General features: G+C 43.5%; 1 protein-coding gene across 1 annotated transcript; it reads left to right on the top strand.

The window, feature by feature from the left end:
* The first annotated feature begins 26,382 nt into the window (after positions 1–26,382).
* Positions 26,383–48,212, top strand: CD6 (CD6 molecule). Its single transcript, XM_060262411.1, has 10 exons — positions 26,383–26,392; positions 28,592–28,900; positions 29,925–30,230; positions 33,474–33,542; positions 35,026–35,172; positions 38,314–38,442; positions 39,009–39,110; positions 45,772–45,888; positions 46,611–46,724; positions 47,910–48,212. Exons 1-10 carry the CDS (start codon positions 26,383–26,385, stop codon positions 48,005–48,007), a joined length of 1,401 nt encoding a protein of 466 aa, XP_060118394.1. The 3' UTR covers positions 48,008–48,212.
* The last annotated feature ends 23,877 nt before the right edge of the window (positions 48,213–72,089 follow it).

Below are 72,089 nucleotides of genomic sequence, written 5' to 3'. Positions count from 1 at the left end.
AAGATTATTTTGAGGTGCTGTTTCGTGCTCTAAGACTGATGTAGTTCTGCCATTTTTGTATCATCTATAAATTGGCCTCCTTGATTATTAACTGCGGGTTAATAATCAAAACCCTGATGTTTTGTTTCTGGTATAGCTCCTCCCTTTTTATGAAAGTATGTTTTGTACAGCTAAACCAGTTACTGATTTATAGCTCTGCTAGTTTGGATCAGCCAAAGGCCTAACCTGCAGCCATATCTTTGTAGTATGTCTTCACTGAGGGAAACCTTACTAATTGAGGCCAGTGCTTCCAGGGTGACCATAAACCTAGCAAGGGCAAAAAGGATAGTAATAGTTCCTCTTTGTGGTGATGTGCCAGGAAATCTTACCCTCTGAATGATCTGTAGCACGTAAGTGAAAAGGGATTTGCAGGCCAGCTGTAATAGTTCCAAATGCTGTGAATTTATCTTCATAGAAACAACCTATCTGACTGCTGCAACATTGTAAGTCCATGTGGGATCAGGTCTCACTTTATTGGTAGCATCTCTTTTTGGAACGCAAGAAGGTAAATCTGTGTGTCTTAACCTAAAGAACATGATTATGTTCCTATCGCAGTGGAAGCAGCCTGGTGTTATTCATCAGAATAAATCCTCTGAAATGGGAACTGGGGTAATTAATTCACACCCTGTGACACTGAGGACGATAAACATCGAAATGCTTAAAGGCTGGGGAATCCACACCACGCCAGACTGTTTACTTCCTACAGCAGCCTTTTGATAAGCTGCTTATATGTCAAATAAAGTCAGTCACAGAGAATGAAAGAGGCTGCAGACAAAAATGACAAAAGCCCCTAAGGGCATACCCTTCCAGGAGAAAAAGAGATAATAGTGTTCCAATGCAATACACTCGGGTGCTTTAGCAGCGTTAACAGAGGCTGTGGGAAACCAAGGATGGAAATCTATTGCTGCGGCTGAATGGCCCGTACAACACACCCGGATTTGCAGGGACAGTTATGGACACACTGACCTGATTTCTGAAACCAACCTTTCTTTTGGCACCAGAGGTTCCAGGCGTTGTTTGCTGCTGGGGATATTAAGGCAGCTGACTGCAAACCAGGCAGCAGGTTGCCTGGCTGCTATGCATGATCACTAGGCAGCAAAACAGAAGCTGCTTTTATTGCCAGATGTTCTCACATACATCCACTGTAAGATGCAACACTATTGTAATACTCATGCTTTCTAGATATTGTGTGTTTGAATTTGTGACTTATACTTGAATATACTGAGCATCCCAAACCTCCAATGATCCATTGAGAGCCAGTTTGGTATAGTGGTTAACAGTGGTGGAGTCTAATCTGGAGAACGGGGTTTGATTACTCACTCCTCCACATGCAGCCAGCTGGGTTGATCTTGGGTCAGTCACAGTTCTCTCAGAGCTGTTCTCTCAAGAGTTGTTCTCGAAGTGCTCTCTCAGCCCCACCTACCTCACAAGGTGTCTGCTGTGGGAAAAGTAAGGGAAGGAGATTGTAAGCCGCTCTGAGGCTACAAGTGAAAGGCGGGATATAAATTCAATCTCTTCTTTTTCATCATCTTTGCAACAAGTGAAGAGTCTTAATCAGACAAAAAGTTTTACTTTGTAGTCTGCTTGCTGAGAACAGCAGAAGTTGATCTGTTTACTGGCTTGAGATCAGGATGTCTTCCATATGGCAACAATATCCTCAGGTTTTCTTGTTGAAATGTGGCTGCTGATTAAATACAGTGGCAATGAGGCCTCCACATGGTGGTCCTCATTTTTCTTTCCCATAGTGGCTATTTCTTGCCATGCCATCAGAGGGTGGGACTTTAAAAACGATATTTGCAAGATCTCTCTATCATTGTAACATGACTTATTCATTTCTATTTTTCTATTCCCGTAAGTAGGCTAGGGTGGATCACAACAATGAAACACAACAATGTAAACAAGAGTACAATAATCAAAACAGTTCAAACAGTATAAACAGGCAGTACTTTAGGTAAGTGCAGTGATCTCAGAAATTAGAGCCATTAAAAATCTGCTGAAACTGGCCTGCATGAGATAGAGGGCTTCAGCAATGGAGGTCAACTTAATTGGATGCCTGCTGCCTCATCCAAAGACCTGGCAGAACAGCTCCAATTTGCAGGCCCTGCAGAACAGTAGAACGTCCATCAGAGCCCTGATCTAAGGCAGGAGTGTGCTCCAGCAGGCCAGGACCAGGGCAGAAAACACCCTGGCCCTAGTTGAGGTTAAGTGGATGTCCTTTGGGCTGGGGACAGCCAGGATTTACTGAATACTCTACATTCCTAACTGTTGTTGTTTACACCTTTTCATTGTAGAGATAAACTTTTCCTTATAGCTCTGTAATGAAAAGGATGAGAGCAGCGGTGTCAAACGCCTATGGGATGGATCCAGTCCCCACAGGGTTCCTATCAGGCCCACAAGCAACTAACTGTCATCTACTTCCTTCTCCCTCTCTTGCTTCCTTCTGGGTCTCAACTTGATTTGCCAGGCTCTCTCAATTGCACAGCAGAGCTTCTGAGCCAAGTCTCTCTTCCTTCTATTGGCTGAGGCTCTCCCTCTCCTCATCCCCTTCCCAGAGAAATTGAAGGAGGCAGTGGTTCCTCCACTTTTGAAAAAACCATTAGACCCTGGGGTCTTGGCCAACTTCCGCCCAGTTTTGAATTTACCGTTTCTAGGTAAGGTAGTTGAGAAAGCGGTGGTGGAGCAGTTACAGGTTTTCCTGGATGAGACATCCACCTTGGACTCATTCCAGTCTGGCTTTCACCCAGGCCATGGGATGGAGATTGTCCTAGTCGCTCTCACAGATGACTTAAGATGGCGTCTGGACCAAGGCGGGTCAGCGCTGCTGATACTTCTTGATCTGTCAGCAGCATTTGACACGGTTGATCACGATCTTATGACCCACCGCCTCGCCATCACCGGAGTTCGGGGGTTGGCCTTACAATGGTTTTCCTCCTTTTTTGGGGGACAGGGACAAAGGGTGGTGCTTGGCGAGCAGACTTCCTTGCGGCATCCACTTGTATGTGGAGTGCCTCAGGGACCCATTCTCTCACAAATATTATTTAACATCTATATCCGCCCCCTTGCCCAGATTGCCAGATGTTTTGGGCTGGGTTGCCACCAGTATGCTGATGACACCCAGCTCTATCTGTTGATGGATGGCCAGCCAGTCGCTGCCCTTGACCAGTTGTCTGAGGCATTGGGAGCTGTGGCTGGGTGGTTACAACAGAGCCGGCTGAAGCTGAATCCAGCTAGGACGGAGGTCCTGTACCTGAGTTGGGGTGGGGTGGGTATGGGCATGGAGCTCCCAGCTTTGGACGATGCCACATTGATGCCAGCCCAAAAGGTGAGGAGTTTGGGAGTGACCTTGAATGCCTTCCTTTCCATGGAGGCCCAAATCACGATGGTTGCCAGGTATGTCTTTTGTTATCTTCGGCAGATCAGGCAGCTAGCACCATATCTATCCCCCCAGGACCTGGCTACAGTGATCCTTGCAATGGTCACTTCCAGACTAGACTACTGTAATTCACTCTACGGTGGCTTACGCTTGAGACTGATACAGAAACTGCAGTGGGTGCAGAATGCGGCGGCTCGCCTGCTGACTGCACCACATTTATGGGTGGGCATTCAGCCGACGCTCTGCAGTCTGCACTGGCTGCCCATCGAGTACCGGATCCGCTTCAAGATTCTAGTGCTAACATTTAAAACCTTACGCGGCCTGGGACCAACATACCTGCGGACCTTCTCTTTCCATATATGCCCAGGAGGTCGTTACGTTCGGCCTCCCAACATCTGTTGGCCGTCCCCGGCCCAAGAGAAGCCCGCCTCACCTCAACTAGGGCCAGGGCTTTTCAAGTCCTAGCCCCAACCTGGTGGAATCAGCTCCCTATTGAGATCTGGGCCCTACCTGGCTTATTAGCCTTCCATAGGGCCTGTAAAACAGAGCTGTTCCACCAGGCTTTTAGCTGAAGCTGTGGGCATCTATTCTTGATCTGGTTGGCCTCCCCGGCCAGCACTGTCATCTGTGCTAGGAACTGGAATAAAAACTGCCATCCCTATGAGATATCATGATGTGAGACGGCTAGGCTGGGCAATATGTGATGTCATGGCAATCTGAGTGCTGTTGAGTTGTCTGTTTTAAAATGTTTTAATCGTATTTTATTGTTTTATTACATGCTGTACTCCGCCCTGAGCCCTAAGGGGAATGGGCAGAATAGAAATTCATTAAAATAAATAAATAGTGTTGAAGGAAATTTGTTTGTTAATTTATTTTAAGTTTTAAACAGCAAAATGCAAGCACTAAACAACTAAGGGAAGAAGAAAGGGTGGGGGAAAGGATCTTACCTAACTACAATCTTATAGTGGTCTACTATATCAGTATTTATAAACAACAACAGGGTCTTTCCTACAGTTTTTGGAAGGGTCAATTCCCACTTTCAGAAATGTGATAAAAAGAAACCAAAGTATGTGTCAGCTGAGAGGCCCACACTGCCCTTCAGCTGGGTTGTTTCAGAGGGTAACTGTGTTGGTCTGTGAAGTCCAGGGCAGTGGTCACTCTACAGGCTTGTCATGATCTGGCCATGCCTCTAATTACACTGTTTTATTTTGTAATGGGAATATTTGATCAGATATCCCACTCTGAACTGGCTTCACCACGCTCTTGCTCCACGACCAGTCAGATTGTCGCGGCATCCTTTTTTTGTCTTTCACCCATGCATATAAGCTCCAGCTCCTTTATGGAAACTCCACAGTCCCGCTGCCAAGCACAGCCTCCTTCCCTTCATCTCTCTTCCTTGAAATATGGGGTGTGAGTGTGTGCAGTTTTACACCTGAGAGAAGTCCCATTGAGTTCAGTTCATTTATCCGTGTGTCAATCATAGGATGCTCTCCAGCAGCAACTATGATGCAGAAACAGGAGAGAGGGATTTTGGAGGGGTTGTCACTCAAAAACAACTCCCTCGGGGACTCCTGATCCAGAATGACTAGGCCACGGTGAGTGACAATGCCAGGGGCAATCATGAGCTTATGTGCACATTGCTACCTGATCCAAAAAGGGGAAAAAAGGAGGCGGAAATGGAAGGGAAGGTTCAGACTTCCCAAAGAGCTTGACTTTGCAAGAGGGAAGTTCAGCCAGCCAGAAATGCGGGGTGAAAGCACTGGCATTGTAAAGACTGGACTTTCCCTGGGGTCCGTTAACTCAGCTTCAAAGATGAGACAAAATGGGATGCAGATGACTGAGGGATGCTTTCTGATGGTGCTCTTTAAATCCACAAGAATACCACAATGATATTGGGTCAAACTGCTTGAGTGACCATGGCCCAGGTGCACCTTAGAGACCAGCAAGGTTTTCAGGGTATAAGCTTTTGAGAGTCAAAGCTTTCTTTGTCAGATGCTTAACAAGGGGAGCTTTGACTCTTGAAAGCTCATGCCTCAAAAATCTTTCTGGTCTCTAAGATATGGCTGGACTCAAATCTAGTTTTAGTTAGGTGGAGATCATTGATGGTAGAGTTTTTTTTTACTTCCATGTCCTCTGACTCCCTTGCTCAGGCCACAGTGATGACCAATCGCTAACAATTTGTCAGAAACTAGATTCAAGATTAAAAGGACCAATGGTTTGACTCATTGGCTTCTTGTAGTGACTTACTATTCAGTAGAACTTTCTTTCTTGAACAGTGAGGCTCTTAATTTAATTTGATTTTTAAATTAATTCAGTTTTTTTAAATTATACAGTTTAATTGAGCTTATTATTTCAGAGAAGATCATTCTAACCTCCATGAATATTTATCTTATATAATTATCTCAAAACTGAGTAAAAGAAGTTCACCTCACCTAGAAGTAGTCCCTTATTTGATGTAATCTAATTAAACATGTTAATTTAAGTTTCTAATACCTTCTTTAACATCTTTTTTAAAAGTTATGCATTCATTTTCCACTTAAAGGTAATTTCTATCAGAGTGAACATCAAGAAATGTATTATTAGTTTAAGGTCTTTCTTATAACAACATTGCAGTAGTTTTCATGAGTCATATAGCAATATGTACCCTTTTATTTCTCTAACTGAATTTGAAGCCATTCCCAAAATCGAGATACTTTTTGACATCGTTTAAGCTGCATTTTTTTTGTTAATTTTAACTAATAAACAATACCATCTCTATTAGATATGGCTCACTCACAGCACATGGCTTTGAAGTGATTTGATCTGGCTCTTGATGGCTCTACCAAAATGTTTTAAGTGTGGTAAAACCTTGGTGCACATGTTCACTCATGAGAAAAAGAAAATTGTTTTCAAATGTTATGAGAGTCATAGTCCACTATTTGCCGTTACATTTCTTTTTGGGCTTTGGTACCGTCAGCAGCATCTAGGACAAGCAATGAAACATTATATTTAGTTTATATAAATGTTATCCTACATGTATCATTTGTGTTTTCTAGAAGAACCATTCTAGTCTGCCTTTTCTTCTCACTCTCTCTCTCTTTCACACACCACATGATGAAATGTGGCACCCTATATTGTGTACTTCTATTAAACCATTGAGGCTGATGGTATTGCTTGGAGAATAAATTGCCCCAAAGAAGACAGAGACTAGCCAGCCTTATCTATATAAAAAACTAGAAAAATAGGGACCATGAGGGACCATTCTCACACTTATAAAACTTAACTATTAATAGCACACAAGGAATCACAGAGGTAGGGATAATAGATTAAAGAATTTCCCCACCAACCCAAATGTTCCCCACCAGGATGTTAGAAACCTCCTCAGTGAGCCAATTTCCCCGTCCACCAGCATTACGGAAGCAATGAGCATTCTCAGTCCTCATCACACTTGAGTTTTTGTGTGTGGGAGAGAGACTTTTAGAATTTTCAAACAAACAGATTTCTGCATACTTAGACTGCAAATATGCAGAAACATGAAGTTTATCTCTAGGTGGGCATCCTTTTCTGCCTTCATGACAGGCACTCAACCATGAGTTTTGCAATTTAGAGGGAATTGCTGTTTTCACTTGCAATGTTTCATTCCTGATTTCACTTCTCATTGATCTTGATTTAGTTGCTAGCAGTAACTTATACATTTCATGACAAAATCTTTTATTTTAGTACTGTGAACAAAAAAAACCTTCTGTCTCACCGCTAAATGGTATGTTCTTTGCACATCGCCTGCAAAAAAGGATTGGAAAGTACAAAATGTGGAGGATGGATGTGTTCTCATCCAGTTGTTTGTAATTTTCTATGTTACAATGAAGAAAACCCAATCAGAGACAAACATTCACAGAATTTAGAGAAGCATTTTGTTTTCAGTGAATAAAATCTCCTGCTGCTGTTCATTCTTTATAGAGCACAGATTTAAACAGGGAGATTGTAGAACTTTAAAAAGATTTACATTTGTCCCGAGTTTATAATACTACCCAAACAACCAATTTATCTTTAACTGAGAGGGAGCAATCTGTATTCAACATTCACAACAGAGGTTGCAATGGAGTTGCTATCCACTTGCCTGCAACACTTTTATAAAGTATATTAATTAATGACATCAGAGTTACAGTTCTATATGCTCCTGATCATTTATTTATTTGTTTGGTTTATTATTAATGCATACCAGAGAACAGAATAGGATCTTCTTTAATGCTCCACCAACAGTAAATTCTTTCATAATTCTAGGCCGAGGGGGTTTTTTTTAACAAAAAAAGGGAAATAATGTGTGTGTGCATGTGGTTAATTACAGCTATCTTTCCTTACCAATTTTTCCCTCCATTTTTGCAATCCTTTTTTGATTTCCTTTACCAGTAGATCTAAGTATTACCTAGATCTGCAGATAGTCCCAGTGTTTCAAAAAAAGAGATTTCAAAGGAATTTCACAATTTTGCTTAATTAGTTTAGTATGTCAAGGCAGTACATTTTATGCCAGCAATTAAGATTTTTGTTCATTTATTTTATATTCTGGCTAGTGGCCTTAACTGTGGGATAATCTGGAGAACCTTTTGAAGAGATACAGATGGGAATAGCCACATTATCTTTTAATTAATATAGCTTTTAATTGATCTGGCGGGCGCCCCTTTGATACATACTGGTACCTCCCGTTATCTCACCATTTTGGTGATTGTGTTGTGTCAATCATCATACTCTATTGTGTTGTTCTGCCGCCTGTGTTTGAGATGCTTTTGATTTTATAGTATCTGTTTCATGATGTTAATTTTTAACCTGTAAAATGTTCTGAAATTGCTGCTGTAATTTGGTGTAGTGGTTAAGAGTGAGGACTCTTATCTGCGAGAATCGGGTTTGATTCCCCACTCCTCCACTTGCACCTGCTGGAATGGCATTGGGTTAGCCATAGCTCTGGCAGAGGTTGTCCTTGAAAGGGCAGCTGCTATGAGAGCCCTCTCAGCCTCACCCACCTCACAGGGTGTCTGTTGTGGGGGAAGAAGATAAAGGAGATTATGAGCTGCTCTGAGACTGAGATTTGGAGTGGAGGGCAGGATATAAATCCAATATCTTCTTCTTCTGAGCCCACTTGAGAGATAGGGCGGGGGCTATAAATCCAAAATTTAAATTAAATTAAAATATCTAGAGAATATATATTTTCACAGAGAAGTTACCTCTTTATTTTTTTTTTTTCATTTTAAATGCAATAGACAGGAACTCTATCGAGAACATAAAGGTTAATGGCAGAAGGGCTATCCTTGGCCATTTCAGTTGTCTCTAGTACCGGAAACAGATTTTAATAATTATGGCTCAATACCAGTGAGCATAGTGATTCAAAATTTATCTGTAAATTGGGTCCTACATATAATTACATAGAACTTTTAAGGTGCTAGTCGATCCTAGAGATGTTGGAGTTTGTCCTATTGAAATCAGTGGGACTTACTTCTGAATAAGCATGGATGAGAATTAGGCAACTTGGCTGCCACTCTGTGTACACTTACTTATGATCAAGCCGCAGAAACACAAGTGGAACTTATTCCTGAATAAACATTTGGCTCTCACACCAGATTCTTGGATAGCTCCATTGACACACTACGTGTTACCCATTACACTGGATCCATGATTAGATCACTTAAAGTGTGCTTTTAAAAAATGGGGTGGGAGGAATTTTAGTCTGATCCAAGACTGACAAATGGAAGGAGGTGGCTGATTCTAGGGTTGCCAGGTCCAATTCAAGAAATATCTGGGGGCTTGGGTGGAGCCAGGAGCAAGGTTGCGACAAGCATAACTGAACTCCAAAGGGAGTTCTGGCCATCACATTTAAATCATATCACCTTTTAAATGCCTTCCCACCATTGGAAATAATGAAGGATAGGGGCACCTCCTTTTAGGGCTCATAGAATTGGACACCATGGTCCAATCCTCTCGAAACTTGGAGGGTGTTTTGAAGAAAGGCATCGGATGCTACACTGCAAATTTGGTGCCTCTACCTCAAAAAATAGCCTCCCCATAACCGCACAGTTCAATTCTCTATTCTACTCTATGGGAATCAGTCTCCATAGGGAATAATGGAGTGCCCAGCAGACATTTCCCTACTCCCCCCTCCCGCTTTCTGATGACCCTGAAGCGGGGGGAGGCCCTCCAACCTGGGCGATCCCCTGCCCCTACCTGGGAATTGGCAACCCTAGCTGATTCATTCTCCATGTGTTATTTTTAACTGCCCCCCATCCCAGAATGGGGCAATGACAGGGTGCTCAGTACCTGAGTTAATAGGGCTTTTTTTGTAGAAAAAGCCCTGCAGGAACTCATTTGCATATTAGGCCATGCCCCCTGATTTCACCCTTGTTTCACACAGAGCTTTTTGTAGAAAAAGCCCAGCAGGAATTCATTTGCATGTCAGGCCACATCCCCTGACACCAAGCCAGCCGGAACTGCATTCCTGTGCATTCCTGCTCAAAAAAAGCCTTGGCTAATATTAACAGGGGAAGGTAATACTTTCAATCAGGGGGATGGCTAGGAAAAGAGGGGGGGTTTAATGCTTGCCCAGCTGTACTCCAAATCAGAGGCTCCAGTGCTTGATTTTTAGGATTAATGTATACATCACTGAATCTCTCCAGAAAATTTACAAGCAGAATGAAAAGGCAAAAAGGACCCCAAGATCTTTTCCTGGTTCACACGCTAAAGTACCTGCTCTGCAGACACAGGTAATATTTCTTGTAACCTTAAATCCCCACAACAAACCTTAGTAAAACAAGGGGGGGGGGGGAATAAAAGATTTCTTTATTTCCTATCCTGTTGTGACCTTGGTGTTTTGACAGTGTGACCCAATACCGTCAAAGGTGCACACACAGCATTATCTTCTGTTATCTGCATCTCAATTATCTGTTTGGCTTGCTATGAATCAATTGAAAGGGACACAGCGATAGATGGGAAATGTGTGACCAGTCAGTTATAGCAGCGCTTCATTGGTTTATGCCTGCAGCAAATCAGCCTCACTAACCTTCTCTGGATCTGTTTCTTTATGTATTTCAGAGTGGTTTGCAATAATAATAATAATAATAATTTTGTAAAACATCATTGCCCTGACCTGGATGGTACAGGCTAGTCTGGTCTGAGATGCTAAGGGGTATTTGGATGGGAGTCCAGGGTCATTACACAGAGGCAGGCAACGGCAAGCAGCCTCTGAACATCTCTTGCCTTGAAAACTCTACAGAGTTGCCATAAATTGGCTATGACTTGATAGCACTTTCCACCACCAAAATACTATTGCTAGTGAGGATGCCAGTTAGGTGATATCCCTATAACCTGTTGGGTTAGTTCCCATCAATTTCAATGGACAGAGGAGGTTGATTTTCGCCAGTTCTCACTACAACTCACCCCACCCCAATGTTTCTGGAGGTCCTCTTTCCATTCCATGGAAATCTTCTGTGGGATCCATCTTCAGAAGTTAAGCATGTAGCAGCATCACATGTGCACATAGATACAAGTGCACACGCACACTGTTTATGGAATACCTTCCCAGGCAGCATTCAGCACTAATTCTTATATCTTTTAAGACACCAAGTTAAAACAGCCGCCCTGAGCCTGCCTTTGGCAGGGGAGGGCGGGATATAAGAATAAATTTATTATTATTATTATTATTAAAACTGTTCTGTTTACTCACATATGTACTGGATTGATGGCAATTAGGTTTTTCATGCCACCATTATTCTTTGAAATTGGATTCTATCATTGATTTTTAATAGCTATTTGTAAGTATGTTGTTAAAGTTTTGACTGGCTGTAAGCTGTGTTGAAGTAGAAGGCAGATTATCAGTATTTTAAAATACAATAAGTCCCCCTCAAAAAATGTCCAATTGTCCCTTCTGCTGAGAAAGTATATAAAAATTATTTCAACCAGTTAATTAAATGATTAACCAGTTAAAAGGACAGCAGCTAACTGGTTTAAATAGCTTGTAGAATCTGAGGGACCAAAGATAGATAGACCGACAGACAGACAAATATAAACAGCAGGTAAAGTGGGCTGCAAAAAAAAATATAGCAATTGTCAGAAACTGGGATTCAAGGGTGTTTATTCAATATTTTGTTTGGCCTACAAACATACTGTTGTCTGAACCAGTGCACCTATAATGACAGAAATAATCTTTGTAGTGTTATTGGTATGGGTTTACAGCCCAAATGCTTCACAAATATTATAAAAGTTCAGTAGCGTCTTAAAGATTAACAACATTTATTCCTGTATGAGGTTATTGTGAGTCAGAGCTCACTTCCTTAGATACAATGTGAAGAAAGAAACTAATTTTTCTCATTTTTACAGAAAATTATATGAGAGGGGAGAAACGGGGAAGTTGAGGCCTAGTACATAGATCATGTGAGATTCTCTATGTGGGTAGTGCTACTGCTTTAATGGATGATGGGAGAGGTCAAAGAGTCTAGCCTATCTCATATGTGGTGAGAGATACACAAATATTAAACACCTGGAGCAGGAAACCAAGATGGAACTCAAACAGCACAGTAGAACTCCAGTGTTCACCAGTTCCCTCAGTCCCAGACTGAAGATTTTATAAAACGTATGATGTTGCTGAAATACTAAATGCATTGCACTAAAGCCAACATGGCTGATTGTCATGCTAGTGTGTTTCTTCCCACTAACAGTGGATTGTCTGATTGTACCTGTGCTTCTGCAAGCAAAATCTATGACATGAAAGGGCAACCAAGCCACAGCTCCCATCCTTTAGAGGTCAACGTCTTAGAAGATTCCATGCTCACAATTCACACCTTCAAGCTTAAACATTTCACAGATGAAATTGTACACTGCTGAACTCTCTTGCCTACTGTAGGTTATAAACTAGTCATTTGTTTTGTGGTAACCTGATGATGCAGGGTGCATTTGTAAATGGACAAAATGGGTTCCTTAAAAAACATAATATACAAATAATAAAAGGAGTAGTTTTTAAAAAAAAATTAAAAGAGAATAATAAGGAACCAGTAATTTTGTCCATGTTGTTTTATTTGAATGCGTATATTCTAAATCCATGATGTTTTCTAAATTTATGATGAATCATGTCCTTTCCCCTATCACTCAGAACAAACCTAGGGATGGGAATGTCTACACACTAAACACATAAAATATAATTCTCTTAGGAGTTTCAGGAAGGACAAATACAAAAATTAAAACAATTCAGGTGGAAGCCCATCTTATCATATCTATATACTGTTAGCCACGTATGCTCCCCTAATAACTAAATCCACTGATTGGGGCCGCACAGAGGCTAAAAAGATTTTTCTGCAAACTTGAAGCAGATTTTCAGACAAATTAGAAAATTAAGAAAAATGCATGGGGGATTTAAATCCTCCAAAAAGCATTCTCTGCACTAGCGCAAAAACAGAACATATAAGGAGGGTATGAAGTTCCAACCTAGGATCAGCATAGGGGTAGTACACGAACACATAGTTTCTTTAAATGAAACTAACTCCTCAGGGCCAGATGAACTGCATCCAAGGGTTCTAAAAGAGCTTGCAGATGTAATTTCTGAGCCTCTGGCTATTATTTTTGAGAATTCTTGGAGAACAGGAGAGGTGCCAGAAGATTGGAGGCGAGTGAACGTTGTTCCCATCTTCAAGAAGGGGAAAAAAGAGGATCCGGGTAACTACTGACCCATCAGCTTGACGTCTATACCTGGAAAAGTTTTAGAACAAATCATCAAACAGTCGGTCCTGGAACATTTAGAAAGAATGGATGTGATTACTAAGAGCCAACATGGGTTTCTCAAGAACAAGTCATGTTAGACTAACCTGATCTCTTTTTTTGAGAAAGTGACTACCTTGCTGGGTTAGGGGTATGCTATAGCCATAGTTTAACTTGATTTCAGTAAGGCTTTTGATAAGGTTCCACGTACTATCCTTGTTGACAAGTTGGTAAAATGTGGTTTGGATCCTGTTACCGTTAGGTGGATCTGTAACTGGTTGACAGATCGCACTCAAAGAGTGCTTATGAATGGTTCCTCATCCTCTTGGAGAGGAGTGACAAGTGGAGGGCCTCAAGGATCTGTCCTGGGACCTGTTTTGTTCAACATCTTTATCAACGATTTGGATGAAGGAATAGAGGGAATGTTTATTAAATTTGCCGATGATACTAAATTGGGAGGGGTTGCAAATATGGTAGAAGATAGAAACAGGATACAAGATGACCTTGACAGGCTGGAAAACCGGGCTAAAATCAATAAAATGAATTTTAAGAGGGATAAATGTAAAGTTCTGCATTTAGGTAGGAAAAATCCAATGCATGGTTATAGGATGGGGGAGAATTGTCTTAGCAGCAGTATGTGCGAAAAGGATCAAGGGGTCTTAGTGGATCATACGCTGAACATGAGTCAACAGTGTGATGTGGTGGCTAAAAAGGCAAATGCAATTTTGGGCTGTATCAACAGAAGTATAGTGCTCAGATCACGTAATGTGATGGTATTACTTTACTCTGCTCTGGTAAGACCTCACCTGGAGTTTTGTGTTCAGTTTTGAGCAACATATTTTAAAAAGGATATAGACAAACTGGAACAGGTCCAGAGGAGGGCGACGAAGATGGTGAGGGGTCTGGAGACAACGTCCTATGAGGAAAGATTGAAGGAGCTGGGGATGTTTAGCCTGGAGAGGAGGCGGCTGAGAGGTGATATGATCACCATCTTCAAGTAATTGAAGGGCTGTCATATAGAGCAGGGGTGGCCAACTGTAGCTCTCCAGATGTTTTTTGCCTACAACTCCCATCAGCCCTGGCCATTGGCTATGCTGGCTGGGGCTGATGGGAGTTGTAGGCAAAAACATCTGGAGAGCTACAGTTGGCCACCCCTGATATAGAGGCTGGTGTGGGATTGTTTTCTGTGGCCCCAGAAGGTAGGACCAGAACCAATGGGTTGAAATTAAATCAAGAGTTTCCAGCTCAACATTAGGAAGAACGTCCTGACAGTTAGAGCAATTCCTCAGTGGAACAGGCTTCCTCGGGAGGCGGTGGGCTCTCCTTCCTTGGAGGTTTTTAAACAGAGCCTAGATGGCCATCTGATAGCAATGAAGATCCTGTGAATTTAGGGGGAGGTATTTGTGAGTTCCCTGCATTGTGCAGAGGGTTGGACTAGATGACCCTGGAGGTCCTTTCCAACTCTATGTTTCTATATTCTTTACTACTTGCCTTCTGTGGCAGAAGCAAAGCATCCCAGGGGCTGCACCAGGCCCAGCGGAGGCAGCAAAGCAGGCCAGGGGCTCCACCAGGCCTGGAGGAAACTGCAGAAGAGCTCAGGGATCATGCTGGTGATAAAGTGGGGAGAATGAGTTTTTTTTCTCTGCAAGTCTTGCAGGCTCCTGGCCCCCCTCTTAGTGTTGCCAGGTCCCATCTTCTCCCCAGTGGGGAGAGGGCGGGGCTGTCCTGATGCAGTGATGTCATGCAGAGTGATGTCATCTGTTGGAGATTCAGTGCCTGCCCATGTGAACATATGAACATATGAAGCTGCCTTATACTGAATCAGACCTTTGGTCTATCAAAGTCAGTATTGTCTTCTCAGACTGGCAGTGGCTCTCCAGGATCTCAAGCTGAGGTTTTTCACACCTATTTGCCTGGACCCTTTTTTGGAGATGCCAGGGATTGAACCTGGGACCTTCTGCTTCCCAAGCAGATGCTCTACCACTGAGCCACAGTCCCTCCCCGTGCTTCCTGCTTGTTGAAATAATAGTTGGGGGGGGGGGGGAATAATTTTTTGGGGAAAGCAGGCACTGTTGTGGAGGCAGGAGCCATGATACTTGTGGAGGGACCCTTTCGCTCTCTTTGCTGGCAGTGACTGTGGGGGAATAAAGTTAAGTGGGGGAAGGAATTTCCCCCATGAATATTGCATATACCCATATATCTAATAGCCACACGTGGCCCCCACATCTGCAGTTATCTAAATCCATAGATTGAGGCCACACTGACACCAAATAGATTTTCCTGCAAACTTGGGGGACTGCCCAGGTTTGCAGAAAAATAGGATATCTTTAAAAAAATACATTGTGGTGTTTAAATTCTCCCAATGAATGTGCTATTAATATCTTATGCAGTACATGCATGATGCAGGAATACCTCTTACAAAAATCTGAATGTTGGAAGTGGATCACCCTGTAGCAGCATTTTGCAACAGTGATGGAGGCAATCATACAGAAGCAGGTGTCTTAGCCTCCTTGGTTCTGGGTGACAGGAAATTCCATTATTCAGTCTCGGTACATTTAATGAGAGAGGGAGCTGTGTGGGATGCTCACAAAGACCTACAGAAGTCTTACAGAAACGAATGGAGGTTTTTCAACAATTGTGCCTGCTGTTTGCCATCAGAACTACTGTTTAGGTTTGAGAAACCGATCAACAGCCAACTGATCCATGCATATTTTAATACTCTGTAAGAATGCTACTTAGGCATGTCAGTCATTTTAAACGATTTTCAGGTCTCATGAGGCTTGGTTAACAGTGTTGAAAATACACAGTTAGCTCTGATTATGGCTGGGAGCAGTTTGAGGAGTGATAGCAAATGAAATAATAGTTGATTTATGGTTCATGTAAAACAGAAGATGAAACTTTCTGTCCGTTCAGAATCAAATGCCCTATGCTTATGAAATGTAGTATTAGGTTGGTTTGAAGCATACTTACATTGCAGTTTTTAAAAATAAAACAAGTATACTCATAAGCAGTATCTGCTTTCATTTTCTTTTGTTTGCGGCTCTGAATTTAGAAATCGATAGAGAATTTAAAAATTAATAGAGAATTTTTTCTCTCTTAATTTTATTACAAATGGAACGTTAAATGGTGATACTTAGCCCATGGAGATTTGATGGTTTCCAGTGACTAAGGATATCGTTGATTACAAGAGAAAAGATAAGTGAGAAACCTGTATTTTAAAGATTCTGTTTCATTTGCATGCTATTTGTATTTTCAGGAATATTGGGAGAGCGGGAAACATTTTGCTGTACTTTTTAATGTAAACATTTGCAGTACCTTCTAACATAAAATTTTGTAATTTTTATCAATTGTGACCTCACAGTATCTATGAGATACAATCAGGACTGAGACAGTAAAGCAGGTTTTGGTATGCCCATTTATATATCCATTGCTATTAATTTGGCTGTAGTGGATCTTTCCCACAGAGGTCACATGACTGTGAGGGGATTCAGTGCTTTTGGGGATTATTTCCCCTCATCCCCAAGCACCGTGGTGCATTCATACACCTCCCAGGGTTTCCCCGGGGTTTCTCCAATGTTTCCAATACCAGCTTTGCTGCAGATTTTTGAGATTGCAACAAATTGTGGATGACTACCATGTAAATTGAAATGCTTGGATTTTCCTTGTCCCACCAAAACAGCAGCTATTTCCCTGACCTGACCTAGTACCTGTGGCAGCCATTTTCCCACCACCAAGTGGCTTAAAAAAAAAAAAGTCAATAGTTGAATGTCATTATATTTTTTAAAAGTCTTTAGTCCTTCGTACTGTGGAGATATGTCTTTCGCTTTAAATATCTGCACAAAAAGAGCTACAGGGTTAGTTTTAAAAAAAGAAATCTGGAAATTCAGACAAGCTGATGCACACATTATTTTAATGTGAGAAATGGCTGCTGTTGGGAGACTGGGGCAGGGAATATATGGAGAAATCGGTTATTTGGAAACCCTGTTGCCATTGCTCTGTATTGGTAGGCAAAGCAGCAATGTAGAAACTTCACAGCCTGTCCCAATGTGGAAAACAGTACAAGTGGGCAATGGCCGCTGTTGGGTGACTGGGGAGGGAAAATGTCATTGCACTATATTCACTGCCATAGCAGCATAGAAGCCACACAAGCTTGTTTTTATGGGGAATATATCAATGTCTATCACCAGGCAAGTAATGGCTTGTCAAGAACTTTAATTTTAAAAAACTAATAATGTCCCTTGATTGCAGTGGAAATCTCTCTCCTCTGCCTTTGGAAGAGGATACCCTTCAGCAGTGTGTGGAAGGGGCAGTAGAACCTTACTTAGTTGTTACTACGATCAATAAATCAATCAATAAATCAATAACGGAACCGACAGAGTCAGCAACACATAAAAGGAAATATGTACATTCAATAAAAACAAATTTTCCATGTTACATGCATAATTGATAAAAAGATTTAGACAAGCGCTTCCTTATTAAACAAGCTGAAGCACAAAATTTGCGCACCATAAAAGTGGTTTCCTTGAGTGAGCTGACAAGAGACTTAAAACTTGCTGGATCTACTAGGAAAAGTGGATAGATGTATAAGAAATTAATGTATAAGAAATGAATATTTTTATAAAATGAATAATACAATAGCACACGTTTAATTGTTTTAATTGCATTCGATTGACAAGAATAAACACATTGAGAATGGGGGTACATTAATATTTTCCTACTAGAAGAGCTGTACATAAAGACATTCAAGTGGGCCAAAGTGAAGACTCTTTAATATTTAGGGAATTCCAAGGCATAAAGATATTCTGTTGGGACAAAATTTTTGCCATGGTTCCCTGCTGCTGGATAAATTTGAACCCATGCTCTATCAGCTTAGAAGACTGTATCCTAAATTCATTGTTTAATTATTTTTTGCACACCCAAATTCAAGATATTGCAGCAGCAGGGCTGTGGGAGTAAGCCCATAAAACTGAAAATTCTCATAGCTCTCATTCTTTCCAAATGGAAATTATCTGTAAGAATTAGTGAAGTTAATCCAAGGGGGTTAAAATGTAGCTTAAACCAAAAGCATATTGTTTGGAATCTGGTGTGCGTCAAGCAGCACAATGCCCAACTCTAGTCTGAGAAGGGCACTGAGAACACAACATGGGACTCCAAATATGTATCTAAGAAATTTAATTTGTATTGCTTCTAGGGAACAAAAATCTCATTCTTTGGGCATTCTCTGTAACATGAGCCACCCGAGCTCTCCATGAGCTGATCAACTGAAAAGCTATACCTGAATATTTAAAAACCTTCACCTGGTCAATATCCTGGCCTTCAGTCTGCTATCTGTGCTTGTTTTGGTGAGGACAAGAGTTGTGGTTTTTTGGAAGTTCATTGTTAGCTGCTCTGCCTTGCAATATGCAGTGAGAACATGGAGGGCTTGTCCAAACCCCATGTCATCCACACCGCATATAGTAATGTGAGAGTGGAACCATTATCAGCAAAATCTGAATTTGAAAACTGAGAGACAAGCTTTGACTAGAGGCGAGAGCTTTTTAGCTTGAGTTGGCAAAAACTGAAACATACCGGGCAGTAGTTGCTTTCTTGGGGGATCTGTTGCATGATTTGTCATTAAGCTGCCTTTTTTAAGGAATCAACTTGCTTGCTGTATCTAACTATTTGTGATTTAAATATTTGTAAATGAATAGTCTACAAAGATAACACAAGTGTCCCTTGCTCTCTCTCATCCAAAGTAGCACTGCCCATTATCACTTGGAGATCACAGCAGAAGCATTTAATTATATGTTACAAAATTATTTCTTGATGGATCCTTTCTCTGGCATGAATCTTGAAGTTACATAAATATATATATGAGTCAGTTTCATATAATCTGAAACTGAGAACTCAATCTTGTTCTCCTGTTCATAATTTGCAGGATTTAATTGCTTCATATGCAATTTTGAATTGTAAAATGACAGAAAGAGAGAGAGGGAGATGGAAACTGCTCTCTCCACTCACTAGCCAAAAGAAAGGTGTTTGTCCTGCTTCCAGGAGAGGACAGGTGACAGCAAGCCTGCCTAGCAGGGCATTTAATCCGGGGGTGTGGTGCCAGAGGACATTTAACTGGAGGGAATACTTCATGTGTTCCTCTTCACCACTGGACTCATTAGCCTAAAATTAAACAAATAGCTATTATTTCTCAAAGCACAAAAAAAAATGGAAATTCTGGGCTGGAATGCCAAGCAGATAAGCTCAGAACACTGCCTCCCCCAAAATCCAGCACCCAAACAGGATTGGAGGGGTTTGTTTCCCTATTTTTGTGTCTCCAAATTGAGCAGCAAAAACAGGGAAATCCCACACTGCTTGGGGAGCCCTTCCTCCCCCCACTCCACTCCCATGGTGGCATTCAGAGCATCTTTGTACAGTGTTTCAACCCAAAGTTTCTTCATTTTGCTTGAGCGCATTCTGAGTCCATTATTTTTAAAAGGCCTTTCTCTACAGCTGTTTTGTAGCTGTGGAGAACTCAAGCTGATTCTGGGGAACCCTGTTAAAAACCCAGGCATGTAGTTTGGCCCTTAATTAATCAGCCTTGATGCTGAAAAGGGTTTTGATTGCCTGGAATTTATTTTCCAAATATTAAAGACGCATAATATCTTACGTAACTTTCTAGAAATTGTTGCAAAAATTTACACTCAACTAAGAGCAATACTTCAAAGGAATGGTCAATTACCTCAATCTTTTATATCATCTTTAAAGAAAAAGGATAAAAATTATTAGCAATTTTAGCTTACATGATTACAGAAAACCAAGAAATAAAAGGAGTGCCAGATAAAGAATTTAAGATTAGTCTGTATGCTGACTGATCTTGTAAATTCCATAAAGCAAACCCTGACTTGTTGCAGTGAATATGGTTCTACATCGTTACTGATTAAGGAAATCTAAAACTGAAATATTAGGACTAAAATAGAACAACACAGTAAAGAATTGATCTTTACAATATTTACAACTGGCCCAGTTAACGCAATATCAAAGTATTAATGTAACTGCGAATTTTTATAAAATTCCATATCTAACCACACTTCATAGAAATTGAATAAGAGTTATCCAACAAGATAATACACATGGATTTGTTTCTGCAGTCTTTAACTATATGTTGTGATTTTTTCCATCAGTCTAAGCCTTTTGTTTAAAAGTGATTTCTGAAGTAAAGCATATGACTTCAAATAGACTTCCTCTTACTTCAAAGGTTATTTTATTTGAAATCATAGTTGATGAAATACCTGCAGTAAATACAAATGATACATGATTTATTAACCACTACAAGACTGTTATTGTTAAAAGAAAAGAAAAAAGAGGAAGAAAGCCAAAGTAATGAATATTAATTATTGGATTAAGAAAGTATGGTACCTGGTCAGATTGTTGAGATTAACCTAACCTGTATGTCTAAGAGATTAAAGGAAGAAAACACCTTCTCTTTTTAGACAATCTCTTTTTCAGGATTTTTCAGGATTCAAAAATAATGGACTACCAAACAAGTAGTATGATTATTTACTTCTGCAATTGCTCTTCTTTGGTGTAATAGTCGTAATTTTGTTTATGATATTGCCTTTAAATAAAAATCTGTAATATGGGTTGAAATTAGCTAATCTTGCTAAATAATATTTTATAGTTAACTTCCCTCTACTGTTAAGGGCCAAAGCAGATGAGATAATACAAGATCTATGAAGACAATTTATTGTGGCATTTTTAAATGCTAAAAGTAGTCATAGGGATAATATAAGCCTACACTGGATCACGATCACAATGCAGAGGGAGAGGAGCCAAATCTGTGCCATTTTCCCAGTTGAAGTCACTGCTCCCCACTCCATGCTAAAGTTTGCAAATTTATCTGCAGATAGCTCTGGTGTCATGAGCCCTGACGAGAAGGAGTTGGAAGGGTTAACAGACCTGGAAGAGTTGCCAGCCAGTTCCTCAGCTGAACAAACAGCAGCTGGCCCATCAATCACTCTCCAGGCACCAGTGTCAGCTGTTGACGATCAATCTCCTCCAAGCTCTCCTCCTCCCATCTCAAGAGTTCAAAGCAGGCTCCAGAAAGAACTTTCAGAGCGAAGGCATGAGGCACGCCGATGCTTCAAATCTCTAAGCCCTGAGTTCTAGCAGAGTCACTGCCACCCAGGGAGCAGGCTGGTTGAGACTCCCATATAGCTCCCACCCAGGACCTGGTAACCTTGTGGAAGCAACAAGTCTATTCTCTGGCCTTGCATCCATGCTCCTTCCTGATTCTGGCCTGCTTGATTTCCTTGGCACCCTGACCTTTTGGCTTTTGGACATTGACTTCTGATTTGTGTTTGTGATTCTGGTTTGTGATTTTGCATTGGTGACTTGTTTCCTGCTTGACTTCCTGGACTTTGACCTTGGACTGGCTTTGGACTCCTGCCTGCCTGCACCCTGAGAATGTGACATCTGGGGCAGGATAATTTGAACTGGGAAAAATGGCACAGGGAAAAGCACTCTTTCAATGTTATGACTTTGATCTAATTTGGGGTCTCACATGGCTATTTTTAAGTTTATTTTTAAGTGGAAGATCTGTGATCTAGCAGAGTATCTCATCTTGCTGGGATGTCAAATGAGATGAGTAAAGCAGCTGCTAAACAAAACCCATGATACAGATCAGTAAAGGAAGCACATCCATATCAGAAAACATGGGAATCACATTCCAGATTTTGTTTAGCCTAACACTTAACCTACAGTATTTCGCTACAGAATAATCAGTGGAAGTTTACAGACAAGACAATGTGGTGAAGCTTTCTCCATGTTGCCTGAAGAGTACAGCAGTCATTTGACTAGATAGAGGGAAGTTGTTGACCGCGATCTAGAGCTTTAAACTAATATGGTTCTATCTTTATGGGGTGTTACTGATAGTGGTCTGAATGTGGACCCAGAATGGAAGGGTATCTTGAGTAATTGAGGTTTAAATAATAGATGTTCTGTGAAATGTTGAAATGAGAAAACACATTTTGTGGTTGTTGTGCATAAAACTGAACACTGCCCTCCAAAAGTACATTTGAACCAAGTCTAATAATTGTTTAGATATTATTAATAGGGTATTAGCACAGCTTTTATAATGCCAGTTTATTTTATATTGTTATTTTATGTCTCATAAATCCACTACCTATATAAATTGAACCTTTGAAAGTATTTGCCGATTTTAAGCAACACATAAAAATTAAGTAAAGGGCTAGAGTGCTGTTATATACTTGCTTCAAAAGCCTAATTAAAAAAAAAAATAGAACAAATGTGCAATTAAATATGTATTTAATTTAAATGTTTTCCAAGATGAATTTGAATGGTTTTAAAATAAGCTTTTGGAAAACAAGGTGAAAAAGAATAAAAAGATTTTGCTAATTTGACATTGTATTTTTTAACACTAGTAATAATGCCTTTATCTAACAGTCTCTTTCTGTTGTTTCTCTTAAATTTTGTTTGGAACAGTCACTTTTGTGTGAGGTTTCTATATATACATAAGGGCAATTTCAGTAGCATTAGAGTTTATGGGTTTTATTCCTGTATACTTTTTGGATGCAGGTGTTGCTGAAACTTATGATACAAGAGATATTCCATATCAAATAGGCAGATCTCTAGCTATTCCCCTTCCCAATCCATGCTGATTACTTCTTCATCCCAAATTAGTGGTTTTGCCAGTTCTTCTCATGGCTTAACTAGCATTTAATTATGTACAGCAGTACAGCAGACCCACTTCAGACCAAGTTGTACAATAGCTAGATCAATAGGCTAGGGTCTTGGAATCAGATGTAATTGAGCATTTGCTCTGTCACATTTTTCTTTCAGTTCAGGCAAAGCCAACAGAGCCTTCTGTCTCTTCTTCATACTTCACAGCCAGCACTGAGGACAATACAACTGCAAAGTCAGGTAAGCATAAGATAAGTATTACAAGGTGCCTTTTGTTTTTGTGGTGTTTTCCATCATAGTGGAGAGGTGAGTTTACTGAGTTTATTTGTCCATACTGGGAAAATGTCAAGAATGCAGATGAGTTACTTTGGTAAAGGCTAAAGTATGCTGTTCTTATTGTTATTAGTAGCCTTGCTGTGGCATTCTTCAGGGTCAAGAATTGAATGCAATGTGCTTTACAGAACAATTTTTGTGAGGTAATGACATGGTGAAGTCTGCCTGTCTTAATGATAACCATTGCAGGTGAATGTTCAATCACACAAGGCATCTCCTTGTTCAGTTCAGATTTTGAAAGGTTTTAAGGATGTGATGAACTATTCATATTGAGAAATGTCCATTATCCCATCTCTCTATACTGTGTTCCTTTCAGTCAGCAGCTGATTTGGACCATGGGCCATCGCCCATTGGAAGTTGAGTAGAAGTCATTAAGCTAGATCTATTCCACACCTTTTTGCAGCTGTCCAGATGTACCATTCCCTCCTTCCCTCCCTCTGTCTCTACAGACAGAGGGAAAGTGGTTAGAAGAGGTGCCAAACAGACTGCTCTTTGCTACAGAACAGGATTTCAGGGTATACTACAACTTAATGCACGGCAGCAGCACCACAAGGCCAAAAGTAGCATACTAGAAGGTTGCGTACCACTTATAATGTAGTTGACTGCCTAACACGAAGTGAGGACAACACAACATGAACTGAGAATGCATTCCAGATGTGAAGCACTTCAGTTTTATACACTGCAACCATGTATGGCCTTCAGCATGAGTAGTGTGAACACAGGAGATACGAGAGACCTCAGTTTGTCCCAGGGAAAGTTAAATCTTGCTCTGCTTGTTCAAAGACTACTGCAACCATGTATGGCCTTCAGCATGAGTAGTGTGAACACAGGATATATGAGAGACCTCAGTTGGTCCCAGGGAAAGTTAAATCTTGCTCTGCTTGTTCAAAGACTATAGCATTTCAAGTACAATCCTAAAGAGACTTACTTCAGCCTAAGCCCATTAAAATGAATAGGCTTAGACTGGTGTAACTCTCTTTAGGATTGCACTGTTAATCTGTTATTTTAAAAAGCAACAGAGATTCAAGTATTGGTTAAATTGCAGTGAGTTTAAAAGTGTATCAGTTCTGTGCAGGGAATTGAATACACAGTCCTTTCCCCCAGGGAAGTTTCCACATGGAAGTCAAAACAGCCATATAGACAGCTATGGTTTAACTTGCCAGCAAAATAAAACAATTGAGCATTCATTCAACTGGTTTGTAATCTGAGTGAAATTCTTTATTACTAATTTGTTCATTTATATATATATGTATATCTCCCAGCTTTCCTTGTTGTTCAAGACAGCTTACAAATTACCATTTAAAATATAAGAAATAAAACTCCAAATAACCCCCTCCCTCTATAAAATCCCTATACATTTGAAATAAAAATATTTAAAATATAAGCAAGAACATTAATCTGTAAAACGCATAGACCTAGATAAAAAATGCCCTGTTTGTTCTAAAAAGTGTCACATAGTTAATGTGGTCTTAGGACCTTTGAATAACAAGAAAATATTTGTATCATTGTACCAGTGCCACTGAGTTACATCCCCTCTAAGACCATTGATTTCAATGGACTTAGAATAGTGTTAATTTTAGAATATGTATATCCCACTTTCTTCCAGATCGTTGGGTTTAATTCTGCTTAAGGTGGCACTGGTAGTTGTAGAAAGCAAAAGTCAAGTGGTATCTAATGATAGCATCAATGAAATAGAAACTGAAAATTCTCAGGAGAATTTGGGGAGAATAAAAAGGTAAAGGTAGTCCCCTGTGCAAGCACCAAGTCGTTACCGACCCATAGGGTGATGTTACATCTTGACGTTTTCTTGGCAGACTTTTAATGAGGTGGTTTACTATTGTCTTCCCCAGTCATCTACACTTTACTCCCAGCAATACTCATTTTACTGACCTCAGAAGGACGGAAGGCTGAGTCAACCTTGAGCCAGCTACCTGAACCCAGCTTCCACTGGGATCGAACTCAGGTCATGAGCAGAATAAATACACACAGGGAGAATAAATACTCACTATTGGACAGTAAATGCACAGTATCCTAGGACACAATGGTGCATCATTAATTTTGTAATCTAGATGCTGTTGTATGCAATCAGAGTCCATATCCACAGGGGCATTCAGTGTGCGGTGGTCTCCAATTCACCCACACATGGCTATCAAGGAATATGATCTGCTTCCCTCTTTTGAGACATGGTTCTCCAAGGGGAAAAAGATATCTGCCATTTTCAGGAATGCCAGCTACATTTCCAGGTATATGCTATTTTACCCAACTTCCAGGTTGTTGTGCAGATATGACCCAGGTTCCCTGGTGGTTATCAGTCCCAATGGGTGGTACTTAGTATGCCTTTGGTTTTTGAGGTTACCCTGAACTTCATGCTGTCACCTCAGTGACATTTTCATCAAAGAGGCAGGAAGCTGTGTGGGTGGCAGCTTGTGTTTGCACCCTTTCCAACTGATGGGGGACTGAGCAGAATGGGGGTTGTTTTCTTGAGCAACATCTTCCTGGACCTAGTGGCCAGATCTGGAGATTTCTGCATCAGCCTAGCCAGGATCCATATTGTCGTTGGCTTCAATGAACAACAGCAGCAGCAAATGCAACCCTTGAGCTTTTTGGCTTATTAGTGTGATTGCTTCTTGCATTCTGGAAGCACCATGGATCTTTGAATGCAACACAGAGTCCACATCATTGGTTCCTTTGTGACTCTTCAACCCACACATATTTAATGCTTGTTTATTAAAATGTATGCAGCCTGCCTCATGGTTAGGGTTGCCAAGTCCACTTTAAGAAATATCTGGGGACTTTGGGGGTGGAGCCAGGAGACATTGGGGGTAGAACCAAGATCAAGGCTGTGACAAGCATAATTGAACTCCAAAGGGAGTTCTGACCATCACATTTAAAGCGACGGCACACCTTTTCAATTCCTTCCTTCCATAGGAAATAATGGATAGGAGCACCTTCTTTTGGGGCTCATAGAATTGCACCCCCTGGTCCAATCTTTTTGAAACTTGGGGGGTATTTTGGGGAGAGGCACTAGATGCTATACTGAAAATTTGGTGCCTCTATCCCAAAAAACAGGGCCCCCCAGAGCCCCAGATACCCCTGGATCAATTCTCCATGCTTTTCTATGGGAATAAATCTCCAAAGGGAATAACAGAGTTCCCAGCAGACATCCCCCCCCCTGCTTTCTGACGATCCTGAAGCGGGGGGAGGGCCTCCAAACCGGGGGATCCCCTGCCCCCACCTGGGGATTGGCAACCCTACTCATGGTTCAAAGTGAGTTACAAATCACAATTAAAACATGGCTCAAAAATTACAAAATAAAACTGCAGCTAACACCCTTCAAAGAGATGGCTGGCAAATAAAATGGCCTTGCAGGTTCTCATTAAAAGTTCTGCATTTTCTCCCCCATAGAAGTTTCATGACTGTCTGAGTGAGATTTCTGATTCTCAGCAACAGAAAAAAGTGGAAGCGAGGCCCACTCCTCTTCACTGCTTGCAGTGTTTGCCTGGAATGGGGGGAGGAGGCTTTGCTTCAAGTCTTTAAAAATGGGGGGGGGGGGGGGAGGGAAGTGTTGGTGAGAAAAAGGTACCGGTATGTCTGTGCACACAGCCTCCTAGAGAAAAAACCAACACTCCCCTCACCCCCATATTCCAGCCAGGCCTTCCTCCTTTGTACAAAGCTGCAATGGGAATGCCTCTCACACAGAAAAAAGAGCTGTTGTTTTCCTGTAGTCTCAATTGGAGTTCCTGATAGAAATCTCATCATTTCAAAGGTTTACAGATACACATTCCATAGCCAGGCATCGACTGAAAACTGGCTGCTGTGAAACTGACTCAGTTTAAATGCTTTATACCGGAGGTGATATGAAATGACATAAAAGATGTCAGTGGTATCTGATTATGCTCATTCTCACATGCAAGCTGGTCATCAAGAAATGATTACATGTGTTAACTGGCCCATAGATTACAACGCATTTATCTTTTTAATCAGATGAGTTTTCTGTGTCACAGGACCAGGGCAAGTGGCTGACTGTCCCACTGGTGGCCTGGGATTAAGTCATCCATATATTTTGGTTGTCTTTATCATGCTTCATGGCAAAGGCTTCTCACTATGCTACCCTTATTCCTAGGATGGCTGCAAGCCGCTGCCATTTTTTCTTCTATACCTGGTGGAAGAGCCATAGTTCAGCGGAAAATGAGGAAGTTACCTGGTTCAATCAATTAGTTAAAAGGATCCTATGTGTATTTATGGAATTTTAAGAACATGCACTAGTTGGTGCCACAACAAAATGGTTGTCATGGGAGTGGGTTGTGATAGGGGTTTGTTTCAATCACAGAAAAGTTGTGATCCTTCACAAAAGTTGGGATCCTTCTGTGATGGAGCAGCTGTTCCAAATTGAGTGGACCCTCCAGATGCAAAGATTATACCTCCTAGTCTCTTCCTATTCCAATGAAGTGGCTTTTGTATTGATAGGAGATGCTTTGTGGAAGAAAAAATTGGGCGGCAAGAAACATACAAGTGGATGGCATAGAGCCCATGGGCACAATGTTGGGAGTCAGATCTTTGGTTGTGACCTTGGAAAACTATTGTTAGTTCAATAGATGTACTGAGCTAGATTAATCAGTTTTTACTTAGGCTGATTCTGCACTCACCTTTCTCCAAGGCAAACTTCTGTTTCTGGGCGGAGCAAGCTGGCGATTTCACATCAGTTGCTCTGCGCTGCCATTTTGCGTGGGGCAAACCTGTGATTTGCTCCACACAAAATGGTGGCATGGAGCAACTGGTGCGAAATTGCCAGCTTGCTCTGCCCAGAAATGGAAGCCTGCCCCAGAGAAAGGTGAGTGTGGAATCAGCCTTAGTTAAAATATATAGCCTGCATTTCCAAAATTCATGCTGGTTATGCTAAGCAGCTCCATGTACATTTATATATGGTGAAAATTCTAAAAATAAAACAAGGACATCTGAGATCTGCAGAATGTAAAATTGGGGATATTCAGTATGTTACATTGTGAGTTGTAAAAATAAGGAATATCTTACTGTCAGTTTGTTACCATCAGTACATCTATTGTTACTCAGTCAGCTAAATAACTCCAGGCTCTATGACACTCTTGCACTTATCCTAGAGACCATCAACTGACCACTTCTGTCTAGGTTCATCTGTTAACTATCTATAGCTGTCTTAGTGAGACTCCACCTCATTATTCCTGCACAGTTATAGTGTGTCGGATGGACTAAACATATCAAATCCTGTAGATTTTTTTTCTGTGCTGAATCTTTTCTGAAGAAGTGTGCTAGCACACAAAAGCTTATACCTTGAATAAAACTTTGTTGGTCTTAAAGGTGCCACTGGACTCAAACTTTGTTCTGCTGCTTCAGAACAACATGGCTACCCACCTGAATCAATCTTTCCCGTTATTTCATTCTGTCCTGGTATAACCAATAATCCTTCTCTTCTCTACTTCTTTCCTTCAGAAGCTCAGAGGTTACGTTTAGTGGATGGAGGAAGCCGCTGTTCTGGCAGGGTGGAGTTTGAAGACAATGGTATCTGGGGCACTGTATGTGATGACAACTGGGACCTGACTGATGCTAGTGTTGTGTGCCAGCAACTGGGTTGTGGATGGGCCATTCAGGCTGTGAATGCCTCTTTTTTCCAAAAGGGAACAGGCCCCATCCATTTGGATGAAGTAAAATGCTCAGGGAATGAATCTTATTTGTGGGACTGTCCCTCTGAGAAGAACCATGACTGTGGGCACAAGGAAGATGCTGGTGTGGTGTGTTCAGGTATTTTTCCATCTTCATGTGTTTGTCAGCTAGTAGCATTGTCAGCTGGTACATAATCCAGGCACAGACAACTTCTTAAACTATTCTCACTAGCCATACTGCCCAGCAAGAATCCCAGGCACATACTATTGCTGTATTGCTTCTGTGAGGCCCCAAATGATTCAAAGTGAAGCAGAAGAAAACAAAAAGAAGCCTTCCTCATCTGGCCAACTTCAAATGAGGGCAGAAAGGGTGCAGCTGTCCCTCTTCCTGCTCCAAGACTGCAACTCCATTGAGTAGAACAAAGAGTTATATGAAAGCACAAGGAGAAATTAAAGCATTTCCACCTGCATGGGAACCATTTGCTCCTTTCTCCTCCGCACTCTAAGTCTGATGGGCGAGTGTAAACAGGAACTAGTACAGAAACATTGAGGCTGTTGTCACACATGACACCAAAATTACCAGCTGGCTGAGACATTTTTGGATCTGAACTGAAAAGTCAAAGTAACATTCCCCTGCTCTTGATTAGAGCTCATTTTTCAAATGATAAGAGATAGAGGCAGGAAAATCATAGTGTCTTCTCCAGAATCGGATGCCTGAAAAGGCTGCTTGTTGCTTCCTAGAAAAGCTGCCTCAATTTCAGCTTCTCATATATTATTTGTCTCAGCATAATTAGTGTGGGACAGAAAGCAGAAGAGAGCAATATATAAATGAACAGACATCCAACCACTGCACATTTTACGTTTTCTTTCCAGCTCATCACCTCTGAATATCGTGATATGGAAAGCCGAAGAGAGACAGTTTTAATTAACGTTGCATCAGTGCAACTTTCTCATTTGATTTGCAAATGCAGAAAATTGCGGTAACATTTTTAGTATCACTTAAGAAAATGCCCTACGTGTGCCAGCTCTGGCTTTAGGCAATGAAATCTGATGAGCTCCGAGCCTCTGACCCTGGCAATCATATCATAGCAAATGACATTTTGCTAGCTGTTTTTCTTCTGCTGACTCAATCCTCTTTTCTCTCCTCCCCACCACTGTAATAGATCACCAGGAGTGGCGCTTATCAGGTGGACTGGATGCTTGTGCTGGCCGAGTGGAAGTCTACTACAAGGGTGTCTGGAACACCGTATGTGATGGTAGCTGGTATCAGCAACAAGCCGATTTGCTCTGCCGCTTCTTGAAGTGCAGCAATGGGGCCTTACGACCAAAGGTGCCCTTTGACCATACACTTCTGGGAAAGATGTATTATGACTGTTCTGGAAATGAAAACTCACTTGCCCAGTGTTTATGGCGCTACAACAACTCCAATCTGTGTGACCAGTCCAGAGCTGCGGGTGTGATATGTAATGGTAATTAGTACTTGAGAGCCTCAGTATCTCCATCACGCCTTCTCTTTCTCTCTCTCTGATTGCAGCAACAGAAGTAAATAATAATGGAGAAAGAAGACATTCTGTCAATTTAGTTCTCCATTGTATGTTTGGGTCTTGTCCTTTTTCCAAGAGTCAAAAACTTCTCTGCACTTTTTCTACCTAACCAAACATGAAGTTGCATCTTGTGATCCATGGATGCAAGGACCACTGATCTTTCTTGCATTCCCCTTCCCCTAGAAGTCCCTTTTGAACCCAGGAAATTTTATTCCCAGGGTCATGGGACCTGTTTGGTCTATATCTACATGAGTCAGGAGGCTTTAGAGAGACGGGATAAAATTGCCCTCTTCTCTTTCTTCCATCCAATGGAGCTGAGTGGATGGAAGAGACATAAAGAGCAATTTCACACCTTTACCCCTCCAAAAGCTCCATGAACATAGGACAATTTATTCCCAGGATCAGAAAGAACTGGGATCTGCAACCATCAGCATCATCAGTGAATAGATCATGGGATCTAACTCATTAATCCAATTTAAGACATCTCACTACAGTGTTGTCTTTACCAGGAGAAACAGCACACCACGACCCATGTCAATCTGATACAAAATTAGAAATTCCATCTTAGTCCTTGGATTCCAAGGCTGGGATTGCAATGTGCAGGCAGAGTCAATCATGGCCTCGGAGCCTGTGTTTCAGTTTCTCCTACTTTATTACCAGGGATACAAGTGCTCCCATGAGCCAACTTATAGCTTCTCCACAGCAACAGCAGGGGTAAACAAATGGCTGGTGTTTTTTTTCTTTCTTTCTTTGCAATATTGAGGAAATGTGCAATTCTTGTTAAGGTTAATTTGATATTGACCAGACCGCCAATGTTTCCCCCTGTATGTCCCAAAGCAGTCTGCATGACCCACCATAACTAGGAAACATAACTAGGATGGTCTGCAGTTAAGACACACTACAATAGCAGATGCATAGTATGTGAGCATTATCAAGAGAAATGGGGGGTGGGGATTCAAGAGTCATCAAGATTCCCAGATATTGGTTGTTGTAGATTTTCTGGGCTGTGTGGCTGACAAAAAAAGAAGCATAATTAAAACATCAGTAGACCGTACAAAGTGGATATGTGAACCACATTTTCTCAGTGATGAACGGGAATCATCTAAACCATGCACTTCAAGCAAATGGCTACTCTAAGAATGAAATCAGAAGAGCAATTAAGCCAAGGATTAAACATACAACTGAAGAAAAACAATCTCCCACAAAAAAGGTGTTTTTGCCATATATCAAAGGAATCGCTGATCAGATTGGAAAACATGAGGAAACATAACCTACAGTGTTCAGACCCACCATAAAAATACATCAGATGCTACGATCTGCAAAAGACAGAAGAGACCCATTCATTTCTGCAGGAGTATACTGCATACCCTGCAGTTGTGGACAAGTTTATATCAGGACCACACAACATAGCATCCAGACAAGAATAAAAGAACATGAAAGACACTGCAGATTTGGCTAACCTGAAAAATCAGCAGTGGCTGAACATAGCCTAACTCAAACAGGACACAGTATCTTATTCCAGGATACTGTAATGCTAAACAACACATCCAATTATCATGTTAGATTACACAGAAAAACCATTGAAATCCATAAACACAAACACAATTTCAACAGGAAGGAAGTATGTTTAAAAATGAATAGGGCATGGCTTCCAGTCTTGAAAAATACAAAATGTCAATTAGATTAGAATGTCAATATCCAATCCATATACAAAAGAACACCCTCAGGTAAGCTCCTCCATTAGCATGTCAAAGCCCAGGAAGCTCCCACAAGAAAACAACCATTTTTACACACTGCTCACCTCGGAGTCATGTCCCTCTTCACTGCGCAGCGTCTGCTCAGATTTCCCACCATCTGCGCCGGAGGGGCAGGAAGAGCTGCGGCTTTTGCGTTGCAAACGGAAACTGGGTTTTAGCTATTTCCATTTGCAGCGCAGAAGCCGCAACTCTTCCTGCTCCTCCGGCGCAGATGGTGGGAAATCCGAGCAGACGCTGCGCAGTGAAGAGGGACGTGACTCCGAGGTGAGCAGTGTGCAAAATCGGTCGACTCAGCCCTACCCCACCTGCCTGAGTAGATCTAAATTACCTGCCTACCAACTTCTTCTCAATTTGACCCAGAGAGAACTCCAGTTTTCTGGGTTACACCTCTGAGGATGCCAGTCACAGTTGCTGGCAAAACATCAGGTCTCACAATGCCAAGACCATGGCCACGCAGCCCAGAAAATCTACAACAACCAATGTACTCTGGCCATGAAAGCCTTCAACAACATATTCTCATATCTTTTGAGAAAGACTGGATGAGCCTGCATAGTCTTTCTCAAAAAAAAAAAAAGAAGCCACTTCTGGTCTGGACTAGATGGAAACATATAAGGAGGCAGGGGGAGCAAAACAGAAAGTCTACAGGAGAGAGAGTTGGACATACTGGAAAGAATGGAGACCAAGCAGAGAGAAGAAGCAAATACTCAGCTAGAAGACAGTGGTGCAGAACAGCTACAGCACAGCAAGATGCAAATAGCAGATCTTTTTGTGCCTGTCACTGAAAAAGGTTGTTTATCTGGGCAAAGCTGTACCAAAATAGGCAGAATTTCTCCCAACACAGATGGTAGCCACATGTTCTAAGGAAGAGTTGCATTGGACTGTTTCCATGTTTTCCTGCTGCAGCATGCTGTCATAGAGTTTGGCTTCCCTATGGAGTAGCTGTGATGTCAACTGGCAACAGCTCTGCCAGAATCTGAAAATGCTCTGATCAGAAGGCAGAATATCAGGATAGTTTGTTGTGTGGAGGTGCAGAAGCAACCATCCCACTGCAATAAGAGTGGTTCCTGACTGCGAGGACGGTTCTGTATCCTCTTGCATCCCTGGCCTGTGATATACTTTATCCCACACTGATCCTTGCTGATCTGTATGGCTGACGGGAGCCGACATGAAACCTACACAAACTGTGCAGACTTACTTTGCTGACTACATGAGCTCAGTGTGAAGGCATGGGGGGAGGGGGAGTACTTGGCTTTCCCCTGGACAGTTCCAATGCTTTCAGATGTGGATGATGGCTCCCAGCCAGAATCACTGGCATGTGCATTCTGGATCATGAGCATGGCTAACTGTATCTCTGTTGCCTCTCTATTGCTGCTAGTTCTTTATTCTTACGTGTTCTCCTTCTGGTTTTTAGGCTCACAGGGTTTGCAGATCTCAACATATCCAGACACAGGGACTCCAGGCAGTCCTCTGCCCACTACACGTGAGTGCAAGTTTCTCCAAGGAGATTTCTTCTGTATCTAATGCATCTTCAATATAAAATGGGTGATGCATGTTGTGACTTCCAATACAAAAAACTCCCAAACCCTATGGAACATTACACATGGCTCCCTGCTTGCCATTTCTAGCAGTTCTGGGTGGATTTGTGTCTGTTTCAGGCCTGCTCCATATCTGTAGAATGAGTGAAGTCAATGAAGGTGTTTGAGCCAATGCTACAATATAGGCCAAGCTGATTGAGAAAGTCAAGCCACAAGGGGGAAATGAAGACATTGTGGGGATGAACATATTCAAGTCATGAAAACCCCAACAATAAAATAAGATGCCCTATGTAGATCTCAAAGTTTTGCTCCCAGTCTTAATAAAGAAAGCTTCAGCTGGTGGCGGGCCAAAACAGTCCTTGCAGTGAGACTGGAGACAGGCAATAATTTTTCAGAGAGTTAAAAGCATGATTTGAGAGACTTCCACACATACATTTCTTCTGTTGTTGCCTCTAGTTAACTATGTTTTGCACAGGCTTCTAGTGATGCAGTAGTAGGACAAGTAGTCTAACTACAAGCAGTGCTCCACCTTCAACTCTCTGAAAAAAAGAACCATATGTTTTCAGCCTCAGGGTCTTTCACTTTTCCACATGTTAAAGGCTGGTAGTATAACCTTCTTTATCACTGGAAGTAGTCGTACCCAGGGCTTTTTTTTGTAGCAGGAACTCCTTTGCATATTAAGCCGCACACCCCCTGATGTAGCCAATCCTCCAAGAGGTTACAGTAGGCCTTGTAAGAAGAGCTACATCAGGAGTGTGTGGCCTAATATGCAAAGGAGTTCCTGCTACAAAAAAAAGCCCTGGTTGCATAAAAAATGTAGTTGTTATCCATCCCATGTCTGTCTGTCTCCAAACTTTCCCTCCAATCTACATCTGTGGATTGTTCTGACTGACACAATCCTAGGTGGGCATGATGTGGCTAAAGGAAGGGCTGCATGAATAGGTCTGTCATTCAGACCTTGTAAGGTGGTGAGGTGGTGGTGGGGGGACTGTATTTCCTTCAGTGGAGTAGAGGCAGTTTTGCAGGTCTTAGTCAAGTCCCATATCATGTGAGTAGTGGAGATCATTCTCATATCTGTGTTTTTAGGCTTTATCTTAGCAGCTTAGCTGTCGTCTGCACTCATGGATTTCTGCAGACCTGGGGTCCACTGGATGATCATGTTTTGTGAGATCTCCTGCTGTTATTCTGGCACGGCCATACCTGGCATGGCTCCATTTTTGATAACTACAGTGACGGGCAGAGACTGCAGTGTTGACAATGGTGCAGCTGTAGTAAGGCATGCCATGTTATGCTACATTTAAAGAGGGAGAAAAATTTCTATCCACCATTTTAAGAAAGAACAAGAAATGCACAAATTCAGACACTGCCTTAGAAGCCTCTTTCCCTTCTGTCCTTCTCTCCCATCTTTGACTATCTCTCCATTTGCAGGTTTCGCTATACATGAGGACTCGGGAGACAAGATACCATCATACCAGATGCTGCTAATCCTCTGCATCATCCTGGGGTTTCTACTTTTTTTGGCCATGCTGACTCTTATTGTTTTGCTGAATAAACGAAGGAAACACGATACCCTCGGTAGGCTGGGCATCACCAACATTGGAGAGGGAAGATGAGGCTCCGCTGTCTGCACCACACGGGTGGCTGACGCAACATGTAGCCCCTGCCTGTGGCTAAGCTGGTGGCCGTGTGCGTCATGCTGCACAACATCGCCACTCAGCAATGCCTGCCATTCCCCTCCCAGACCCCGGGTTGCCAATGCGGGAGTATGTGGAGGTGGTGGCACGGGCCGCTGCCCAGCAGTACTTTGGGGGGGCACTTGAACAGGGAGCATGTGCAAACTCACATCTGGGTCACTCGGTGCACGGGCAGGGCACACCAGGAGGAGAGCACGCAGTGAGTGCGGCCTCTCACATGCCCAGGGTCACTGGGGGGACCCTCCGCGCTCCCATGTATGTTGCTGCTTCTTGGGCACTTCAATCTATTATTAAACAAGAATTGTCAGGACCACTCTCGGGATCCCTTCAAAAATTCATGCACTTGTTGGAAAAGACATGGGAAGATGACAAAATGGCAGGCAGAGCTGAAGTCCTGGGAGGAGACACAAAAAAACAATGACAAGGTAGAAAAAATAGGGAGGGGACCCGGGGACCCCAGTGCAATGACGGGAGCGCCTCAGCAGGGTTCCTGCATGCCTTGGCCATGGGCTTGTTAGGCAGGGTACCACGACAGGCATTCTGTGCGGTGTGAGTGGCCACAGACTTGACTCCCAGCTGAAGCCGGCCCTCGACAGCCAGCAGCCACCGGGGACAATAGCCACCACTCACACCTCCCCACGTGCTCCCTGGGCTGAGCAGGCGCACCAAGTCTGCAGGTTTCCCTCATTTGCATATCCAGAAGCCCCCCGCGGCGGCTGGCAGCCCCCCCTGCTTGTGACCCCTGCGTGACCCCACTGAGGCCGCTCCAAAGGGGGCCAGGAGAAGCCGATCATGCCGACACTCTCAACCAGGACCAACCCTGCCCCCGGCATGTATTGGCTGTAAGCCGCCTCAGCACATAGCGTAGGCGGCTTGGCTTAGCAAGCTAATCCCCCACCTCATAATGCAGGAACCATGGGTTTGAGCCCACCCTGGAGCAGGAATGCTGACACGGCCAGCTTCCCTCTTTATTGCTCCTGCCATCCAGCCGCCATTATTTTTGGCTGGCCATGTCCCCTCCCTGGGTGTCCCCCCCTTTTCTGTGGGCACCCATCCCGACCACAGCAGCCCTGTCTGCTGCATCACAGACCCAGATGGTGTGGACACATGGTGCGGCCCTGGACAAGTGTTTACCTCGCTGCCTATCAGCCCCCGCCCTTCACCGATATCGCCCACTACAGTTCCCACACATCTGCACTAAGCCCTGAGAGTCCCCCCAACACATAACCATGCTCTTGGGATGGCCACGAGCAGAGTGAGCAGGGGATACAAGGGGCCAGGGCGAGATGGGAAAACTGAAAGACACATAAGACGAGATGGGCACGCTGGGCTACATTTATTGATCTGCTAGCGGGGAGACCAAGCTCGCGTGTGGAGGTTCCTGGCTCCACAGTCCGAGATACCGTTGTCGGAGAACGCACCCACAGCTGCGGGGCTGCTGGTGCCAGACAGCTGTGGTCCAGCGGCCGCAGAGGCTGGTGTGCAGTGTACACATCTGAAAGACAAAGAGACGGGGCGGGGCGTCGCCAGCTGCAGGCATAGAACTGCAGCCCTGGGCGAGCATCCTGGCTGCCTCCCGTGGAGCCATCCCACACATTTCCAGCTGTCCTGCATCATGGGCCAACTGCATCGCATACGAGCCCGCAATCACAGCAGCCATGGCGGGGGCCGGCACGAGCAGCAGCACCTGCCCTAGATGGCGCATCGGTGGTTGGGCTGTGGAAAGCCGCAACACGTACCGCAGCCCCCTCGGCCTGGCACAGGGATGGCCGAGACACGGGGTGCAGGAGACGGCAGCGGGATGGGCTGCCAGGGCACACCCCCACACGCACATGTGCGGGGGCTGGCACCCCGCCTGGAGCTGCAACCACACTGGCCGGTCCTGGGGGCTGGGGCCACAAGGACTCCTAGCCGGACCTACCTGTCCATACGCGGGGCTCCAGAAGCGAGACCTGTTAGGGCTAGGAAGCACAAGTGGTTAAACAGGCAGCCCAGGATTAGCTCACCTCCCCCCAAGTCCAGCATCTATAACTTAAGTAACATCCTTCTATGTGCCATTCCCGTCACCAAGTGCACCCCTCCTCATGCTAAGTCTGCACAGCGCGGCCCTCCAGAGCAGAGTGCCGTGCCGTGCACCCTGTCCTCCCTGGGGAGTTGTGCATGGCCAGAGTCAAAACCTTTGTAGGGTGGAGGGCACTGATTGGGTGCAGGGGGGGCCGTGGCCAGCCCACAGCGGGAGGGGATTGGTGGGCTGATAACACGAGTGCCAGCGCCACCAGCATGAGCTTCCTGCTTCCACTGCTGCCTATGGGGTACGGCGGCATTTTCCGTGGTGCAAGTTTGCGCCTGGTGGGGGGGTGTTCCTGCACCGAAAGCTCTGTGGGAGCCAACCAGCAGCGGCCATGCCCCTGGGTCGGCCCCCTCCTATGCTGACATGCCGCCCTGCACCTCTGCTGTGCTCCAAGTGTGGTGCGGCAGCACTCCGCCATCAGCCCATGGAGGTGGCACACTTGGCTGCGGCGGCCAGGGAGTGGCGCACACCCCATTTCCGCCGGCGTGGAGGAGGATCTGCTGGCATAAGTCTCCAGACCGCTGACATAGCGGTAAGTCTGCTTCCACAGCGCTCCCCCCCCCCCGATCGCTCTGTAAAATTCTCAGGCTTACGCAGTCCCTTCCCCTCCAATTTGGGCACAGTTGAAGGCTTTCTGGTTTAGAAATTTGCTGTGATACCTAAATTCAGATGCCTTAACAACTATCCTGGTTTAGAATCCCAATTACTGGGAAAGAAATAAACTCCAGTTTTCTAAGGCACCTGAATTTGTACAAGTTTCACAGTCACAGGCAAAAATCATTACAATCCCTGAATTGTCTATACTGGAGATGAAGAAATTCAAGAAACAGGCAACAAGGGCTTTGTATGAAAATAGCTGTGCTATGAAGTATCTTCTCTCGCTTGGTAGAATCAAAATTCTGCTTGCACAGAAAACCTTACCTTGTTTGCTTTCCCTGTTTCTATTTGCAGCCCATGGCTTCTCCTCAGCTTCATTAACAGCTCCAGTCCTAATGAATCACAGCATGCAGGTTTCAGGGATGACCACTGGAATGGGTAATGACTATCGGGAAATACCCACAAGCATTCCCAAAGGAGAAGGTATCCAAAGCTGATGCTTATTTTTCTCTCATTCCACCTTTCCATTTTCCCCCTCTCTCCTTCCTACCTGGCAGCTTCCCATGCAAAGGAGATTCAAGACAACTTTTATAATGACCAGTTTATATAGTTATAATAGTTGCTAATTAGCTGTGCCAGATCCATATGCCTTTGCTTTTCCCCAGCATTCACAGCACAAGATGTGGAAAAATTATTATTCTTTCCCCAGTTCTTAGAGATCATTGGAGAACAGTCCAGAATGAAGCTGTGTAGGTATTATCAGCATCTGAAAGACATTGCCCGTAATGCAACTGCTTTAAGTGAGGTGATACAGGTCCCCTTCCCATGCTTATGTCAAGTTGTGACACTAATATAAGGTAGGAGCCAAAACTGATTAGCCAAGAGGAGTTGTGGGAATAATCTCTGTCTCTCTTCAAATTGTTTATTAGTATTTCTAATAGGAATCATTGCCCACAGTTCATCACCACAGGGGCAGGTGATTTCTTTACATTACTATAGATTGGTTCCCCCAGATGTGTTTGGTAACTGTTGCCTCTGTGTTCTCTCAGCAACGGCAGTGACGATTGCATCTCATACTGAAGAGTCTGACTCTGATTATGAACACTATGATTTCAAGGACAAGCCACCCGTGGCACTCTCTACATTCTACAGTGAGCATGTCAGACCTATTGCTTTCTTTTCAGCAAGTTCCTCAGGGCAGAACTACATGCTGAACAGAGATCCATCACTGGGGCTTTCAGTAGTTTTGCTATGAATATTTGAAGCTGCCTTATAACCAGTCAGACTATTGGTCCACATGGGTCAGCCTTTTCTAACTAGCAGCTGCTCTCAAGGCTCTCAGGCAGAGAAAGGTGTTTTTTCCCCCCCCTCAGTTTATTGGTTGGTTGGTTGGTTGGGTTTGTTTGTTTGCTTTTGAAACTCTTTAATTTCCGTTTCCAGGAATTAAATTGGGGGCCTTCTGCATGAAAAAAAATATGTGTTGTGCCATTAAACCATTGCCCTTCCCCCTGCATTTTACTTTAAAGCAGCCTTTGTGGGGACTTTGAGTTTGTTCAGAGCAGTGGCAGCCTCTTTCCTGACCTAAATTGCTCCTCCGAAGATGCTGCTAACCCCCAAGGGGAAAATGTGATATGTTTTCTCCCTGGTGCTAACAAAAGCTTCAGGGAGCAATTGGAGCAGGAAAAGAGTTAAAATTAAGGATGGGCATGAACCAGGAAAACATCTGTTCGTGAACATCTGCTCACAAACTACAAACTGGACAAAATTTGTAGTGAATTTTGCTTCGTGGTTCAGTTTGTGTCCATCTCTAGTTAAAATACTCTTCCCAGTAATATGTGGGGAGGAGCTATGCCTCAGTAATAGAACACCTGCTTGGAATACAGGACGTCCCAGGTTCAGTCCCTGGCATCTCCAGTTAAAAGGTTCAGATAGTAGGTGATGTGAAAGACCTCTGCCCCTAAGACTGAGTTAATCTGAGTAAACAACACTGACTGTGGTGAGCCATTGGTTTGAGTTGATATAAGGCAGTTTCATGTGTTAATACGTGTTACTGGCAATGTTCAGACCTCATGATAAACTCCAGTTAATTCACTGGTTGACAAAATCCTGATAAGTTGTGATGTTCCAATGTAGGCAGTCCAACACATTGAGGCTTATTGGTTGGTGAAAACCTAGGATTTCAAACTAGGATTTGGTAACCACAGTAGGTACTAAGTTTATTGCAGTTTCTGAATTCACAAACTATAGTTTGCTGAACAGCACTGTCCTTTGCAACCACCTGTCTGCAAAGAATGAATGTTTGTTAGGATGTCCTCCCTGCTGGCACAAAAGCAGCCAACCTGAAGTTTGGTTGCTCACACTAGTTAGACTAAACAGAGTACAGTCTTTATCATGATCTCTTTGTGAAGCCATTGGTCAAATTTTGAGATACACACACACATTCATGCTTGCATTAAGGAAAAACAAAAATGCATGTTTATCAGATGCCCTCCTCCCTTTATAGTCTGTGGCTGCTACAGTTCTGTGAGCCTGCAGCCTTCTTCATTCCAGACAATGGACTCTGCTTCCATTCAGTCTTCCAGGAAGGGCTCCCTAATCTAAGGGAAAAGAAGATGAAATGCCATATTAAGGCAGTCCATCTATTGCCCCCACAGACGGAAGGAAGAGACGGAGACAAGGGTTTGGGTAACTAAGGGACACTTTCGTTATTATTAAATTAACAACAAGGGCTATAAACATAACAGGCAGCATGGCAGGGCCAGGGGACGAAATACCCCTCCACTGCCGCATGACGGACGAGCCACCCTGCCCCTAGGTATAGCCAAAATGCATGGCTCGTACCTGGCCGGCCTAGCAAAGGTTATGCCCTGGAGTTCCAGCCCCCATCCTCACGGCTGAAGGGGGGATCAATCCATGCAAACCTGAGGCAGTTCGCTTCATCACTCAACTAGTCTGCACAGGCCAGGAATGATTTAGCTAGAACCCGGGGTGCTATTGGTGCTCACCGAGCTGCATAACGGAAGTTAAGAAAAAAACCCAGCCACTGCGAGGCCAAGCCTCTGCTTAGGCAGCTGCGCCCACTAAACGCCTAGCACTTCCCGAAGACCAAGTTTTAAGTCATCCAAAAAAGCGTCGTTTCCCTTATCGGAAACAAGGACGCCATCAATCCTGTATAAATCTGTGCAATCAGCATGGATCCCAGGATGAGGGAGAAAGTGGCCCAACCCCCCCCCCCCCGGGCTTTTTAAATGTCTAAATTGAATTTGCGGTGAGCTCCCTCAATCGCTCGTGGATCCCATGCCCCATGCCATACCTGGCGCGAGATCATGGCCGACCATACAATCAAAACTTGAGGCCAATGACTCCTAATGACTCTAGAGTCATCCTTGGCCTGCAGCACAAGGACTTTACCCTTGAGCAAGCCTAGGTCGTTTCCTCTCAAATGTATCACCACAACATGTGGTTGCAAAACATGAACGTTTTCAAAAAGCAAGGGCAACAGGCCCGACCAATGGAGACCCCACCGTCCACGCCACTCTATAGTAGCCCACTTGCTGAGCCCCAGCTGTGACCCGGCCGAAGTCCTCCTGGCCCTATGGGCAGTCCAGAACACGAAGCTGTGCCCGCATATGAGGATGCGTCATCTCTCCCCATGGACAACAGCACCTGAGAAAAGAAGAAAACAGTGAATAACCACACCCTCAATAACCTGATGCCAGTTACTGCAGCGCCAGAGGGCGGGCATAGCCTTTATAGGCGGAGGAACGCCACCTACCAAGCTTCTGAATGGATGGTGGGGAGTACCCCAGAGCTGCTGCCGTAGAAGCCACCCCTATGCGGAAAGAATGAGTGCCAAACTTAATCCCCGCCAGGCTAAGCCTGGCGAGAGCTTTGACAGTCAGAGACCAAAACTGATGCTTCGTCAGGGGACTACCGTCCACATCCCGGAACAACAGACCAGCCCCAGAAGCGCGGGCAGCTAGATAATATGTTAAAGTCGCTACAGGACACAGTTCCCCCTCGGAACAGGCACCCAAACTAATAGTGTTCCCCCGCTGCAACTGGTCAGTCTTAGAACGATGCGCTGTGATATATGCCGCTCCATCAGCAATTCGAATGTCTCGGGCCAATAAGGCCCTTCCAGAAACATCCCCTCTGGACTGAGCTATCAGCTTACTCACCTGGAGAGCCCCAAAAAATGCCACCAGGGAGGCAACATGAAAGAGAAGTGTTTCATACTCCGAGTGACACACCTGGCCCCAGACTGACCGTAAACCCCTAAGAATTACGGGTGAAATCGGCTGCCTTGCATCCAACCTAACCTCAGCCTCTCTGGCCCACCCTTCGAGCATCTTCCGAATGCGGAAATCACTAGTTAGTTCCTGTAACCCCATGGCTTTACTAGCAAAAGCCAAAGCAGACAACCGGCCCTGAATGGATCGAACTGCCAGGCCCCTGTACTGCAATGATACGCATTAGTGGAGCAAATGCTCCACTGGAAGAGGCCATTCCATGCTGTAACCTACGGTGCTCCTAAACTTCTCAAACTGGCTCACTACCCTTGTGTATGATTTTCTAGTGCTGGGGGCAATAGCGATACTTATCGCTCTGCTGGCCTCAACCCGCCAATCGTCCAAATCTCCAGGGGCATCTTTGTAGGAAGATGGGCGTCTGGGGCAAGCTGACGAAACCTCTGCATTTGTTTGCGATAGAGAGCATCAGCCACCCCATTATCCACCTCAGGCACATGCCTGGCAAAAAAAAAAACTACCGCAGGCATTGCAGTGTGAAAGCCCGAACTAACCTCATAACCCTGGGTGATTTAGAAGTGAGGGAATTGATGACAAGCACCACAGCTAAATTGTCACACCAAAAGTGGACTGTGTGGTCCGCCAATTCATTTGCCCAAAACCAAATGGCCACCAAGATTGGGAAGAACTCTAAGAAGGTCAAGTCCCTGGTCCACCCAGCATCTACCCATTCCATAGGCCAGTCCTCTGCGCACCAGTGTCCGCAAAAATAGACGCCAAATCCCAAGGACCCTGCTGCATCGGATGTAATTTGAAGCTCAGCTTCCAACCTCAAATCCTCCCTCCAAAAGGAGACACCATTAAATGAGGTCAAAAACTCCTGCCACAAGAAGAGGTCCTCCTGTATGCATCCGGAAATCCTCATTCTGTGATGCGGCTGGCGTAGACCAGCCATTGCATTGCACAGCCTTCTCAAGAAAGGATGACCAGGAGTGACCACCTTACAAGCAAAGTTTAGGTGTCCCATTAACTGCTGCAACTCCTTCAAGGTTGCCTTCCACCGCAACAAAAACTGGGCAACCAACCCCTGGAGCCTCAGAATTTTTTCCCCTGGAAGGCGAGAGGTTTGCTGCAAGGAATCTAGTTCAACACTTAAGAATGTCAATTGCTGGGTAGGGCCCTCTGTCTTCTCATGGGCTAGGGGGACGCCCAACTCCTCAGACTGAGCTGTAAAGGCCGCCAGCAAGCAGGTACGCTGGCTGGAGCCCAAGGGGCTGGCAAACAAAAAATCATCAAGGTAATGCACCACATTTCTTAAACTAGCCCTACAGCACACCCCCCATTCTATCAACTTTATGCCGTTTGATTTTCTCCTTTTTCCTATCATCAAGGTCCTCCTTATGCTTTTTCTCAAGCTCCCTGTAGAGCAGAGAAAAAAGGTCCACAAATTCACCCTTTAATAGTTTATCCTTGGTGACTGGCAACAAGTGATCCCCTAAGGGAAGAGCCAGCTCACCAAAAGGTAAGGCCTTAGCAGGCACCGAAGAGTAAGATGGGCCCCAGGGATAAGGGAAACCCCAGCCACCGCAAGGGGCCGAGTGTAGTCCAGGAAACTGGCCAGGCAGGCCACCCCAAGATGCTAGAGGGTTAGCCGAATTAAAACCCAAAGCCCAAGGCTGAGGATTAGTAAACACTGCAGACTGCCTATTGGCCAGAGGCCCAAATGTATCTGACTGCCCCCATGGCCCCCAGGGCCAAGCTACATTAGTGTGTTATGCAGACTCACCCCTACCAAACTGCACACCTTGCTGGGCGTTCACATCAGGAACTTCCACCGGGAGAGGTGACGCTACATCCGTCTCAACAGGGCCGGACCTGGTCTCAAGAGAAGACAAGCAGTTAAGAATCTCTTCTTACAACCGTTTCCTATCAGCAGCCTTGACAGCTTTGGATGAAATGCCCTTCTTACCCCCAACCTCTGTGATATGGGGCTTGCCACAAGAACCCTCCAAAGCAGCCAACCTAGCGAATACAAACTGCTCAAAGGAGTCATCCTCGTCCTCAGACGACATAGGCTGAGGCGCCGGGCACTTATAAGAAACTGGCCGGCGAGGCTGGGATTTTGGTGCAGGGCTCTTGCCCTTTGATTTTCCTTGCCCCCTTAGGCATGGCTAGCAAGCCCCATATCTAGCCTGCAAAAAACGGGGGGGTGGGGGTTGGCTCTAAGCAGAGAATAACAAAAAATGGCTGCCGCCCTGGCCAGCAACATGGAAGTAATAAGCAGAGAAAATGACCGCCGCCCTGCCCAGCAACAGGGAAGTAATAAGCAGAGAAAATGGCCGCCGCCCTGTCCAGCAACAGGGAAGTAATAAGCAGCAAAAATGGCCACCGCCTCGCCCAGCAACAGGAGAGTAATAAGCAGGGAAAATGGCCACCGTCCCACCCAGCAACAATGCAGACCACCCCAACAATAGAACGGGGGGAATGAAGAGGGCCCCAAAACTAGACCCAATATTCCCAGCTACAGAGGGGGAACAACCCCCGAGAAAAGACAGAGAAAAAACACTGGCTGAGATAAAGAACCCAGCCAGCAGCAAACTGCCGTGCCAAAAAGCGCTCCCACCGCCTCCACGCAGCCGAAAACCGGGTGCTCTCCATCCCTCAACACCCAAAAGTGGCTGCAGCCACCAGGAAACAGCCACCACTGAGCTACAGGCTCCTCCTCTGAAGCTCAGCTGAGGGATCGCTGCTGCAGCTTGCCATGGCACGAAAACCAACACGGTGAAAGGCCCCATGCCAGGCAGGACAGGAGGAGCTCGTACAAGCTCTCCACTCCCCGAGCATGAGGCGAAGACTGGGAGGCAGAAGTGGAGACAGCCGTTAAGGCATGCCTGCTCCGCCCTCACCTCCCATAATGCCCTGCCTGCTTCTCCTTACAAAGGGGCAAAACGGGCCCCGGAGACAAGGCTTTGCAGCCTGCCTCCGGGTGGGAGCCGCATTGTCTAGATTACTAAAACCAGTGCTTTTTTTTAGCAGGAACACACAGGAATGCAGTTCCAGCTGGCTTTAGTACCAGGGGGTGTGGCCTAGTATGCAAATAAGTCCCTGCTGGGCTTTTTCTACAAAAGAGTACAAAAATGTAAAACTGCAAAAATGTAAAACAGTGGTGACATCAGGGAGTGTGGTCTAATATGCAAATGAGTTCCTGCTGGAACCTACATTTTCAAAAGTAATTGAATGTGTGTGGGGTTTGAGAATATTCAGATATTAAGAAATTGTATATAAAATCATTAAAGAGAGGGGAGGGCTAGGGCTGGAGGAACTCTAAGGCTTTAGAAGTGCAACAGAGTTAGATAGGTTATAAAATGGCATTTCTTCACAGGGCTGCTGGTGTCCCTAAGAACTCTGGAACGGGGAGATATTTTTCTGATGAGCATCCTGTCTAGAGCTTTAAAAGAAACACAGTGGTAGACGGGAGAACCAGACTTCTGTCTCACCATCCCTCTCCAAGGGTGTAATTTGGAGACATTTAATTGAGTGGCTTTTTGGTTTCTCTTTTCAGATTCTCTTCGTCACCGAGCAGCTGATACAGACATTTATCCATGCAACATCCCCATGACAGCTATGCAGGAGGAGAGTGAGAGTATGTATCCACTTCCAGGGAGCTATGTACAAAAACGTGAGGACCTTTCCATGCTTTTGTTGTTGTTGTTCTTTCAGTGCCGCACATATTCCAACTGTTCCTCTGTGAAGAAACCTCATATTGCATGTCCCTCTAATGGCAGCTTAGCAATGTTGTGGGTTGTTTGTACAGTCAGGCTGACTTTGGTTATTAATCAGTTATTTGTGAATAATTATCCTGAAGACTAAAAGGTCAAATCAGGTTTCCTAGCTTTGTAGTTTTCGCCTGCCTTGTTTCCTTTATACCATATCATCATTCAATTGGAAAATGCAGTCTTTAGTGCTTACATTCTTTAGTAGAGAAAGGGTGTTCAGGTACAAGGTTTATTTTTTAAGATTTCAGTTAAACTTGGAGGGTTGATACTTATTTTATCTGGCAGTCATGTTTCATGTGTACACCTGCACAGCGTGAAAGAAAGATATGTGCCCATAATCACATAATAGACATGCCAGCGAACCTAGGACAATCAGATCTCCCTTAAGCACGTCCACTGTGGATAAGCTCACCTCCCCTTCACTCTTCATGTTCTCATCGCCTTAACACCAGAATATTTCTCAGGGCCATGTAAAATGGATGTTAGCCCTGGGAATATTGACTATGAAGCCACCTGATTAAAGACAGAAGCTTTGAAATAAATACTTTCAAAAAGTGTGGGAAATGAAGAACCTGCATCTGCATGATTGCAAAAGGTTGAATGTGTCCATGACTTTCTCCAACAGAGCCTACAGCTGAGGGCAGCTCCAGTACTTCCTCTGGAGATGAAGAATGGTATGAGAACATCCACAAACCAGAGCAGCAAGATAGCCTTCCAAGACAAGAGCCTTTCCTTGGAGGTAAAGATCAGGACAGTTATGAATAGAAACACTTTTAGCCTCCAGTATATTAATTATTTTCCATCTGAGACTGTCACAGAATATAACTGTTGAGATCTTTTCAAAATGTCAGAGGCCACTTTAATGTTTTTATTTTAAAGCATTTATGTCCTTCCTTTTATCATCAGAGCCCAAGGCAGTTTACAATATCTAATTAAAACATAGCTTATTAAAATACGACAAAACAATCTAAATTTGCAAACAGCACACCCCACATGGCTGTTTTGTAATATATATGCAAAATAAATATTCATTTAGTCTCATCACAAAAAAAAACCCAGTTGAAATATTATCGTTTTGACCACACATCTAAAGGCTTCCAGTGAGTGTTCATAGGTAGCCAATTCCATTAGGATAGTCCTTCTTGAGAAGGCCAGGAGCGGGTGATGGCAAACAAGACACTCTCATCAAGGCACAATCTATATATACATATGCAATTGGCAACCAGGCCTATAGAAAGAGAGTTGGTCCCTCAGAAATATAACAACAAAATGGAACTTCATAATTATGGAGCATATGCACTGAGGCACACCATTACTTAAAATGTATACAAACATTATGCAAGAAACTCTGGCAAGCTTTTGACTGGGTCTCAACTAAAATTCAGTTTGGGGCTGCCAGCAGACCACCCCTGGTTGCCACGCAGGAACTGTAAGGAGGATGAGCACTGCACGTTCTCATTTGAACAGCCCAGCGAGCCCATCACAACAATGTGCAGCTCCAGTGGCAGCCAGGCAGAACAGAATCTTTTAAAGAGAAAAATACTAAACTAGAGCTGTCCCAAGGGGTCATTTTGTAGAAAAATAGGTGGTGGAGCTCATTAGTATAACTCATTAGCATATGCCCCCCATGCAGCCAAAAGCAACCCGATTCAATGGACAAGGTAGGTGGGAAGGAAGAGGTGGAACCCTCAGAAAGGTTCAGGAGCTCTGCTCCTGTGAACTCCTGCTGAATCTGAGGCCTGGTTCCAAGTATCACATAGTTTTCTCCCTCATTATTTCTTGATGAGACTTGCTGAAAGAATATCCTGCTGAAGATCTGTATCACTAAAACATTTCTGCACAACTTTAAGCATCACCTTTGTGAGAGAAGTCTCTCTGCTTCTCAACAGATGACCCAAATACACTTCTCTTTTCTTTGCTTCAGGTTTGACAAATCTTTCCCAACCCTTGGTGAACTGCAAGGCTGCGATTGGCTCTTCTGATAGCAGTGATTATGATGATATGTGGCCCTCTGAGTGTTAGGGGTGAAGCTGCTTTAAGGTTGCAGCTCCTTATTTTCTTCAGAAAAAGCTGAGAATGAAAAGCCTGAGAACAGAAATGGACTTCTTGTCACAAGCTCCTCTGTGAAGATTCAGTGGGGTGAGAGAAAATAAACTGATCCCAGAATCAAATCCCATCCACAATGAACTATCAATTCCCAGTCCCAGCTAGGGATAAAATGAGGATATTGCACCCACTGTCTGAAATTTCCAAAGTGTACTATTGTGGGAGAAGCTCTGTAAGGAGGAATGCTGAGCTAGAAACAGATATCCCTTGCCTGATCTGTTTTGTCAGTCAATGGTGTACCAACACAAAATGATGAAGATGGATTCCTTTGAGCCTCACTTCAGAATCACCTGGCTTCCAGCTTCAAAATATAGACAGCTGATATAGAATGTTCCAGAAGTAAGCACAGGCAAATTGCCTGTATATTATTAAATCTAATTCAAAGAATACTAAAGTTTTCTAGATAGGATTTTTTTCATTGATGGGATTAGTATGATGAGCTGGGGGAGTGTGTGCTTCAGCTGTCATTCTCTCCTTCCTCATTTTAATTTATTGAATACATGTTAGGATAAAGTCGTGTTACCACTTTCTTCTGAGAATGAGAATATGGGTGATATAAGCATCATATACAGGAAGGTGTTCCTACTCTACACCAACAACCCTGCTAAGTCTGCTGTTTGGTTCTGCTTTATCCTAGCTCCCCAGACTTGGGAAGAAAGGGTATAGCACTGGATATTGACTGGAACTCACAGGCAGCCTGGGAGGAGTGTCAGAATTAAAATTTATCCAAACCAACTAGTCACCTTAAAACAAAATTCAGAGATGCAGAAAAATTTAAGCTTAGTTTTCTAAAGATTGGGATTTTATTTTATGTGAGACAAATTTGTAAATCGAGAGAGAAGCCATAATTCAGCGTTTGGCATGTTGAAAATCCTAGGTTCAATGCCTGGCATCTCCATCTAAAATAATCCCAGGTAGAAAGGATGGAAAAGACATCTGCCTGATATTCTGGAGAGGTGCTGCCAGTTACAGTATATGATTTGGGGCTAGAAGGACCCAAGGTCCTCTGTATAGACATCTTCACATGTTCAACTCTGAGATAACAAGTTCTGGCAATGACTTTGGCAAAACAGCCATAGCCAAATAGGTGGAAGACAACAGCAGCCCAAAGAGCTCTTAGCACAGTCTATACCTGCATCAAAAGCTGAATTTCACAGATTCCCATCCTTGTTATTGGAGAGAATGCTCTATTTGTCTGGGAATACTTATGTCGATGTTAGGCTCATGCAGCATTGTGACTAAGTCAGGCAGCATTTAACAACCTGATGAAACCAAAGCACAAATATATATTTGAACCATCTACTGGTTATTGCACTTTGTAATTTTTTCCCCAATGAACACATGTTCGAATTAGAGCACAGTTATTGTATGGAAGGATGGAGGAACATCCATTAATTTGAATGAAAAGTGAAGGACTCTTGCTGGATAACTAACAGTCTCTGAGATATATTCTTGGATGTACCTGTAGGGACACATTTGTGCAACTTCCTCAGGCAAGCAGCAGTTCTTGAAGCATGGGACAACTGAGGCACACAGAGTTCCAGGGAAGTTCAGGATCTTGAGTTAGGTGGAAACTTTAGCCCACCATCAGTTAAGAATTAGTCAGGTAAATACCCCTGGCAGAGGGCCCTCACTGCTCCTTACAGAATTTGGGGGGTTCATGTCATCCTCAGTGCTCCAGCTATCCCACAGAGATTTTGGAAGCTCAGAAATTGCTTCTGCTTTCTTCTTATGTTTCCCCCATGTGACTATATGGAGCCCAAAGAATAAAACACTGTACAGAACTCATAAGAAAACAGACTGTTAAAATACAATCTAATGTGATATTCAAGAATGTATTTTTTGTTTACTATTTTTATTCAAATACTAGTTTTGAGCCAGAGTCCTTCCTCATCAATACCTGCTGAAGTAGGGGGCCCTGCCAGTTTATGTACCTTGCTATTTCCCAAGTTGCATAAGTATTGTTTTAAAATGCACACCAAACTTTTTTGCAAATACAACCACCAGATCTGTACCATGCGAGCCTAGTTTCATTCAGACGTTTGTATGCTTTCTTTGCTTTTCTTGAAAACAATTAGCAGGCAGCCTTCTTTTGAAGTCCTGGGTAGTTCAAAAAGTTTGGGAAACACTCTCCTAAAGGTCAGAGTGGAGCCAGAGAAGGGAAAATCTGAAAATCTGTCCAGAATTCTCAAGGATCCAGCCTAGTTCTATTTCTGCTAGGTTTTCAGGATGAACTTTCAAAGGCCTTTGCAAATAAGATTTTTCAGTGAACAAACTTAAGGTATTTTAAGTGTGCCTCTAATATGAATGTGTTAATAATGCATATAGTATGTGTGCACTTCTCAAGAAAACAGGATTGGCAGTAGCAGAGTTTGGTTTGTTCCCCTTAACATGTGAAATGTTTCCCACCAAACATGGCAGCTCAAGGCAGCTTACAAAATGTGACCCATAGCAAACAATTAAAATTAGAAACAGACAACTGTGGGAAATACTAAGTGACAACCTGTCTTTCAGCTACCGGCTTTCCTTGTAAACTGTCAAATAACTTCTGGAAAAGAACAGCCATAAAACTATTATGGAAAGAGGACAGCATGGAAGGCCTTTGCACTTTGTGTTGGGTATTTGCTTGAAAAACAGGACTTTACAAGATGCATAATATGACTTATAGAAGGCAGTCATTCCTCCCTCCTCCCCATACCTAGTCTCTCTGAAACAAAGTTCTAATCGCCGTCTAAATTCAGAACTCTAAATGCACATGGCATGGAGAGTTATTCTTCCAAGTGAAGAGCCAGCATTTTATATGGACAGGGAGCAGATGTTGAGTCAGTTCATAGATATAAGCCATGTTCCAGGATGAAGCTGCACATTGTACCCCACAGCAAGACTGTGGATTCTTGTCCATAATAACACACACAATGTCTCTCAATTCTATTTTATCTGTACGGAACATCACCCTTTTTTCCCCTTAAGGGAGAGAGAGGGAATAGTTAAGTATCTTCAGATGATGCAAAGGAAAGATCTTTGCAAGTTAGAAGAAGCTGCTCTGACAGGTGTACAAAAATGCCACGTAGACAAACAAAGCACTCCAAGGACATAATTTGTTCAGAGGCTTGTAACAGCTCCTTTCCAGGCTGGAGCCTAATAATCCACATGGACAGTATGAGAGCATCTCACATAGGGTTTTCTGCATGGCACTTCTGTGCTGATTCAGTGTATCTGGCCCTCATATACTGTAAGAAGTCCCTGGCTGTATTAGACTAGAGGTCATTACCCTCTCTCCAAGCACAGCTAACTGCCCCTGGGAAGGTCATTGTCAGTACATGGTTTGGATTTCCTTATTTGTTCCTAACCATTAGGAAATCAGAAGCATCGTACTCCTGAATCCGGAATAGCAATATCCCATTAAGATGCTGATCCATTGGTCACCAGAGGGATTATTAATAATAACTATTATTGTGCTGAAAATAATTGGATGCTTTCCAAGGTAAAAGAGCAGAAAATGAATTCTGAAATTGCCTACCTCTGGAATTTGGAGAAAATGGTGTTTCCTCTTTCCCTCTCCCACTGTTTCACAGCAGCTTTTGCAGTGTCCCATCAAGAATGTCCTGCAACCCTCATTGCCATCTAGTGGTCAAAGTTAGACTAAGCATTGTCTTGGCTGCTAATTTTGTTAAAATACAGCAATAAAACACTTTAAAAGAGCTTGTTTAGCTCTTTTAAAGTGGCGACTGCTGTTTCAGGAGCCAAGAAGCATTTGGCTGCCTCATGGTAGAGAATGGGAGAGACAACATGTCTTGTTCCCATAAGCACCATTGTCCCCATTTCCCTCACTTTCTCTTTCCCACCCCAGCCAGGCTGCAGATGTACTGCACAGATGGACTGGGAAAGCACACATACCATTTAAAGGGTTAAAGGGGCAGGAGGGAATCATGAGCAGCAATGAGCTACCCAGTTCTGGTACCATTTTAGAAATGGAAGTGGATCTGCTCATAATGGATGGAGCATTTTGATCAAGAATGACCACAACATTGTTTGGTTGTTCCCTTTAAATGCAGGGACTTTGTGCTCTGTATGTGGAGAAAAAGCCACATATGCAGCCTAAGATGTGGTCCTTTGACTGCCAGATGTACACCTCCTATATATGAATGGAAAGAAATGCTTGTCTGTTGTCTTGATGTCTAGTTGACCCTTCTTTTCTCCAGGGTGTTATAGCAGGCTTTGACCGTTTTCGCACACAGCTTACCTCGCAGTCACAATTCTGTTCCCTCCGCAGCGTCTGTCGGATTTCCCACCATCTGCGCCGGAGTTACAGGAAGTGCCATGGCTTTTGCATAGCAAAAGTAAACTGGGTTTTAGCGGTTTACGTTTGCTATGCAAAAGCTGCGGCACTTCCTGTAACTTTGGAGCAGATGGTGGGAAATCCGACCAAACGCTGCGGAGGGAACAGGATTGTGACTGCGAGGTGAGGTGTGTGAAAACGGTCTTTGTCACTTGCTGTTACAAATAAGATGCCATAAAGTCAAGCTAGGAGATGAGTAAGAAAAGCTAGGAGATGAGTAAGAAAAGTTTACTATTTCAAGGAACTGATGCTTCATTTAAACCAAGTGGCTGCTGGGGACATTGCTAGCATTCCGAGGATTTGGAGCCTTCCATGGGCACTGCAGTGGGATGCTTAGTGACTGAAAGTTCTGGCTGTTTTTTAATTCTGGTTTTGGATGGTCACATTTAAATTAGTCTTAATACAGTTATTCTGTTGGAATTTACTGTACAAAGCATTGCAGTTATGTCTTGGGAGTGAAATTGATCATTTTCATATGTAAACTTATTGAAATACAAAAATGAAAGCTGTCCATTGTCTACCATTTGGGCTGAACTTTAAAAGTGAAGCCAAGCTGGTTTAAAAGTCAGTCAAATGGAAACTCTACTATATGTCTAATCAAGGTTTCAAGATGGAACCTGCAATGTACCTTACTATAAGTAGCTAGTCCACAATCATAGTTCTTATTGCCCTGTGACAGCAGCCTTACACTATCCCTGGTCATGATTAGATGGGCAGCTTATTCCACTGTTGCTGCAGATCTAATTTACTCTAGACCTTTTGGCTCAACCAGACAGCTCCCCTCTTTCCCACCTTGCCACACACTGACTCTGTTGTTGAGCATCCAGACTCCTGTTGTGCGTCAACCACGGGGTGCATAACCGGTGGGCTTTTTAAAGTTCTGTGATTATGCATGTGCATAGGTGCCTACATGAATAAGTGAAATTCCAGTTTCAAAATGGCCACTGCGGATACCTGCCCAGGGACTTTGATCTAACATGATATAACCTTAACAAAGATGTAAAATCACATGCATAGCACTTTAACAGTTGCGGAAAAAACCCTCACGGCCAAAAAAAGAATTTCTGTGCACGAATGCTCATGTGCTTGAAAAGATCATTTGGTATTTTTGTAGTTATGTGCATATCACTAAGGGAAAAATAAAAAAATGGCACCAAGAGGGACATTTCCCTTCCATGACAGTTTGATCGCACAGGGGAACAGCTAGACATTCACTGATCTGCAATAATGCCAGTAGGCCTGGAGAATGCCATACTTTCTGCAATGTCAGGAAGGACAAGGGTAAAGATGGGAGTCTGACAGCTGCAGGACAGGAGCCAGATGTTGCCGTCTGGTCATAAACTTTAAATCCGGGCAGGAAGAGTCACCACCAAGGATCAAAGTGCCTGTCTGACTGCAACCCCTGCTTCCACACCAACCATTTAGTCTGGTGGGGCTGTTTCTACACTTGACAGAAGATCCTCTCTCAGTGCGTGTTTAAAATTGTCATCTACATTGCATACTGCCGTCATGTCTGTCTTAAGTTGTCTATACTCATTTTCTTGAATTGGCACCAAAAGCAGTTTCACCCCAGAGTTCCTCCTCACTTTACAAGAGTCCTTTTGAACAGGAGTTTTCTGCAGGCGGATTCAACACTCATAAAATCAGAATCAACCCTGAATGTAGAACCAGTTTGGAATTGCATTACAAAATGAAAAGAAGACTAAGTTCTTTCTCAGGAGTGCCATCAAGAAATATACAGGGCTATACAAACTGTATTGCATACAGAAATAAAAATATTGAGTAACTGAGGGGCTGTCTCCCTTTTACATAAATAAGGGGTACCACAGCTTATTTTTATTTATTTATTTATTTAATTCAATTTTTAGCCCACCCTCCCTGTAGAACAGGCTCAGGGCGGGTTACATCATAAAAGCAATCAACAGTAAAAAGCCAATTTAAAATATATAAAATCTAAAATTACAGAGTAAAATAAGGTACTGAAATGGCAAATTCTGCCTCACAGACATGGCCTATGATCAACTTATTTTTATGGACCATTCAGATGACACACATCTGGGGGAAAGTGTTCCTAGACCTGATTGGTATTGCTTTTACAATTTAGAATGCAGTTATGACACCAAGCTATCTGTGGGAACAGTGAAAGCACTTTTGAGCCTTCCCAGGGCTATGTGTCCTTCTCCTTCCAGGCTCATGAATTACTTCCATCGTTCTGCTGGCTTGCCATCATGGACACTAATAAGTAAATTGTTAATTATCTTCACTGGCTGGAGATGGGGTAGTGTTTTGCTTTGTTTGAAAATTTATAGAAAACCAAGTCACTGACCTTTTTCTTTTTTTAAGATCATTATTTTATAATTGTGTTTTTAAGCTAACAAACAATAACATAAAATAGATTGCTACAAAATAAAAAGGGCTAACCCTGTACACACATACATAAGAACTGATCATTAAATTAATTCATGAGTCCAGTCAGCTGAGAGAGAACGCAAGGTCAACTGGGATAAAAATAAAGAAGAAGAAGAAGAAGATGATGAAGATATTGGATTTATATCCCGCCCTCCACTCCGAAGAGTCTCAGAGCGGCTCACAATCTCCTTTACCTTCCTCCCCCACAACAGACACCCTGTGAGGTGGGTGGGGCTGGAGAGGGCTCTCACAGCAGCTGCCCTTTCAAGGACAACCTCTGCCAGAGCTATGGCTGACACAAGGCCATTCCAGCAGGTGCAAGTGGAGGAGTGGGGAATCAAACCCGGTTCTCCCAGATAAGAGTCCGCACACTTAACCACTACACCAAACTGGCTCTCCAGTTTGGTGTAGTGGTTAAGGAAAGGAAAAGAAAGGGGGGAAATCAGGGGCTTTGCTGAAGAAGATTTACTTCCAGATAGAACTAGAATCAGCTCTTGTACTTGTGGGCAGCTGAAGGAGATTGACTTCCATGTAGATATATAATAGGATCTTGTCCTGTCCGGGTGTATTGCCAAAGGAATATAGCATTATGAAGCTGTCCTATACTGAGTCAGACCATTCATCTATTCATTTATTTCATTTGTATGAGTGTGTTAAGTCAAGTGACAGCAGTCAAGTGGCTTCCAGTGTAAGGTGACCTTGTGAATTAATGACCTCCAAAACATCCTTATCATTAACAACCTTGCTCAAGTTTTGCAATTTGAGGGCCATGACTTCCCTGAGTCATTCCATCTCCAGTTAGGTCTTTCTCTTATCCTGCTGCCTTCAACTTTTCCTAGCATTATTATATTTTCCATTGAGTCTTGTCTTCTTATAATGTATGGTAGCCTCAGTGTGGTCATTTTAGCTTCTGGGGACAGTTCATGTTTGATTTGATCTAGACCCACTTATTCGTCTTTTCGGCATCCATGGTGTCCATAAAACTCTTCTCCAACACCACTTTTCAAAAGAATCAATGTTCTTCCTGTACTCTTTCTTCATTGTCCAGCTTCCATAGAATCATAGAGCTGGGACAACCCCCTGGGGGGAGGAAGGTAAAGGAGATTGTGAGCCGCTCTGAGACTCTTCGGAGTGGAGGGCGGGATATAAATCCAATATCATCTTCTTCTGCTCAATGCATGGTCAGCCTAAAATCCAGCCATGACTTGAAGACTGCAAGTGAGGGGGAACTTGCCATTTCCCCAGGCAGCCAATTCTACTGTTGAATTGCTCTTACTGTTAAAAAAAAATCCCTAAAATCCAGCTGGTATCTTTCCACCTATAATTTAAACCCGTTATTGCAACTCCTCAGCTGTCAACAGGAACAGCTTCTTGCCATCCTAAGTGATAACCCTTCAAATACTTAAAGATAACAGTCATGTCCCCACTCAGCCTCCTCTTCTTCAGACTAAACATTCCCAGGTCCCTCAGGCTTTCCTCACAGGGTTTGATCTCCAGGCCCATGATAATATTTGTTGCTTTCCTCTGTACCTGCTCCATTCTGCCCACATTCAGAACTGCACACAGTACTCCAGGTGCTACCTGGCCAACACAGTATACAATGGGACTATGACATCTTGTGATTTGCATGTTATGCCTCTGTTGATACACCCCAAGACTTCATTAGCCATTTTTGCTGCTGCATTACACTGGCTGCTCATATTTAGTTTACAGTTCACTTGTACCTCAAGCAATTCACACACACTGCTACCTAGAAATCTTCTATCCATCCAGTATGTGGGCTTCTCTTTTATGTTACCCAGATGTTGAACCCTGTACTTATCTTTGTTGAATTGCATCTTATTAACATCTGCCCACTTTTCCAGTGTGTTCAGTTCTCATTGATTTCTATCTCTATCTTCTGAGGTGTTTGTTACTCCTTCAGATTTGCTGTCATCAGCAAATTTAATTAGTAGTTCCTCCACCCTCTCATCCAGATTATTTATATAAGTACTGGGCCCAGAACCAAGCCCTGTGGCATCCCGTTGGATACCACCATCCAGTCAGATGAAATGCCATTGACAACTGCTCTTCGGATACGGTTCTCCAAGTAATTCCCTATCCACATATCTTAGAGTCTGCAGTCCTCCAGTTTGCCAATCAGAACATCATAAGGAGCCTTGTCAAAAGTTTTACTAAAATCCAGCTAAACAACATCAACCGTGTTCCCACAATCTAGAAAGCTTGTCACTTGATCAAAGAAAGAAATGAGGTTGGCCTGGCAGGGCCTGTTGGAGACAAATCCATGCTGTCTTTCCTGGATCACTAAATTGTTTTTCAGATGTTTGCAGATTGATCCCTTTAAATTTGTCCCAGTATTTTCCCTGGGACAGAGGTCAGACTGATTGGCCTGTAGTTTTCCTGGGTCATCCTTCCTCTCTTTTTCGAAGACTGGGATAACATTTACCCTCTTCCAGTCTTGTGGCACATCTCCTGTCCTTGATGAGGTCTTGAAGATGATGGACAAAGGTTCTGCAAGCTCTCTAGAAAGTTCTTTGAGCACTGTCAGGTGCACACCATCTGACCCTAGGGATTTATATTCATCCGTTGCAGCCAGGTCCTTCTCAATAACCGCTCTGTCCATGTCAACCAGCAGTTCAGACGTCATGTCTTACCTACTACCATCTCTAGATAAGCCTGTTCTCTTCTTCAGGGAAAATACTGAGGCAAAATAAGATTGAGCCTTTCTGATTTCTCTCTGTCTTCCATTCAAGTTCCTCCATTTTCACCAGTGGTGGGGTTATCACCTCTTTTACCTCGTGTTGGTTTGTTACACAGCTAAAGAAACTTTTCTTGTTGTAGCAAGCCTCCTTGGCCATTCTCAGCTCCCTCTCAGCTTTGGTTTCTCTGATGACTGACCTACAGTGCCTAACAACCTGCATATACACTTCTGTAAAGGTATGTTCTTCCCTCTATTTCTTGAAAAATTCCTTTTTCTTCTTTAGCTCGTCATGGAGTTCTCTGTTCATCCATGCTGGCTTCTTGGATCCCCTGTCATGTTTCCATCTTGTTGGAATAGTGTTGTCTTGAGCTTTCAAGAACTGTTTTAAGAAAGCCCACCCTGCACTTGCTCCTTTTCCTTCCAGCATTCTTGGCCATGGAATGACTCTCATCATGCCTCTGAGTTCATTAAAGTCTGCTTTACTAAAATCTAACATACACATCTGGCTATGAAATTCCTTGTCCCCCCTCCCCCCACAATGGAATTCTAGGAGGACATGGGCTGCAATCAGATGAACACTTTGATCCATTGTCATTGCTTCTCCCCGATGGATTTAAAATGCTTGTCCAGACAGCAACATCTGTCTCCTGTCCCACAGTCATCAGCCCGCTGTACTCACCCCAGACTTTCCTGACTTCACAGAAAGTCTGGTTTTTATGTACCCTACTGGTTTCACAGTGCTTCTGCGGATGTATGATTGCTCTTGCACTGTGAAGCCATTTTGGAAGTTAGATTGCTGAATTCCTGTTTCACTGCCATTTTTTTCTGGGTTACTGACATGCACATAAGCAGATATGCACTTCAAGCAGTGAAGTGGGTTTTGTTGCCCCCTCCACTCACTTCCTCCAGCTGAATTGGAGAGAGTTCCCTCCACCCTCCTCAGGATGAGGCTTATCTTTTTTCATTCTCTTGCCCCTGGCTTTCAAAAGCTCTTTAAAAAAAGTTTCCCCATGCTGAACTATAGATCCCAGCAGCCTCCTGCAGTGATCCCATTGACTACCCGCTACAGCCATCCTGCCAGGAATTTGAAGCACTGCTTCTGAAAAGCACCTATGTATATGCCCAGAAGACAAATGATTAAGAAAAATTGGCCACCATCCCACTCAGTGGCTGCCATGGCTGATCATTCAACCAGGGGGTGAACATGTGGTAAGGCAGGTGTGGGAGGGTTCAAAGAAACCTAGATAAATTAGAGGTGACTCCAGAGTGCAGTAAGCTTGACATCTGACTGCAGCCATCATCACTTCCCCCCCCTAAAGTCCCCATCACCTTCACCCCATCTACCTACTCTTGCCTGTTGATTAATGTTGTCCATTATGACCAAGCCCCTTGTAGCTCCCTTCACCATCTGAAAAAAGAAGTTGCTGACCAAGCAAGTCAGGAAGTTGTATAGTTCTGGATGTTTGGCAGTGTTTGACTCCCAACAACTTGAAGTCACCCATAACTACAAGGTTGTATTTTTTGCATACATTGCCAAGCTGCTCAAGGATGGCAGCCTTCACTTCCTCACCCTGGTCAGGCAGTCTGTAGCAGGCTCCAGCCACAATACTGTTTGTTCTTCTTTCCCTTATCTTCACCCAGATACTTTCCACTGGGCTGCCACCCACAAGCAAATCCTCTCCTCACATATAGCACCACTCTGCCTCCTCTTTGACCATTTCAGTTTTTCTTGAACTCATATCCATCCATTACTATATTCCAGTCATGGAAATCATACTATCAAGTCTCTGTAATGCCACTAAATGACTGCATTAGAAGCTCAAATTTTGCCTTATTGTTGTCCTAGCTTTGGACATTGGCACATAGGCATTTGAAGCACTACATATTTGGCTCCATTTGACCTGGCCTTCCCAGGTGACCCTTTGCTGTATGCTCTCCTTCACTGAAACCCTTATGTTGGTCATCTCCTCCCACTTCTGGTGTCAGGTTAAAGCCCGCCTGGTTCCTCCTGATAAGTCTCCCTAGGTTCTTGCCAAAAACATGCTTCCCTATCCTTGGTTGGTGAAGTCCATCACATGCTAGCAGGCTGTCTTCCAGAAAACCTAGCCTATAGTCCCAGAATACAAATTGCCCTTGTCAGCACCACCAATGCTGACCAATGGTTCACCTCCATTATCTTCTATTCCCACTGCATTCAAAGAGAATACCACCTGTGCCCCATTCCTTTCAGCTTCTTCTCATGATCTTGACCCACATTTTCTGACAATATTTTATCCTGCATTGTTCCCCACTTTTGCATTCCTGTCACCTATGATTATCAGCGCATCTTGTTTAGATGTGTGATCAATTTCTTCCTGGACACTTGCATAAAAGCTTTCAAGTTCTTCGTCTTCTGCTTCTGTAGTTGGGGCATGAACTTGAATGATGTTGTAATGGACAGTGAATGGTTAATGTGTTAGTCCAGTCTGAGAACCTTGGTTGACTGGAGGTTCAAATGGAATTCCACAGTTGAGAGTGGCAGTTAAGAGCAGCAGTTAAGAATGTCAGTTAAGTCAGTTAAGAGTTCAGCTGGAGTTGAGTTTTAAAATGTGAAGTATCGAGGAGGATCAAAGCAGGACTGGTAGTCCTTCCCTGAGGGAAATAGCTCTTAGAAAAGAGGGGTGATCCCTATCAAACGTTTAAGGAGAAAAACTGGAAATTGTGAGTGCGGTCTTTCTTTCACAGACTTGTGAACTGTCTTGCACTATAGGCAGAGGATTTGGATAACTGGATGTGGTGGAGCTGTTTAAATAGGCTTGTCACTTGGCAGGAGAAATTTGGGTAAGTTAAAGTGGATTGGTGAGCACCACTTGGCACCCCGTTTTAGAGGGTAAGGGGTCTGGCAGAATTGGCTTGTGGGTTGTGAGACCCATGGCTGTGAATGTGAACTGTCTGTGGGACCCGCTGAATAAGTCCTCCTCCCAAGTTGCATGACCTGCTTGCCTGCCTGGTCAGGTTTGAGCCATGCTTTGGATGGCTCACACCAGGGGCATTGTGGCTCTCCCAATTCATGGCAAGGAGGGGCCCAGGGGTGACCCTTGGCTTGACCTTTTCTGCTCTGTTGTTACCTTTGCCATTTGTGGTTTGTAAATAGTTAATAAAGTGGTCCTATTTCATTCCAACCCAATGTCTCTGACTCTTTTTTTCTGACTGGGGATAGGTATTGTCTGACTGGCAGCAGCTCTCCAAGGTGCCAGGTAAAGGCTTTTCACATCACCTCCTGGCTGATGCCTTTGATTGGAGATGGTGGGGAGTCCACTCGGGGCTTTCTACATACAAAGCAGATACTCTGTCATTGAGCTATGGCCATTCCCCAGCCACATGTAAACCTTAATTTCACTTGTACCTAAATGCAGGACAGCGATCCCTTGGCAGCACAGAAAAATTCTTGTGTGGAATCACACTTCAGTCAACAGATGCTACATGAAGATGCAACATAATCTCTTCATATCTAATTTCACATCCAGCTTTCTTCAACACAGACACTGCAAAATGTTTCCAAACTTGGCATACTACTATTCCATATAGTGCTGCAAACCACATCTGAGTTACAGTCGATAAATAAAATAGGTTGCCTGTCTCCACTCGAAACTTAACTCCGTATGTGTATATCCTTCCTCAAACCTTCTGCACTCTTATCCTCTCCATCTGTGGTTTTCAATTTCCCTCCTTTGGTGACTCGATCTTCTGTTCTGGGTGCTGGAAAGGCAGCCCGTTCCCTTTCATCTGAACCTAGCTGCGCCTTGACCTGCTTTGAAGCACTGGCCTACACTAGATTGTTCTGCAGGCCTTTAAAGGGAGAGTGCACGTCAGGGTAAAGGTGCAGAGGAGAGCAACGGGTGGGGCACTGCTGAAAAAGCAGCATTAGTGTAAACCAGCCACAGTGGAAAATTCACTCTCAGCCACATCCTTCAGCTATTTATCAGGTCGGAGAGATTCTCATAGACTGAGAGCAAGAACAGCTTTGCCCCACACCACAAAACATAAGGTGGCATCTTCAGGAAGAATCGAAATAGTAACATAGAACACCTGTTGTGACAAAAGCAAAGAATAGACTAAGAGGATAGGAAGTGCCCATTCAAAAACTCAGTGTCAACCGCAGTCACCCCAAATAGGACATACTAGTATAGTATGTTTTAAAAGGCTTTTTAAAGCATTATATTACTTCCATCTACACACTTGAGAGGCCCTGACCTGGATAAGCCCAGGCCAACTCAGTTTCATCAGATCTCAGAAGCCAAGCAAGGTCAGCCCTGGTTAGTTCCATGGGTGAGAGACCACCAAGAAAGACGAGAGTTGCAATGGTAGATCATCTCTATTCATCTCTTGCTGTGAAAGCCTAGAGGGGTTGCTGTAAGTCAGCTGTGACTTGATGGCACTTTCTGCCATCACACGTGGAGAAAAAAACTTTATTTACAATCTTATAAAAAAAGTAAAACATGATCCAAAGTCTTGTCTTAAACTGCTTCCAAAACACAAAAAAGGATATCAACTCATCTACAAACTTGGGTCTTCAACTCCAGCTTGAGAAATTCTTGTAGATTTGAGGGTGGAGTCTCAGGAGAGGAGGGAGCTCAGCAGAGATGCGATGCCACAGAGCAGGGACCCCCAACCATTCTGAGTCTCCAGGCACCTTGGAATTTTGAAAGGGAGTGGTAAGCACCACCTTCAAATGGCTTCTGCCAGAGATAGAACCAAACCCCAAAAGGCTGTCTCAGGAGGCAGAGTCAAACACAATAATACCCTCTTCCCTTTGCAGAAGAAGCATGGAAGGGGGATCAAAAGAAGAAACCCCTAGGGGAAGGAATGGAGTGAGAAGGGGGAAGAGAAACACAATCCTGGGTGCTTATAGGTCTTAATCCTCCAATGCTATTGCAGCCATGGAAAATGCTGTAATTTGTACAAGAGCAGCCAATAAAAAGCCCTGCCTCACAATGGCCTCAAGCCACTTTCTGAACAACTTGGCAGGCATCACAAGTACTGGTGTGTGTCATGGTGCCCATGGGAGCCACACTGGAGAATGCTGTCATTGAGTCTGCTTTCTGAAGCTGCCTTTTCCTCTAGGCTAGGGGAACCAATCACTAACGCTATAGTCTAGAGATGAGTTGTAATTCTGGGAGAACTCCAAGCCCACCTGCAGTTGGTAACCTTAGGACAAATACAGGCCCAAATTAAGACATGCCGAGGCCCTAAAATATGTGAAATTTAAGCTGTCCCATAGCATAGCAAAATGAAAAAAGAGAGAAAAAAGCAATTTAGGTTTTTTCTTGTTTAGAGGCTCTAAACTACATCTTACCTGTGTATAAATCCTGCTATGTACATACGAATGCCTCTCTGATAGAGATGTGCCATCAGAATTAGGGATGCCATGCCATAACCCAAGCAAATGAATCAAGTACCTAAAAGGTTAGTTCCATAACAAAGTAAAGGGTCAATGATTATAAACTGTAATTATAACATAAACATTATCAAAACTATGTATATCAATTAGTTTGAAACAATTATGGGCCGGATTGTACTTGATACAGAAAAAAGGGTACAATATACACAAGTAGGACCTATTGCAACCAGACGTGTTTCAGCCAAACCGGCCTTCAATGGTCAAACAATATTTGTACATATAGACTTAGTGATACATTAAGAAGACAATTACTGAATCAACTAGAGTTACCAGCCTCCAGGTGGGACCTGGAGATAGCCCGCTTTTACAACTGATCTCCAGCTGGAACAGATCAGCTCCCCTAGAGAAAAGGGTTGCTTTGAAGGGTGGATTGTATGACATAGTACCATGCTGAGGCCCCTCCCCTCCCCAAACCTCACCCTCTCCTGGATTCATCCCCAAAGTCTCCAGGTATTTTCTGAGTCAGACCTGGCAACCCTAGAATCAGCGTAGGACAAAAAAAGGAATTTTATAATTACAATCAATTGCAGTCACTGCATAACATTACAGTATATTGGCTATGATTTGATTGTATCTTCTGGACCAAATACAAAGGCTTCTCAGGACTTTTTTTTAACAGGAACACACAGGAACTCAGTTTCAGCTGGCTTGACATCAGGGGTGTGGCCTAATATGCAAATTAGCTCCTGCTGGGCTTTTTCTACAAAAAAAGCCCTGTTCGAAACAATGGTTATGTCAGGAGGTGTGGCCTAATATGCAGATGAGTTCCTGCTGTGTTTTTTCTTTTTTAAAAAAGCCCTGACAAAAGTAATATTTTTCAAGACATATATACCTGACCATGACACAAAATGATATTCTATGAGGCCTCACCAATATTCTCAGACCTCACATCAATTGAGTTCCTCAACTACTGTCTTATTGGGGAAATATACAGTTCACATGCCTGCCCTTTTTAAAAAGTTGAAAAATAAAAACCTGTTTGTTTAAGAGTCTTTTCCCCTGGTTTTTCTGAGTATTGATTTGAATCTGGACCTTGGTATACATAGGCTAACCACCCAAGTATATAGGAGCCCAAATATATGCATTTGCTCCATACAAGCAGGGTGATGTCTTTGCATGTTACACCAACACGGCTGTGCACGTGGATCTATGTTCCAACCCTGACACTTGTGTATACCAATTTGCGTAACACTTCTCAGGGCCAAACTGGAGATGGCAGTGGGAATTCCATGACAAACAAACTCCGAACAACACACATCATTTTCCTCCTCCATTTTTCCTCACTACAACACTGAGAGGAAGGTTAGGTTAAGAATGTGTGATTGACCCAAGGTCACCCAAAAAGCTTCATGGCAGAGTGGAATTTTGAACCTGGGTTTCCCAGATACTAATCTAATATCTAACAACTATACCACACTGGCTGTCCCAAGCCAAGTTTTTTGTTTTGTTTTTAATAAAGCAGTCTTACAAGACCGTGTTTCAGATCAGGACTGCAGCAAGGGGGTTGGGGGTACATCTTTCTCTCATGCCATTTTCCTGATCTGAAACAGCTGCACAGAATGGCTGTTCACCCTATGGAAAACAAACAGGTCCTGATCGATATGTTTGCCCCAACAGGGCCAACTGCATCTTTGTGAGGCCATTTCAAATTACAACAATGGCAATGAGGGGAGGCTGGACTAGGATCTTGTACACCTGCTTTTTAAAACACTTGGGAGCTCATACTCAAAGTCACATCCAGAGTCACACCTGGTCAAAATTGTGCATTTCTATTTCTACTTTATTGTTATTCCTCCAACTATCTGGAAGTTTTTTGATTGCATTTGTGCATCAGTTGCAACGATGATTAAAGAAAAAGGCACCCAAGCTCAGCTTGTTGCTGGTCTCCTGAGCTCACACTCCCTCCCCCTATCCTTCGCCACACTGATGAAACACTAGCACTCATTTCCCACTACATACCTGTGCAGGCATACAAAGAGTGAGGTTTTGCCCCACTAACTGCAAATGAAGTCAGGTTAGTGGTGGAGGGGGGGCATGGCTGATTCCAGTTCACAAACCATGGAAACTGTCTAACCACAGTTCTTAATGTGAGAGAGGAGGGGGATGAGGGAGACCTAGTCTTTGACAGTAACCTGGGATTGTGTGCATTTTTTCTTAACTGCAATTATATGTGATGTCTGATTGCTGTCAAGCAGGTTCAGTGGTGCTGGATGGAACATTATTATAAAACCACAACCTCATTAGCGGCATGTATATGAAGTGCAAAAAATGTGTGGTCAGATAGTGCTTCACTGTACAGGTATAATCTCTTGCTTTGATTATAGAAAGATCAAAGACAAAAGACAGGCTCTCAAAGGGACCAGGTTTGTGTGGGTTTTATTGTAAATGGTCACAGGAGGCCCTAAGTTGGATCTCAGCTACAGCATCAGGGAATGTTTAAGTATCCCCTACACACCACTTTCCCTACTTCATTGCCCCAGCTACTCTGTCTTATTGGGGAAACATACAGTTTACATGCCTGCCCTTAAAAAAAAAAAAGTTCAAAAAGGCACACCACTGATGTCCCCAGAGACCCATGCTCAAGGATGCCAGAGGTAAGAGGGTAATATCCCAAAGAAGAGCAGCACCATCTTGCTGGGCAACACAGGAGAAGCAATGATTATTGCCACATCTTTTGAGCATTAGCATAGCACCAACATAACAAGCCTGTACAATACTGCTGCCTCAAGAACAACCACTGTTATCAAGCGTTGTGGCATTGGGGACAGAGAAATGGATAGAGAACAGCCATAGCAGGGATGGAAGACAACAGCACAATTATATGTCATCATCCTGATGTCATGAAACTCGGGGGACAAGCCACCCTCTGGCTGCGATCAAATGAGCTGTTTGATCCGATGTCGTTGCTTCTCGCCTCTAGATTAAAAATGCTCGTGCAGGCAGTGATATCTGTATCCCATTCCCCAGTGATATCTGTATCCCATTCCCCAGTCATTGATGCCCCATTCTCACCCTTGACTTTCCTGACACTGGAAAAAGTCCAGTCCTTACAGATTGAACTGGTTTCATTGCATATTTCCTGATTCTGAACTCTCTTGCAAAATCAAGCTGTTTGAGAAGTCAGATCACACAACTTCCATCTGCGCCATTTTTAAAATTCAGTTCGTGATGTGCACATGTCCTGGCCCTCTCAGTAGGCAATTCCTACAAAGGCTGGTGGCTGAGAGAGAGAGAGAGAGAGAGAGCTGCTCCAGGTGTTGGGAAAACCACGTGGGTAGCACATGCCAGGTGGTGACTTTGGGCAGCCATTGGGTTCCAGATACCTTGGAGAGCACAGTGGAATAGAGTCTGTAAGTCAGAGAAGGACTGTCCACCTAGGGTTGCCAGGTCCAATTCAATAAATATCTGGGGACATTGGGACTGGAGTCAGGAACAAGGTTGTGACAAGCATGACTGAAATCCAAAGGGAGTTCTGGCCATCGCATTTAAAGGGACTGTGCACCTTTTAAATGCCTTCCCTCCATTGGAAATAATGAAGGATAGGGGCACCTTCTTTAGCGGCTCATAGAATTGGACTCCCTGGTCCTATCTTTTTGAAACTTGGAAGGTGTTTTGAGGAGAGGCACCAGATGCTATGCTAAAAATTTGGTGCCTCCCCAGAGCCCCAGATACCCGTGGATCAATTCTCCATTTTACCCTATGAGAATCGGTTTCCATAGGGAATAATGATAGCAGATTTTTCCAGCAGATTTCCCCCCCCCCACTCCACTTTCTGATGACCCTGAAGCAGGTGGAGGGCTGCCAATCTGGGGGATCCCCTACTCCCACCTGGGGATTGGAGTAACCCAAAGAGCAATGTGGAAAAGTGAAGCAGGAACAAAGCCCAAAGGCATCCACGAACAACCAACCTTACTTATGGAAAACTTTTACCTTTTTCGCACATAGCTAACCTCGCAGTCACAATCCTGTTCCCTCCGCAGCATCCGGTCGGATTTCGCACCATCTGCGCCGGGATTACAGGAAGTGCTGCGGCTTTTGCATAGCAAACGTAAACCGCTAAAACCCAGTTTACGTTTGCTACGCAGAAGCTGTGACACTTCCTGTAACTCCGGCACAGATGGTGGGAAATCCGACCGGACGCTGCGGAGGGAACAGGATTGTGACTGCGAGGTTAGCTGTGTGCGAAAACGGTATTTATATAAATAACTTATTAAATAAGAGACAATACTAGTAATACATAATTGTATATGTTTTTGTAATTATGTATTACAAGTATTGTCTCTTATTTAATAAGTTATTTATATAAAGTTTTCCGTAAGTAAGGTTGGTTGTCCGTGGATGCCTTTGGGCTTTATTCCTGCCCCACCTGGGAATTGGCAACTCTAGTTCCACTACATGTACATGGAGCATTCCTGATTTACACAGTACAGAATAGGAGGCCTCTGCTTGTACAGAGCTCTTTCTGTACATTGGAGCCTTGTGAATAGCATATATTTCCAAATTATAAAACATTTGATGGAAGGAACTTCTATGTAAGGATTTATTCATTTATTTATTTAGGTAAGTCTTTGTGTCCTGTTTTCCCAAAGGGACCCAAAGAAGTTTACAACTAAACCCCCACCCCCTATATACATAAACCAATAAGCAACAAAATGGCAGCACGACAGCAAGCTGTGTCTTGGGCTGGTCCTGGATCTGAACTCACATGCTGATTCTTCCAAAGGCCTGGTCCTCAAACCATGGATTTAAGCTCACACTCAAGAGAGTCACACCTCTGGCCCTGTCCAAGCAGAACAGGAAGGGGAAAACGCAAATACCCAGCAAGGCGGTAAATTGGTACTGCTGGTTAGGATGTTCCTCTACTCTTCCCCTCCCTGCAGCCCATGAGACAAGCAAGCTTTTGGGTTTCTTTTCTTCTACTGTGTGCAGATCCGCAGGTGACTGTAGGAATTTTGCAGCATGTAAAACAGCCATAAGTTGCAAACACTGCATAATAATTGTTGAAAGGTTTCTATTTGAAATAGGGCTGCCAGGATTGTGTTGGAAAATACCTGGCCTCAACATGGCACAGTGCCATAGAGCCCACCCTTCAAAGCAGCCATTTTCTCCAGGGGGTTAAAAAAATACAAATAACTGGTACCAGTGTATATGGAAAGAATAGCTACAGTGTGATCCACTGGTAAACAATAATAACTTCACACTATTTGTCTGTACATACGTTCTTTTTTAGTGCAATATAAGACATATACTACAAAATAAAGGAACACCTTTATTTTTTATTATTTCCTCACCCCCAACCAGTAGCTACAATTCTTTAAGGCAACAGCCCTTATGCTGTAAACAGCCATGTAGCATTGGGTGGAGTCCTTTATTGTTCCGCTCATGATTTTATGATGGAGAGAATAAGGAACCGTATAGAAGGTTTCGCTTGTCCGGTTCTTCCTCAGCCTCTTCTCCCAACGTTTCATGGAGCTATTACAGTGTTGAGCCTGTTTGGCTTTAATTTATAGACTTCAACCCGATTCCACAAAATCAGTATGGAGTTAATGGCATAGCTCTGAGCCATGAATACACAGAGCTTGCACATCTGACATTTTCAGATTATAATGTGGGGCAAACCAATACATTTAGTGGACTCCTGCACAGCCGGAAAATGAGATAAGGGTGAGCCTGAAAGGTGTTGATCTGGTGAAAATCCATGTGAACAGAGCTGAAAATTAGTCATGAATATGGATCTGAATTTTTAAAACAGTTCTTTCATGTAAATATTAGATCGAACACCTCAATAGTTGGCACATAGACTAAATACAAAACAGGACTGATATGCACGTTGCTCCTGTAATTCTGGAGCAAACCTTTCAACAATTTGTCCCTGGAACTGCACAAGTTTGTGTAAAATAGACATTGCATCAACTAAACACTGGTATATATTAAATGGTCCTTACGTTGGCAATTGCTACTATTCTCGTACTCCTGTTGAAGGAACACTGGTAGACTAACAGGTCTGTAACATTCATCTAGGCAGAGGAAAGATTATTTTAAAATTGAGGCCAAACCCGTTAAGTGTTGGGAAGTTTATGCTATTTTTTTATCTTTATGGAAGTTCTCTCTCATTTTCTTTCATACAGAATAAGCTCTAGCAGTTATACTTAATGGTTTTGTATTTACTTGATATTACAATGTAAAAATTTAATTTTAAAATAATTATGTCTATAATTTTAACTAAATAACTGTTACATAATAATGAGAACTCAGTATTGTATTTGTGTACTATATTACAGATTCCCCTGAAGAAACCTGTTGGTGAAACACATAAGTAATATTTAGCTCAGTAATAAAATAGATATTTTCCATAACTAACTGTAACTTGTCTGAATAAAATTTCAGTTTTTCAATTTCATCCACAGGACTGCCTTCAGAATATGATCCAGACAATCTACTGCCTCCTTAGGATCAGAAAAGTATGAGAGGCACAGTTGAGTTTTGATGACATCATGGCTCAGACCTGCTGATTTTGATGACATCATGACTCAGACCTGCTGATGACTTTCATGTAGATGTTAAAAATGCATTGGGCCAATATGTACAGGTGGATATAAGTAGATTAATACATGTAAACTGGCTGTGGCAAGCATCTTTGGGCATTCATAAGAACATAAGAGAAGCCATGTTGGATCAGGCCAATGGCCCATCCAGACCTACACTCTGTCACACAATGGCAAAAAACAAACAAACAAACCCAGGCGCCATCAGGAGGTCCATCAATGGGGCTAGGACACTAGAAGCCCTCCTATTGTTGCTCCCCACAGCACCAAGAATTCAGAGCATCACTTGCCCCAGACAGAGTTCCATCTATATCTTGTGGCTAATAGTCACTGATGGACCTCTGCTCCATATGTTTACCCAGTCTCCTCTTGAAGCTGTCTATGCTTGAAGCTGCCACCTCCTGTGACAGTGAATTCCATGTGTTAATCACTCTCTGGGTGAAGAAGTACTTTCTTTTATCCATTCTAACATGACTGCTCAGCAATTTCATTGAGTGCCCACAAGTTCTTGTACTGTAAGTAAGTGAGAAAATTACTTCTTTCTCTACCTTTTCTATCCCATGCATAGCCTTGTGACCCTCTATCATGTCATTCCTCAGCCGACATTTCTCCAAGCTAAAGAGCCCCAAGCGCTTTAACCATACTTCATAGGGAAAGTGTTCCAACCCTTTAATTGTTCTAGTTGCTCTTTTCTTTACTTTTTACCAATGCTATAATATCTTTTTTTGAGGTATGGTGACCAGAATTGTAGTACATAGTATTCCAAATGAGGCCACACCATAAATTTATACAGGGGCATTATGATACCGGCTGATTTGTTTTCCGTTCCCTTCCTAATAATCCCCAGCATAGCACTGGCCTTTTTTTAAAAAAAATTGCAGTGACACACTGTCTCAACATTTTCAATGGGTTATCTACCATGACCCCAAGATCTCTCTCTTGATCAGTCTCCACCAGTTCAGATCCCATCAACATGTATTTATTGTTAGGATTTTTGGCCCCAGTGTGCATTACTTTGCACTTGGCCACATTGAATCTCGTAGATGCCCACTAGCCCAGCCTTGACAGATCCCTCTGAAGTGCCTCACAATCCTCCCTGATTCGCTGAACAATTGTCATCCACAAACTTAGCTACTTCACTGCTTACCCCCAACACCAAATCAAATGGTCCAATCTTTTTGAAACTTGGGGGGGTATTTTGGGGAGAGGCACTAGATGCTATACAGAAAATTTGGTGCCTCTATCTAAAAACACAGCCCCCCCCAGAGCCCCAGATATCCACAGATCAATTCTCCATGATTTTCTATGGGAATAAATCTCCCTAGGGAATAAAAGAGTTCCCAGCAGACATTTTCCTCCCCTCCCCCTGCTTTCTGACGACCCTGAAGTGGGGGGAGGGCCTCCAAACCGGGGGATCCCCTGCCCCCACCTGAGGATTGGCAACCCTAAAAGACAGAAATCCTGGGCCTGGGTTGTGGGGGAGCAGGAGTTGGGATCAGGTTCCCATCCTTTGATGGTACCCAACTGGTGCTGTTGACAGAGGTGAAGAGTTTAGGGGTACTCCTGGATACCTCTCTGTCCATGGAGGCCCAGGTTGCCACCACTGCAAAAACTGCCTTTCTCCATCTGAGGCGGGCTCGGCAGTTGGTCCCTTATCTTGCCTCCCACGATCTGGCCACAATGATTCATGCAATCGTCACTTCCAAATTAGACTACTGTAACTCTTTCTATGTGGGGTTACCCTTGATCCTGCTCTGGAAACTCCAGCAGGTGCAGAACGCAGCAGCACAGTTTTTGACTTCGATGCCTGTGTGGGTGTGGATCTACCCAGGGCTGGACTGGGTACCCCTTGAGTACCAGATCTGTTTCAAGGTGTTGTCCCTTACCTTTTAGTCCCTATGCAGCCAGGGGCTGGCATTTCTCCAGGACCACCTCTCCCCATATGAGCCCCCTCCCCCAGGTTCTGAGATCTGCTGCACAACACCTTCTTGTGGTCCCTGGTCCTAAGGATGTCTGGCTGGCTTCAACAAGGGCCAGGGCCTTTTTGGTCCAGGCCCCAACCTGGTGGAATGAGCTCCCGCTAGATATCCAGGCCCTGTGGGACTTATTGTAGTTTTGCAGGTCCTGCAAGATGGAGCTCTTCCACCAGGCTTTTAATTGATCTAGCGGGTCTCCCCACTATTTCTACCATCACTATGCTACCAAACATTGTGCTATGCTACCAAATATTGTCCTATATATGCTGCTGCTTGGCCATACCTGTCTATGCCTGTTTGCTGATACGTTGTACTGCCCTCAGATTTTATACTGTATGCTTTTATGATGTTTTTATATTTTAATCTGTAAGTGTGTTAAATGTTTGCTGTAAACTACCCTAAGCCCACTTGCAGGAAAGGCTGGGATATAAATCTACAAATTAAATTAAACTAAATAATCAGGATTTTCAAAGAAGGTGCTGTCATTATCTATAGCATCACCAGTGTAGGGTTGCCAAGTCCAATTCAAGAAATATCTGGGGACTTTGGGGGTGGAGCCAGGAGACTTTGGGGGTGGAGCCAGGAGAC

The sequence above is a fragment of the Heteronotia binoei genome, chromosome 21 (genome assembly GCF_032191835.1).
Source record: "Heteronotia binoei isolate CCM8104 ecotype False Entrance Well chromosome 21, APGP_CSIRO_Hbin_v1, whole genome shotgun sequence".
NCBI classification, from domain to species: domain Eukaryota; kingdom Metazoa; phylum Chordata; class Lepidosauria; order Squamata; family Gekkonidae; genus Heteronotia; species Heteronotia binoei.
The sequence above is the reverse complement of the archived record's forward strand: the minus strand, read 5'-3'. Positions and strand labels throughout refer to the sequence as shown.

What these genes read in the sequence shown, in the direction of transcription:
- CD6 (XM_060262411.1), top strand. An exon ending in CAGTCCTCTGCCCACTACAC is followed by an intron (nt 33,543 to 35,025) that starts GTGAGTGCAAGT and finishes CTCCATTTGCAG; the next exon opens with GTTTCGCTATACATGAGGAC. An exon ending in ACAAGAGCCTTTCCTTGGAG is followed by an intron (nt 46,725 to 47,909) that starts GTAAAGATCAGG and finishes TCTTTGCTTCAG; the next exon opens with GTTTGACAAATCTTTCCCAA.